The sequence below is a fragment of the Quercus lobata genome, chromosome 10 (assembly GCF_001633185.2).
Source record: "Quercus lobata isolate SW786 chromosome 10, ValleyOak3.0 Primary Assembly, whole genome shotgun sequence".
Taxonomy (NCBI): Eukaryota; Viridiplantae; Streptophyta; class Magnoliopsida; order Fagales; family Fagaceae; genus Quercus; species Quercus lobata.
This window is the reverse complement of record NC_044913.1, coordinates 39,677,817-39,746,437: the sequence shown is the minus strand read 5'-3', so window position 1 is coordinate 39,746,437 and position 68,621 is coordinate 39,677,817. Positions and strand designations below refer to the sequence as shown.

Here is a 68,621-nt window from a genome sequence, read left to right as displayed (position 1 = left end):
CAAATCTAAAACAGACTGAGTATCAACGGTCTTAGCAGGAGGGTTTGGGTGCTTAGAAGATTAAAACAGAACTTAGAAGCATGATTACACAGACGTACCAGTAAGGGAGCACGGTCAGAAGAGGAAGCAGAGGAGGAAGCAGAGGAGGAAGCAGAGGCTCTGTAATGAACTCGAGAGGTGGATGAGGAAGGGAGTGAGGCGTCCATCTGAAATAATATATGAGATTAAAAGAATCCCTAACATGAATTGATGTGAAATGATCTGTTGGGATGTGAAAGAAAGCTGAAACAATTAATTAACAAAATTAAAAACCTTACCTGACCGACCCCTTCAGACTGTGTGAGTTGCCTTTTCCGTAGCAACAGAGCGTCCTTAGCAACAGATTGTCCTTAGCAAAATAGGGGTTTCTTCCAAATGATGTGTGTGGGATTTTGACGCGTTGATGAAGCTATGTTAGGAGTAAAGGCGCCGAATCCGTGAGGGCTGAGGTGGAATTTTGATGGGTCAGAGCAATAATGGAGGTGGGTGAGAGGAGTAATGGAGTTCGGATTGTGAGTGTAGAGATGAGAGTAGAGAGGAGAGGAGAGATGAGATGAATATTTGGGGCGTGAAGACTGATGATGGCGTGAAGACTGAAGAGATGAGAGTAGAGAGGAGAGGAGAACGTGTTTTTAGAAAAAGCTGATCAGTGGGTCCGGCTGCAGTGAAAATTGAATTTCATTTTATTTACCGTTGTGCCATAGAAACGCAATTTCATTGTTTAAAATGTGGCCCAAGCATGTTTCAAAAAGTATGTTTCAAACAGCTATTTTTGAGCAACTATTTTCAAACAACCTTATTTTAAATACTATCACCAAACATATTGTTTTAAATTTTGAACACTAGTGTTCAGTGTTTAAACACTGAACACTATGTTTTCAGTTGGCAAACCAAACAGCCTCTAAGAGTCTTGTAACTCAATCAGTAGGCAGTAACTCCTTGTATTTCCAACAAAGATATCTAGGATCTAAATTCTCCTCCACATTGTAACTATCAATTTTTCATTTAAAAAAATGTCATATAAAAGTCAAAAGTTTATTATAATTCCAAGTAATTAAACGTAGTCATGGATAATTACACCAGAAAGAATTTCTTTCTAAGAGATTATTATTTTGAATGTATAAAATTTGGCCTTATTGCACTAGATGAATCAACTTATTGTTTGTGTGTGTTCTAATAAGTATTACTGTTGACTAAAAAAAAAAAAAAATTCAAGGATCCAGTAATAAGGGGAAAAGGAGTAATGCTACAGTTACAAACTATTTTATAATATTTTTACAAAATGTTGATGTGCCTGACCTCTTATTAGTTTTCATCTAGGCTCACCATTAATATCATATTTTCATTTATCAATAATCACTCACCACATTAGTAGTTTGTAAAATTTTTTGTAAAATTATTTGTATCTCTAGCATTATTCTTATTCATAGGGGAAGTCAAGTGACACTTCATGATATTATTTAATTTCCTTTGTGAGAAAAATTATTACTGTAAGGACACGGTTTGAATCCTAGGCCCAAAAATGTCCAGGATCTAGGCCCAAAGAGTCCAATACAATGAATTTATAAAAAGTGGGTTAGAAAATTAGGTTCTAATGAGTTCGGTAGTAATTACAGTGGATCAAATGACCATAAAGTAAAAATAGACTAGTTGTTTCTAATGAAAATCGTCCTCAGCAAAATCTGACGAGATCAGTTCTTGTATCTTGAAGTTGGTTACAAGTATTGTTCTTATTGCTACACTAATTTTCTCTTAATTCTTTGATCCCTTTTCTCTCAAGGCCTCCCTTCTATTTTATACTATCTTCCTCTTTCAACTCTATCCTTCACATGCAGATCAGATTGTTGGTGTTGATCCTTGTCCCATCAGCACCTTCTTGAAGTCTTTGGGTAATAACTGTAAGGTTGAAAACTACTATTTAGGTATCACTTCCTCATTAATGCGGCTAAAGAGTTAGCTGTAAAGTATTCAATGCGGTGGTAACAGCTTTCTCTTAGATATTTCGTAGCTTTCCTCTATCTTGTTCCTTCCTAATACTTATCCTCATCCATGGAATGGTCTGGAATGTTACTCTTAATGGCAGACCGCACCCTCTGATCTCGGCTTTGCCCAGCCGAGGAAGCATTCCTCCTCGGACCGCCATCTTGGATGACCATGATTAGACCTCACCTCTTCACTTACCAACACGGATTCTTAGGAAAGTGTTTACCCATCCTCGAACTACTTAATGTCCTCGGATTGGGCCCCTGGCCCAATATATACATAGATATGTACTCCTGGTCCTATCACCCCTACAATTACTATTTGGTACAATTTTCCCTCAACATCCTCTGTTCCCATTTTGAAATATGGTAAAATTTTCTCTTAAAAGCGTTCTCATTAAGGATGCTAGAATGCTAAAAAGCTATATTTAACACCCAAAACACAATAACACCCACTACATTAAAGCACTCAAGTGTCGAAAATTTTGACACTCAGCTACAATGAGTTGCCATCTCTAACAGCTTACTGTAGCTAAATGTTATAAGGAAATATTGTTTTTTAATCACTCTCACACATGTGCTCTCTTCTTTCTCTCTTTTCTTATACGTCTGCCTATTCTCTCTCTCTCTTTCTTCTCCACACAAGGCTTTTCTCTCTTTCTTTTCATCTCTTCTCCCCAGTTATCACCCACACTACCAAGCCTTCTCTTCCCACACCTGACCCAGCCAAGCCTTCTTCCCTCGCCTGACCTAGCCAAACCACGCCTGACCGATGTTGACCCATGCCGCCAAGCCTTCTTCCCACACCAAATACACACCGCCAAGCCTTCTCCCATGCTGCCTAGCCTTCTCTCACGCATTGGGTTTTGATTTGCAAGTTGTGGGTTTGTGCTGGGGTTCTGGTTTGGGCATATTTTGGTGGGTTTGTGATTTGGTTTTGGGTGGGTATGGTTTGTGGTGGATCGGTGGTGGTGGGTATTTGTTTGATGGGTTTTTGCAGTGGACTAATGGTGGGTGGATATGAGTTTTATGATTTGGTTTTGGGTTTGGGTTTGTGATTTGATTTTGGGTTTGTTTTTGTTTGTGATTTTGGTGGTTAGGGGTTGAGGTTGTGGGTGGTGGTGGTTGGTAGCAGTGGATATGGGCAGTAACAGTGGGTTGGGTTTTGCAATGGGTTTGAGAGAAGACAAATACACAGAGAAAGAGAGAGGAAGAGATAGATTGAGAATAAAAAAGAATAAAGAAATAATATTTTAATGAAGTGGTAAAAAATATAAAACTTTTGATGTTGGCTGTATTATAAAGTGGGGTGTTAAAATAGATAAAGTAGTGTTTTGAGTTGTTAAATGCTATATTCTTTAGCATTCTTGACGTGAATGCTCTTATTGAAAAATATATTTTTTCCCAACTTATTCTTTATTTTATTTGAAAGATAAATACCATTTTTTCATTAGTTTTATTTGTGTTAGAACTAAATCGGATGATTTTGAAAACTTACACCATTTTTATTTGAAACTAGTCGCTAACCCGTGCGATGTACGGGAAATGTATTGAGTACAATATATAATTTAATCTTTTTTTATTTTACTACAACTCCAAAATTGAATTTGTAAAATAAAATCATATAGTTAAAACATTTGTTAACAACTATACGTTTCAGACATTTATTAAACTATATTATTATTATTATTATTATTATTATTATTATTATCAACTTAACAGTATTTTAATATATGATACCAACATGCTTCAAGAAAATGTCCAACACTGAAAACAATTTCGAAAACAAACTCAACTAAACAGTTTGATGAATAAATATATTACAATCTATAATATAAGCCAAGAAATAAACTTTGAAACCAATATGAACAAAATCCACGTCAAATAAAACCATTTCGATCATTAAGAATATGACTCACTAAAGTCATGAAAAACACAGGATTCATTACAAAAGAAAAAAAAAAAATGAAGCATCTTTAGTCTTTATAGATTTTGCCTAAGTACCCAGATACGATGACACATACTCACAAAAATCATTAAAGAAAGAATCAAAGAACATACACAACATGTACATACGCTATGAAAGTAAAAATAAGAAAAACAAAAGAGACGTAAACACGGACAATTAAAGAAAAAATATAGGAAAAAAAAGTTAGGAATAGAAATATAAGATAAAGATGGGTTACCCTCAAAAAGAATAATCCATGGATATTCATTGAAATCTTCTAGATAATTTCTGATAATAGAAAAAATAAAACCCAAAAGTTATGATGTTAAAACTTCCAAAAGGCCAAAAAAAAAAAAATTTTTTAAAAATCAGAAGATTCAAAGCTTCAAAAGTATTGAAATAAAACAATATATATATATATATATATATATAATTACGCAATAGAGAAATACAATAGAAAGAAGGGAATCCATGATTATAGCTTTTCCACTTATGTATTGGACTCCTCTCCTTCTTCAGTCAATGCATCAAGGTTAGGGTTATTTGATTTGTTCAATAAAAATTTGAAGATTTAATTAAAAGATTCAGGCCCAGCAATTAAATAAACAAAACAACAATTGACAAACTTATAAGAAAAAGCAACAAATCTATAATTTTTATTGAACAAATCAAATAACCCTAACCTTGATGCATTGACCGAAGAAGGAGAGGAGTCCAATACATAAGTGGAATATGTGAATTATGAAGCATGAGCCGCCCTCAAAAAAAATCTTGAAGAAAAATAAGTTTTAAGGAGAAAATTGTGTTGCGGCAAAAATAAGTTTTTGGGGCTTAGGTTTTCTACGCAAGCAATTCTTAAATAGGAGAGAGTAGAGGCGGTGGGAGAGTGTCCTTATTTGGCTAGAAGTCTAATTTGCATTGGAAAAGGAAAACAGTGATGAGGTGGAAAATTTAATTTAATTTAAATTTAATTTAAAAATTGTGGAAGTTTCAAAAGTTTCGGTTTTATATACTTCTCCCTTAAAATTATTATTATTTGCTAGTCAGGTTGTTGGTTGCAAGATCTTGAACCAAAGTATATATTTTAAGCCCATATGCATTTCCTTTTAGAATAACTAAAACTAATTAATATTTACGTTATAGAGACATTGCATACCTAGATTGTTTGCCACAAATCTAATGGCAAGCCATCCTTCCTTAGGAACTCCGAAAGTATTCACTTCAACCAGATCAACCAGATTAAAACTTTTTGGGTCGGTTACATTGTCATGGATCCCAGGACCTGATCCAACCACGTAGAAGCTATGCCCATGCATATGCATTGGATGAAGCCCTGCGCCTTCCACCAAATTGGTACTTTGAAAAACCATCTCAACTGCTTCATTATAACTCAACACCTTCACTTTGGTCCCAAGTTCTGTTAAGGTATATGGAAAATCGTCTCTGTGAAGTTAAAATAAGATGTTAAATAAAAATTTGAAGATTTAATTAAAAGATTCAGGCCCAGCAATTAAATAAACAAAACAACAATTGACAAACTTATAAGAAAAAGCAACAAATCTATAATTTTTATTGAACAAATCAAATAACCCTAACCTTGATGCATTGACCGAAGAAGGAGAGGAGTCCAATACATAAGTGAAATATGTGAATTGTGAAACATGAGCCGCCCTAAAAAAAAATCTTGAAGAAAAATAAGTTTTAAGGAGAAAATTGTGTTGCGGCAAAAATAAGTTTTTGGGGCTTAGGTTTTCTACGCAAGCAATTCTTAAATAGGAGAGAGTAGAGGCGGTGGGAGAGTGTCCTTATTTGGCTAGAAGTCTAATTTGCATTAGAAAAGGAAAACAGTGATGAGGTGGAAAATTTAATTTAATTTAATTTAATTTAAATATTGTGCTGACGTGGAAAATTGTGGGAGTTTCAAAAGATTCGGTTTTATATATATATATATATATATATATATAGATTAGATATTTGCGCACACAAATTTGGATCCAAATGCCAAGAAATGAGATTTGTCACTCTCTTCTTGGGCTGGACCTTGATAAAGTTTTGATCTTCCTTTTTTATTGAGACCAAGGTGAAAGCTAAGCCTTAGAATATTATCCAGTTAAGAGACAAATCCTTGCTAGTTGCTAATAAGAGCATTTTAGTGATTAAACTCATTTAAGTGACCTTTTGGGCTATAGAGTAGTCCACTGAACAGGACACCACTTATCTTGGATTATTAGGCCTAATTAGCACTAACCCAATTAAATTTGATTTTATAAAATTTAGACTAATGAAATGTCACATAAGCCTCATTTTTAATTTTGTGGAATTTGGACCTAAAATAAGAATTATAAATCTTTTAATAAAAGTTCATGAAAATATTATATTTTAAACTCTATAGTTTAGGGATGTAATAAATTAAACCTTATAGTTTCAAAAGTAACAAATTAAATCTTGAAGTTTGAAAAGGCAACAAATTAAATCGTCAATCCACATTAAACCCCAAATACAATGTTGTTCCACTTAAATTAGTTAATTTTTAATTTGATACCTTTTGAAACCTTAGGTTCTAATTTGTTACTTTTGAAACTACATGGTTTCATTTGTTACACCCCTAAACAATACGGTTTGTCCATAAATATTCTTTAAAAACTTGATTTTTTAAATAAGACTACAAAAAATGGAGCAATAATTTTTGCTTAAAAAAAGTATAAATAGGACTAACAAAATAGAAAGGAGTGAGTAATAATAATAACAATAACAATACACCTAAGCTTAAGGGTCCGTTTGGTTGGGAAGATGGAAAAGTGGGAGGATAGAAGATATTTTAATTTCCCTCATTTGTGTTTGTAGGGGGTGAAAAAGTGGATAAATTTACTCATATGTCCTTATTAAAAAATGATGTCCAATTAAAAAAAAAAAAAGTAACAAACAACCAACCAAAAAAAAAAAAAAAAGACAATTGCCCAAATTTTAAAAGAGAAAAGTCATGACTAGAAAAAAGAAAAAAAAAAATCACCCCCCCCCAAAAAAATGATTAGAAGCTCGTACCCACAAAGTTCAAAATTGAATTTAACATTCTCTTCATTGTATCACGTCCAAGAAGATATCGCGGAAAAAAGAAAAAGAAAAAGAAAAGCAACTAGCATGTAAGAGGAGAGGGTAATTTAGTCATTTGATTGCAACTATTCCTCTCTCTATATTTTCTCCCCAATTTGGGGAGATTGAGTTTTGGTGGACCTAGGGAGAAAACACTCGGTTCCCACCAATTTTCTCTCCCCCCTCCCAAACATTTTCTCTCATACTTTCTCCTTTTATTTATTTATTTATTTTTATTTTTATTATTATTTATTTTATTTTATTTTTTTTCCAAAATCATCTCAACCAAACATACTATAAGACTATGTTGGGGAAGTTTTGTGACAAGGGCCAAAAATGCAAGATTAGCCCAAATCTCTCCTTGGGTTCTTTAAAAATGTTTATTTGTGGAGAATCAAACCCAAAATTCCAAATATATAACGAACAAAAAGCTAATAGTGCTTTAACAAGAGAGAAATCAAAAAACCACAACTGAAATACAAGAAAATGTACACAAGTCTGAAACTTCGACCTACAGTCAACAAGAAGAGGAAATTGAGAGAGGTTGTGAGGAAGAGAGGGAAGGTTCCCTTGTATCCATATTTCCACCCCTAAACTTTGGAATTGTGAGAATGCTAGCTAGCTGAATGAGTTTTTTCTCTAAAGTTTTAGCCATGTGGGTAAAACGTAGTTGGTTCATTTTTGAGTTGAAGACAGAGTTTTATATAGAGTTTAGAGTGTTGCTAATGATTGGTTTTTTGGTAGTTGAAGATGCTTTTATCCTCCTAAGTGTTATTTCCATGATGTGGTGTAGTTTGCCTTTTGCCTATAATATGAGTTGGTTGCTTTTTACATAATTTTGGAAATAAAAGGGGTTTGCTCTAATTGGTTGCCTTTGGTCAGACATTTCAGACCATTGGGAGGCTCACCTAAGTGAGGGCTAGCAGATGGAGTTGGCCAATGGGAGCCAACTATGTTTAAAGGCAAAAATGGGTTTGAGCAAAAATTTTAGGCCACAGTCAGCTAGAACATGAAAGCTCTTTTAAGGTGGAAATTTTAGGTACAAAACCTTCTCGATGAGCTTGAGGTGCTACCAGTGTCCCTTGCCCACTTGGTAGCATGCATGGGCTAGGCTCATGTAAAAGGTTCGAAAGAAACCGATCCATACCCTCCAAATCACACTTCCTTAATTTTCCCAATAAGTCGCATGGGCTTGGGCCATACTTGAAAGAATAAAATAAAACATAATACATGAATTGGGCTTGTAAAAAAACTGTCGCGAAAATGAGTATCAACAGACTATAAGAAATAGGAGTGACCAAGGGTAGAGTCAAGGGAGGGTGACTAGAGGCAAAGCCAAGGGAGGGTGAAGGGGGCAATTGCACCCCCTTAATCCCACCCAATATCTTCCTTTTATATTTGCATATTAATAATATATATATATATATATATATGTCAACATAAATATTGGTTCTTTTTTTAAGAAAAAAAGGATTCATTTTTTTTTTAATTAATATTGCAAACTCAAATTTTCAAAACATTTTAAACTCAAAATTTCTATATCAAAAATAACTTTTAAATCTTTTTACATAGTCAAGAAATAATTCTTAACATGATATACTATAGTAATATCTCCTAAATAATGTGCAGATACATGTTTTTTTTTTTTTTTAAATCTTTCACAATGCTATATGCTTTTTAAGGCCTTTTACAATCAATTAACCATTTGATAGGTGGAAATGAAATATAATAAAGAAAAAAAATGATACTTATAAATTAATTCAAAATAAAAACACTATACAACATTGTAAAGACCCGACTTGAGTTCCTAGCCCAGCACGTGGACGGACTTAGGCCCAAGAAGCCCAAAACAATGAATTTGTAGAGGAATGGGTTGGAAAACTAGGCTTTAGTTGATCAAACAACGATATAGATAGGCTTGATGACAAAAAGATAAAAATGGACTATTATGAAATGAAAAAAGAATGTCCTTGGCGAAGTCCGAAGACAATAATTCTAAATAATGTTCTTAGATAGCGTTACAAATTTGATTGTGGATTGCTACAGTATTTCTTCTCTCAAATTTCCGATCCCTCTTTCTTGTTCTTTCTCCTCTTCTTTTATACTTACTTTCCCTTTCACCTCCACCATCTACCTGTATGCTAGATGGTTAGGGCTGATACTTGTCCCATTAGCCCTTCTCATAAGTCTTCAAGTAGTAGCTGTAAGGCTGAAATACATTGTTCAGGTATCACTTCTACATTAATGCGGCTAGAGGATTAGCTGCAGTACATTTAATGCGGAGGCAGCAGCTTTCTTTCCAGATATTTTGGAGCTCATCCTTATCTTATATCTTTGCAGTGCTTGTCCACCCAAAATGAATTTCAGGGATTGTCATCTTTGCTGTCAATCCATTTTCCAGGACCTCGACCAAGTTCGGCCGAGGAAGTTTTCATCCTCGGCACACTTTCTGGAGCCTTTAGGACCAAACCTCACCTTTTATTCATCAGCGCAATCTCCTCTGACGAAGACATCTCATCCTCGGGCGGATCTTTGTTCTCGACTTGGGCCACAGACCCAACATATGAATAAATAATGCACTTCTAGGCCCAAGGGCCCTACAAACATCTTTAAAAAAAAATTAATGCATACATAAATCATTTAAATTTTTGATATTGTCAATTCTTCTAAATTAATTTATTTTTCCATTGTAAATTTTAGAATTCAAATGATTTTTTTGAATATCTTATATTTAAAAATTGATTATTTTTATTTAGTTTTATATTTGTTTGAAATATATATTTATAATTAGCTTAAATTATGAAGTAGCTTTATATAACAATGATGATACTTGCTTTAATACTAGGCTAAAAAAAAATTCAAATTAACTAAGCACCCCCCCCCCCCCCAAAAAAAATTTAACTTACATTTAGATCATAGTTTTATGTTAATTATGTACCTTGTTTAATAAAAAAAAAAAAAAAAATTCCTTATATAAACATTTTTGGAATTAATTTTGTTTTCAAATCTTACCTTCCTAAACCAAAATCCTAGTTTCAGCATTGGAAGTGATTGGCACTCTCACTCCTCTATGTGATTGTTTTTGTGTGTGTGTGAGAGAGAGAGTGTTGAATTAACAACGAAGAGGGTTAGCAACTAGTGCTTGCACAATGTGAAAGGAGAAGAAATAAATGGTTTGGCTTACCTCTAGTACTTTTTTAACTGGAGGTCTTCTTTTATTTTAAATACAAAATGGCAAGTGATAGTGAGTTTTAATTTTCACATTTTATTTAGTTAGTAGGTGATGTGGCAATTTCTCATTAAAACAAAAGGAGATTCATATTAAAAAAATACTAGAGATAAGCCAAAACCAAAATAAATAAATAGAGGCTGGGATTTAAAAACTATTTACTAAAGTTTCCTCACTTAAATTACTTTTTAGAAAGAAGGGGAAAAAAAACCGTTTTACCCAAGCACAACCTAAGGTTAAAGGCGAATATAATCTTAAATTTTCTTTTAATATCTAATAATAAATTAATATTATTAAAACATATGGGATGTTACATTGCCACACGGGTTCTCTTTCTTTTTCTTTGCCCAAAATCTTTATGCAATGGGTCTCTCATGGCGCCTAATATTAATATCTAATAATAAATTATTATTATTATTATTTTAAAACGATGGCCTTTACTACTCATGGATACTTTACCATGTGGGTTTTGTGACTTGAAATATCTCTATACTTCATAGATCAGGGTCACGACTCACGACATTTGTCATCTCTTACATTTTGAAATGGACTTATGACCCATCATTCCTTTCACGTTACAAACTAGGCCTTGTGATCTACAAATCTTTCCACATGACTTGGGCTCCTAGCCCATCTCTCTCTCTCTCTCTCTCTCTCTCTCTCTCTCTCTCTCTCTCTATATATATATATATATATATAGGCGGAAGTAAAGATTAACCATAAAAATTTACTTAAATTAAATAATAATAGATGCTTTAACAAAAGATTACAATAAAAGCTTAAAGTAAATAGATTTTGCTAATGTGTGCCCTTATATCATTTTTGGAAAAAAAATCTCTTAGAAATTAAAAAAGTATTGACAATTTTTTCACTTTTCAAGAAAATGTTTCAAAAAATGGATGATTAATCAGACTCAAAGTAAATAAGCTTAGAGTAAAACATTTTTTGTAGGAAATAGTTTTCCAAGTAGAATAATAGCAAGGTTACAAAGGCTATGTAATTGGGGAAGAAAATGAGAAATATGAAAGCTAAGTAGGACTAAAACTGAATTCTAAGTTCGAATTCTGTCCTACAAATGGAGAGTAGCAAGCCTTTTATAGGCAAAATAAGCACTATTTGCATAGTGGGGAGCAGTGAGAATCAGCTCTCGTGGAGAGCAGTAATAACCATTAATGTTTGCTTAGTAGCAAGAATCAGCTTTTACTTTTCATTTGTCCTTTAAAAGTAGTGTCGAAAGTAGAAAAACAACTTGACATTATTTGCATAGTGAAAAAATAAGGAAAGTTCATTTCAAATCAACCAAACTTTTACTATTCATTTCACATCTATCAAAAGTAGTAAAAAATAGCCAAAAGTAGTTCTTCTAACAGGTCTTTCATTAGTAATGGTTTTAGCAATTTTGTTAGCTTATGCCGATAGGATTAGTCATCAGCTAAATCAGGGATAGAAATAGGATCATGACCAAAAAGAGACTGATCATGAGGGTAATAAGTAGATTATTGGAACTCCATAGTTGAAACACCTTAAATCAGTAGATTTCTTATTGAAATCACGCCACCCATGACAGATCAAGTTGGGATGTCACTTGAAGCTCATATTCATGATCCAAACCTATGAGTTTTCATGGGGTAAGATTGAGTCGTGTGGCTAGGAGGATGAAAAGTATTGAGTCAATAGTTCTTCAGCACTTCATGAAAGTGCTACATCCTACATGCATGAGCTTGACATTTCATAAGTGACCATGTAAACTTCTAAGAGAGCATGTACAATACAGAAGTTTCAATGGGTCAAAATCCTCAAATCAATGGTTGTACTTGAAAATAATAAGCATCTCTCCTTACACTTCTTCCCTCCAGTTTTCCCCCAATTAAAGTAAGAGGATTTGATCAACTCATTCTTGTACGACACTAGTCATACTCTCTCCCTTTCATCACACTCGCATTTACCACTAAAAATAAATCGGTATTCCTTTATTGTCTGTATTTTCTTGCAGTTTGGGCTTCACTTCTTGTTCTAAGTTTAAAAATGTAATGGTTTGCTCAAGTTAGTTTGAATTCCAAGCTTGCCTCCCAAAAAAGAAAACGAGTCCGATTATGCCATCCTTCAATGATTGACAAGTGGCAAGCCAGAAGAGGAAAAACATTAAATTCTATAAGAACAATAATTCAGATTTGGTTTATCTCCAATATTTTTTTTAACTGAATATCTCCCGATGTTTTAAATATACATTGATAAGTGGTTGTGGTTTTTAATCTTTACATTTTATTTAGTTAGTAGGTATGTGACAATTTTTTATTAAAATAAAAGGAAATTCCTGTTAAAAAAGTACTGAAAATAAGCCAAATACCAATAATTCTTACTTAAGAAATCAATTGAAGCACATGATGAAACATATAGAATGGGAAGAAGGGCTATAGGCAAATTCCAATGCCTATGCCTACGCCACAATCTCCCAAAATTTCCCTTTTTAAATTTTTTTTTTAATTTTTAAATTAATACTCTAATGTGTAAAATTTAATACAAGATACTATTACAAAAGAAGGAACTACCTTTTCGGTCAGGAAGCTAGAAACAATATATAAATGTGGATAAACTTTGCAAGACGAGGTAAAATAATTTGCATCAGAAACTTCCAAGTCGTAGCATCTTTCAAGATAACCAAGAAAATTCCAAATTGAGTCAATTACTTGAAATCTTGGCATCTTTCAAGTCATAGCTGTGAATCCTTAATTGTCAAAGTATCATATACACATATTTTCTCTTAAATAATTGTACATAGCAAATTCTCGTACAAAAATTACATTGTCAAATGATTGCATAAAGTACTCACAGTAGTGAATAATTATTTTTTGGATACATTACATTCTGTTATTCTGACATCAATGACACTACATGCTTTGTATTGGTTGAGACCTTTGTCGTACGTACTTGTATATACTGGATTTGTGAAAATTATTCTGGTATCTTGTATATTACATAGCCCTCAATCAAGAATGATGCACCATTCTAGATTCCTTAGGATGGGTATAAACATGTATAGTTACTAATTTGGTGATGAATGACAAAGATGATGTGACACAATGAATGAATGAATGTGATTGGCAATAGCAAAAGTCTGAACCGTTTCTGGGCAATGAATAGCTGAAATTAAGGAAGCCAAAGCTTAGGTGCATTCAAGAATAGCACCTGTGTGATTAAACCCGCACGAAATTTGTAATGCTTTCACATTCCCTTCAAACATAACCATTGTAGGTTTAATGTAGTCGACATCACTTCCATGACCCTACACAAAGAAACATATCATTGTAATATCTCAACTACAATGAGATTTAAGACTATGAAGAACAAGAAAAGAATAGAGCTAAGGAATAACTGCATTGGTGTGACAGCCATCACATATAAATGATAACAGCTCAAGATCACTGCAACACAATATATTAAAGCACCAGAAATGATAGAGAGTAAGCACCATAGTTAATAGGATAATGCCTGAAGATAATGCAAAATTTAAATAACAATGTGCTACAATGTATTATCATTGCCCTATAGGAATAAAGTATGGCCATTAATAGAGCCTATACACAATACAATTGAAACGTTAATATTCACAGACTATTTGAATATTCAAATTATCCAACAGCCATGATAATGATCATGATTATTGATATAACTACGGTTTCTTATGTTGCATGTCAATTACTGAGACAATGCAGATGAAAATTATTCAAGAGAGTTGGAAGCAAACCAATTGTCCACCAGAAGAATGTCCATCTTCAGAAAACGTTCCATGTGAACCACCCCAACCCCATGTGAAAATATTTCCTTCTGGATGAAAATAATAAATTTTGTCAGAAAATATACATCCTGCATTGATTCAAAGTATTTTCAAACACTAAAATAAATTAAAAAAATGGAACGTTTAGCCATAATGAGATCTCATGCATTTGAGGAAATGGACAATATGTCAACTAAAATACATTGCAGTGTCCCATCAAATCTTGTAGACAAAGTATTTTTGTCCCTATAAGCATGTTCAGAGAGGACAAGTGAAAATGTCATATGGAAAGGCTGTAAATAAAAAGGGGTGGTTCTTTCTCAAGCATGTTCAAAAAGCACCATAAAATGGGTGAGCACAATGAATAATATTTACATTATAATATTCAGAAAATAGTTGAAGCACCATATCATTGCCTTTATGATTTTCAGTATGTGTGCTTCGTAGCACGAGGGATAAAAATTCTTCTAGGATATTATAGCTGTGTTTCAAAACCTGGGCCAGACCGGCCAGTGGACTGTCTGAACTATCAATTGGCCCTAGTTCTGCCTACCCCTTATTAGACCAGTTTTGGTAACAATCTGAATTGGACCTGCTCGAGTCACAGACTCACAGTTGTTATAAAGCCACTAGATCAACTGTTTGCTAGACTGATCAGGCCTTAATCATATTGAGAAAATGTCACTTTCCATATTCACAGGAACTTGAACTGATGAACTGAAGTGTGTAAGCTATGATATCAACCTTTGAGCTGCATTGCATGTTACTGTCAGGATGTTCTATATTTGAAGTAGAATTGTTTACCAAACAAAGCATCTTGATATGACTAAAACCAATCTTCCAAGTTTGTGCTGCTTTCATGTTCAATGTCAATAATGAAATGAGTAACAATAATTATTGATGTATATCTCTTGTGAATTTTAGAAATACTCTTCTTGCTCCGCTCTGTGTCATGGTCATAGGAATGATAAACCATCATAAATGGGGGGAGTTATTGTGATAGGAAGCTCACTTGCGATGCCTCTGCTTGTTACCACACTAATTACAGCTTTATCATACTTATCTTTAATCACCTTAATATACTTTAGAGGGATTTTTTTTCTTCTCTTTACCCACCACATAACCCTTCTAGGTACCCTATCATATGCTTTCTCTAGGTTAATAAAAATCAAAAGAAATTCAAAGGAAAAAACAAAGGAAATAACAATGCCTATATGGACATGAGACAAAAACCATTTCTATAAATGAAAATGTAACTGGTGAGTGGCTTGGTGTGTACGGTGTCAGGTGGGGGCTCCTGCACAAGTAGGCTGCCTTGGTGAGAGGTGAGAGGGGCCGAATACTGCCTTGCCTTACTGCTCCTTGGGTTGAGTGGACTAAGAGAGAGAGAGAGAGAGAGAGAGAGAGGGAGGAGGGCTTTGACTGCTGCTAGGGCAAATAAATTCCATTATGTTCTAAAATACCCAGGTCAATTGTGAGTTGGAGGAGCCAATACTCACCCTGCCCTAAACCTGCTATGAGTGAAAAATAGAAATCTGCCCCCACCCTAAACCTTCAACAGGGCAGGGAGGGGCAGGCCCTATAACTGGGCCAAAATGGCCATTGCTATGCCTGATCAGAAGCATTCTATGCTCGAAAGCTAGGATGTAAATTCCTGGCATAGTGTGCACTAAGATGTAAGCATGGTCATTCTTTCTTATGTTCTGAGGCCAAGCAAACTAGAAATGAATGATGAGGAACTTGCAAACCTTCAACTCAACCAGATCTAGGAAAAGAAAGCATCAGTATCATGAAGAATTTACTGCTGCATTATCTTAAAGGGGGGAACCTATATTGTTGATTAGCATGCATGTACACAAGGAATTTAATTCAAGACCAGATAAACGCAAGAGGAGTTTGTGATCTAATACCAAAAAAAATAAGCAAGTCCAGTCTTGTACAATTTGGTTGGCAAATTATTCCAAAAAATATATAATTTCAAAGATGATGTGTATAAAATACAATTCATATGATGACCCTAACACATATCCTGATTTTAATGACTACTGATAACAAAGAAATTTATTCACTTTGAAATTGGTTTACTTGCTCAGGGATATTAAGATAGTTTAGAAAAAGGTAAAAAGAGACATCTATCATGACACTAGGTAAAGAGGCTAACAAGGTGGTAAATACTTGGAAAATACAATAAGAAAGAATCTCTTGATTCTAATAGCATGATATGTATAGAATTATTCCTAGCTAAAGAACCTCCAAGAGATATTTCCCCCTTTACTCTTCCCAATTTTTCGCTAAATGTATAACAAACTTTTAAAACAAAAAACTAGGCCTTTATTTGTATCTATTTGGAATTTTAAATCCCTCAACTATTTGGCGTGCTCATAATTTTTATGAACAGGTATAGAGATTAGTGACAAACTCTGATTGGACTCTGTTTTGCTTCAATATAGAAGAAAACTAGCTGACTGACTTATTTGCAAACTTAAGTTGTTACCACTCAGACGTTTATTAGGGAGTTTTCAATGATATTCAAGAATATAGTCAGATAGGAGAAAGCTAGTTGCTTGGTTTCCAACTGAAATATTTCATATTTAGAATTTCCAAATGATTGTATTAATTCTCCTGTGTCATCAATTATGACAGAAAAGGATGACATCCACAGATGAAGAGCAGCAAGCCTTTCAGCAAAACATTGCTTATCAGCTGTTTCAATAAATTGAGGGAATGTAAACATTTTTTTGAAAAAATTCCAAAACTAAAATAAAGCTAGAACTTATTTGAAAATTCAATTTTATAAGAATGTAAAAATTAACATCCATATGTTGATAATTTTAGAAAAATGCTATAGATGAAACTACAAACGCCAACTTGGCTTTAGTTTTGAAAAGGTTCTTACCAGAAATAGCTGCTGTATGCTTCCAACCACAGGAAACCTGTATACACATATTTGGCAAAGATATGAGATATCAAATATGAAACTGATGTAAGAATTTGAGCAATAAATTTTTCTACCATCAGTCGGGGTTGGGTGCTTATGTTCACTGCCTTTAAAGTTCTCTTTCTATTACTCTCTTATGCTCTTTATAACTTGAAAATTCAAAGAGTGATCAGCAAAAACGCCTTTTTTAGGTAATTTTATCCACATATATTTACTGATCAGTAATAATAATTACACTTATTTTAATTTGATATGAACAATAATTCTTAATTTCATTAAGAAGTATTAATTTTGTCAAACAAACTTACTTTAGTAATCAATAATCAATCCAATTTAAAAATTGTATTCGGATAGGATATACTATACACAAAGTACGGTCTGGAAAGGAATTGATAAAATACGCTTAGACTTTATTTTATGGAGGTTTGTATAATATCAAAACAAAAGTGTGACTCAATTTCTACCAATACTATGATATTACTAGTCCATATAAAATTTTCCTCCAAGTTGTGGCTGTCCCTCATTGTTTGATGCAGTGCATTTGATGGGAGAGAAATAACCAGATCTTGAGGATTCTGAAAGGACAATTCCAAACCTAGAACTTTTCTTCTTCAAAACTTTATTGGATTGGTTGTCAGTAGTAGGCAGTCATTCAATATTTTAGGTTCATGCTTTGATGGATGCTTGTAATTTGTGTGTTTGACTATACTTGTCCCTAGTTTATACTTTCTATATACCTGGGTGACACTTTTTTTGTTAGTTTAATAAAAAATTTCATTACTTATCAAAAAAAAAAAAATTCCTCTAAGTTGTTTCCTTACAAAAATATGTAATTTAATGTACACATAAGAAGATACTATTAGAAAAAACAGTAAACCAAACCTTGGTAACAGGAGATTTCAAGAAAGGACCTTGAACTCTTTCGGGTAGATCAAATACATCAGTAGAACTACAATTAATCAATGGATATATCAGTATTCTTCAAGCAAAATTATATAACCATATGGTAACTAAATGTCCAAAGTTTGAGATTAAAAATGAAGTCTTTAAGTGGAGAAAAACCCGATTCCAAGACAACCGTTCTCATTTGAGCCCCAAGTGTACAATTCTCCACTCCCTATATAAAATGGTGAAACGAACAAAGAAAAAAAATGATTAAATTTTATATAAGTAATTGTATAATATATATATATATATAGAGAGAGAGAGAGAGAGAGAGAGAGAGAGAGAGAGAAGTTAAGAATCTAGAACTAATGATGAATCAAAAAGAAAAGGGTAAATTTCGCCACCCTCCCTTGAGGTTTATCAAAATAACACTTTCCCCCAACGTTTGTATAAATTACACTCCTCCCTTGAGGTTTATATAAATGCAATAGTTAAGTCCATGCCCTCTCAAACTGTGATTTCACTAATGGAATATTCCATTTAAAAAAAAATTCTTGCCCAACATATGTACAGAATGACACTCTCCTCAGGTTTGTGGATGAATAACTTCCCTCTTGAGGTATGTCTAAATTCATATAATATATTTCAAAATGGACTATTCTATTATTGAAAATCTGGCTGTTGCATTTATACAAACCTCAGGGGGGGCAGTGTCATTTCATGAAGTGTTTGGGAGGAGTGTCATTTAGGAAAATCTCAAGGGAGGTTAGTGTATTTTATTTACTCAAAAAAAAAAAAAAATGACAGAAAATAGAGCACGGATCCATTCAAAGGAAACAGTAAAGAAAATTCTCTGTTGAAACATGACACATGACTACATATATATGCACACACACACACACATAGAAAGCTTTTTTTTTTTTTTTTTTTTTCCCTCAATGAAATCTTGTTTTGAAGTGAGGAAGCATGGACACTTCATTTGGGGTGCTATACCCGTACCCACGCTTCCTAGGTAAGGGCTAATAGGGGATAATTTTTCAAAAATTAGCTGTCACCAAGTTGTACTTGTACCCGTACACATGCTTCCTAGTTAAGAACTGTTCACATACAAAGCTCATGACTTTTGTATTTGATTATCATCAAATGATAGGGAATGGAGTCGTAATTCAAATCTACAAAAATTATTATCTATAATCTGTAGGGAGAAGACCTTACATGGATGGTTATAGCTAATGTCCATTGACAATGAAGAGGCAGGATGGTTAGAAGGGCCATATGAAGAGGAAGAGTTGTTTGCAGAACAAAGGAGTATAAATGGAGATTTAAGTACCTGGCAAAATGGATTCCCCTTTGCAGTTTCTCAGTCATGCTAGTTTGTGCTGAAGGAGGATTTTATATGGATTCTAACTGCTTTGAGAAAAGCCTGAATGCTTATTTCATCATACTATTTCCAAAGAAAGTGGGTGAGCTAGATATCCAATCAGGTCTATAGTTTGATGAGCAATATGTAAAAATTGCTTGCAAAAGAGCTGGCTAACAGATTAAGGAAAGTACAAGAAGGTCTTCTTTAGCAAACATAATACTTTCATAGAAGGTAAAAAGATTCTGGATTGGGCAGTGTTAAAAAAAGGACCATTTAAAGAACTGGAAAATAGAGAAGTTCAAGGTTTTGAGGCTGAATCATGGAACATCCCTTCAAATCTCATTTCGATCAGTGACAAATGAAGCAAATAAGATCAATGCTCTCATGCTGAATGAGATTGCCAACAGTCCACATCAAATGAGACTGACTACATGGGGCTATAGAGGAAATTGGACAGGAGAAGCTTTAGCGAGATCCACAGGTTGGGCTGTGGTGAACAAGTGATGGAGGGTGAAATGACATTTTTTTGAAATGGAAGGTGATTCTTGAAATTGTGGACTGGATGGTTCCTAAGCTTATTTTTACTTGTTTTTTAAGGGTAAAGAACCAGCTTAGCTGCTGATTTGCAGTTAAACCAGTCGGGTGGAATGAATTTTCACACACAAACACACACTGATATATATATATATATATATATATATATGATGTGGCATTTTCGTTTTAGGGATCACTGAAGACACTATAGTAATTTCACAGTCAGATTTTCTATTTGATTGAATCAGATACCAGTCCTAGTGACTTCTTTAGTAGTTCTAGAGATTTGAGGCAAGGCAATGCATTTTCTCCATTTTTTTTTTTTGTTATGACAATCAATGGCCATAATAAAATGTTAGCAAAATCTATGAAAGGGCCTCGTCTACTCTTCTCTGCCACTCTATTCTATACAAAATCATACTCCCTATCACCTATTTAAACATGTCCTTTTTTACTATTAGTTTGTTAATTTTTCTTGAATTGATCTGTGGATTTGAGTAATTCTCAGTCAAGCCAGATCTCTTTTAAGGCTGATACAGTTCCCTCAAGAACATTCAGTGGGAGAAATCTTTCTTAGGCATTTGGATAGGATGGTTGTGATTATGCAAATAAAGTCCCATCAAAAGAGAGGCAACCTGGCTTATGAATGGTTGCTAGATAAGACACTGTTCAAAGGGAAAAAATTGATCATTGTCAGGTAGACAAGAAATCAAAATCACCAAGTTTTCCTTACTTCATAAGTTCTGTTCTTCCTAGCTCATGATCAGGAAATAAAATAAGTAATTATATATATATATGTGTGTGTGTGTGTGTGTGTGTGTGTGTGTGTGTGTGAAAGAGAAGATAATGAATTACTTGTTAGAACACATGTGTGATAGCCACCACATGCAACTTCTTCTGAATATGGAAGTTCGCTAATCATGAACTGTGCTGTTGCATTATTCACCTTCCCAAAGCCCTGAATTAATTTTTGTTAAGACATGGTAAGAATAGGATTATAAAGTGACCAAAAAGGTCAAGAAACTATGAGTATAAAGATCAATTTAAAATATGATTCCAAGATTTACCACTTTATCTACTGCGCTTTCACCAAATACAAAGACAGAGCCATTTTCTGCAAGATTCAGAAAAATATATAACAAGAGATTTAAAAGGAACTTAGAGAGAGAGGAGAGAGATTTTAAAGGAAGCCAAAGCTTTGCCACAGAGAGCAATGAATGATAATGAAGTTTAAAAAGATACCATCAATGCAAGCCGAATGCAGCAACCCAGCAGCTGCATTTTTAACCTGTGTATGCATCAATAATGAAGCTCAAAAACCACAATTATTAATGGAAAACTAGGATATGAAAGATCAATCACCAATTGAACAAGTAATACCTTGATCCCTTCAAGATTCTTAATAAGCCGCGGTGTGTATTCACTGCACAAAAACAGATATGTTAATAACTAAAAAGGAAAGGAAAAGTATAGCCAGATAACCATAGAAACTTCCTCAAAGGAGCTGTATCCATGTGAGACTAACATGTTCATCAGATAGCGGCTTAAGGAGACAGGCTTTCTGTGCAGGAGTGGTGGACTAGCTACTTGTTGCGAGGCTTCACAACCAGTTTGGTGATAGCTAGGAAATTTAAACCCTTGAAAGATGGTTTAAAAAAAGTGACAATGACAATGAGGTCTCAGAGGACTTGCTGGTTATAAGGGTAGGGTATTTATAAGATTTGGGAGCTGGTTCTGTAGGATGGTGCTTAAGGTACATCCCAAGGAGAGCATTTATGTTAGAATAATAATCGTTAAGTGATTAAATTCACAAATTCCTTTTAGTCTAAGAATTAGTAGCAGTAGGTTACACACAAACCCATGACTGAACCCTCCACCTAGCATTTAAAAGGAGAAGAGGTGCCAATTAAGCTTTTGGGACAACAGAGTATTTTATCATGATATCCAATCAGTGATCTTGAGTTTGACCTTATCTTTTCCCCACCTCCCATTTAAAGTTAAAAATTCCATGTGTTAGGACTCACTTATTGAGGGGGAGTTCAAGCCCAGATGTGGAAGGGGAGTGTTAGAATAATAATGGTTAAATGATTAAATTCACCCAGCTTAAACTTTTAGTACATGAGGTAATTTATCAATTTAAAAACTTTAAGTATGAATTGTAGCATTTATCTTTAAAAGAGGAGAATTGAAGATAGATACAGGGACCATTTAGCTGAAGCAAGCAGAGAAGGACAAAGCTCTTTCATATGCTCATGTCCCATAAAAGAGATGATTCCATCAGGAATTTAGAAGTTAATAGCACTCTCTATCTAAGGAGAGGTGAAGGAAGTGATATTTTATATCTTTCATACTTTTAGGACCTTTTGAACACTCACAATTACTTGAGTATTAGTTATTATATTAAGGCTAAATTACATATTTGGTCCCTAATCTTTTGGTATTGTGTCAAAATGGCCCCTACTATTAAGTGATGGATGAAAAATGCTAACGTGACTAACAACTAAATTAAAATATTATTTTTTATGCCACATGGACTTCCACATAAGCTGCCACATGGCATTAATTAAAAAATCAACATTTTCTAATTCACTCTAATTATATCTGTGTTGTCTCTCTCTCTCTCTCTCTCTCTCTCAATATCCATGACTAAAACATCCAAACCCATAATATAAACCCATTTTGAAAAACAACCCAAAATACAAATCAAGTCATACCAACCTATACAGATTGCACAAATTCAATTGAAACAGACCCTCTTCACCCTCTTTAGCTTCCCCTTAGGCACCAGATAGAAGACAAATAGAGTCTTAGAGCATCAATCTTGGTAGATTGATGAGAGAGACCGAGTTAGAGTGGGAGAGCAGGAAGCTGCAAAAGAGGGTTTGGGTTTCAAGTCCCCTGTATTTCTTGACCCATCCAAGCCCGATAAAGATCTCAAGGCGTCGTTTCAAGTTCTTCAAGCTCAACAAACGCCCTCTTTGACCTCATTTTGATTCTTTCATTCAGCCATGAGTTCCCTTCTTCTTCTTCTTCTTCTTCTTTTTTTTTTTTTTTTTTTTTTTTTCTGGGTTTTTGTTAGGGTTGCCAAGAACACTAGTTCATTCATTTAGGTTTGAATCGTCTTTCTTTTTTTTCCTGAAGCAAATTTGGTTTATTATAACCAAGAACACTTTGGGTTTCTTGACAAAGGCAATTTTGATAATCATACAACTCCAGCTGTCTCTATTGCTTGTACAAATAGGCTCCAATGGCAGCAAGGTCTAGGGGAAAGAAAAAATGTGAAACGGCGAGAGAGAAGGGAGAGTAAGGAGTTTTAATTTTTTTTAAAGATAAATGATGAATTAATTAAAAGATATGATGCGTAAATCTATTTTTTAAGTTTATGTGAAATTAAAAGATAAATGATGAATTAATTATTATTTTTTAATTAATGCCATATGGCAGCTTATGTGGAAGTCCATGTGGCATAAAAAATAATATTTTAATTTGGTTGTTAGCCACGTCAGCATTTTCCATGCATCACTTAACAACACTGACCATTTTGACACAACACCAAAAGGTTAGGGACCAAATTGACACACAGCTTAAAGGTTAGGACCAAATATGTAATCAATCCTTATATTAATTAAAACAAAGCATCATCGAAGAACTCAGACTGAACAACGAAAGTACATATGCCATATACTATAGCACCTCCCTGTTACTTGAGTTCTTCTTGTACCTTTCTTTCTTACTTTTTTCAATAACATTCTTCTTACTTTTTTCAATAACATAGTACTTATGAAACAGTATTGCTCAAGAAGAAAGAAAGAAAGAAAGAAAGAAAGAATGAATGAATGAAAATTCAACCTGGTGCTTTTGAAGAACCCTAAAATGCCTGAGTCATGGTCATGGCCAAGTCGTCCAGAATCTCCAATCCCCCAACTTAAAGCCTCACCTCTATCTGGTGGAGAAAATAAACGAGGACCAAGATGAAACAAAGATTTACACAAGCATAACTTATCCATAAATAGCAAAAAATCACACTATAAGCTTGAATTTGTTCAATGGGTGTGGGAATAGGGAAGTGGGATCTCACTTTCCCACAAGATCTACTCCCCATGTTGGATATGCACAAAATCCATTCCCATTCCCTAATAAACTCCCAAAATAATTTGGTTCCCATACCCATAAAACAAAAAATTTTAGTGGAAAAAAAATCAGGAAGAAAAGAAAAAAGAAAAATCCTTTCACCCTTCTCTCACGCCACTTCCACTCTATTCATTAACATCACCCATCATTGACCAACACCCATCATTGAACCCATTACTACACTGATAGTTAGGGCAAAGATTTCACTCCTTCCCAGCCCCATCATCTTTATGGGGCAGGGCGGGTTGGAGTAAAATTGTCATCCCTATTTCCACAAACTCTCACACATCATCACTGCCATGACCCAACAAAAACCAACCAGAAATAATAATGACACTACTCTTCCACAAGTACCACCTCTTGGTCATCAAAGCCTACAGCCAGTAAATTTCAGATCCACCTGTGTAACCATTTTTATTTTCTTTCAAATAAGAAGAAGGATTGATTTTGCTGAGCTAAAAACATGTTTTTTGGGGTTTTCTGGAATATTAAATCATACTTTCCAAGATTTGTTAAAAAACTCCAAATAGAATCTAATCCTCCTGCAACTTCATTAAAAGCCATTTGGCAGCGCAACAATGGCAAAAATGCTGCTTGATAAAATACCTATCTACACTTTGCTGTGGGATCGTTTAATTTTTTTAACCTTCTGCAAAGATGGCATGTGAATGCTTGGGTACATTTCTGTGGCGGCAGAGGAGACTGGTGATGCCAGTATTTGTGATGAGTTGGTAAGAGTAACAGTGATGACAACAATGCAGTGGTATGGGTTTTAATTCTCATCTTAATTTCTGAGATCACCTACATATGAGAATGGAAAAAGGAAAGAAATGTACTTTCACATTTTTTGAGGTTGTCATAGGGGTATCCATATCTCTCACTTCTTTTTGCTAATGATACTATTTTGTTTTGTGATGCTTCTAGGGAACAGTTATTATATGTGTGGATGGTGCCGATCTTCTTTGAAACTATTATAGGCTTGAAAGTTAATGTAGGCAAGAGTGAGATTGTTCCTATTGGCGATGTTGGGAATTTGAATGGTTTGGCTCGTATCCTTTGCTTCAAGGTGGGCACTTTACCTATGAGATATTTGGGCATGCCTCTCAGAGCAAATTATAAGGATTCATTAATTTGGAATCCTATTATAGAAAAGATGGAAAAACGGCTGGCTGGATGGAAAAAACTTTATTTGTCAAAAGGAGGTAGGCTTACTTTGTTAAAAAGTACCCTATCGAGTCTTCCCACCTACTTTTTATTGTTGTTTACTATCCCTTAGGATGTGGCAACAAGAATTGAAAGGATTTAGAGGAATTTCCTTTGGGGGGCCTCAGAGGATGTTTTTAAGTATCCTTTAGTTGCTTGGGACAAGGTATGCTTGCCAGTTGAATGTGGTGGTTTGGGAATCCGGAGGGTTGGGCTATTTAACAAGGCTTTACTTGGGAAGTGGTTGTGGTGTTTTGGGAAAGAAAATCATAGATTATGACGTCAGGTTATAGCAGACAAATATGGGGAGGCAAGAGGAGGTTAGTACACTAGGGGGTAAGTTCTTTAAAAGGAACGGAAAAGTTCTTTTGCCAGATTCTGTATAATGTGGGGGAGGGTAGTCGTGTTAGTTTTTGGCATGACCCATGGTGTGGGCCTACTCCTTTGAAGGAACTCTTTCCTTCTATGTATGCTTGCTCTGTTGCTAAAGAAGCATGGGTCTCTGACTTGGTTGTTTCAAATTTAGAAGGAGGTAGGAGCTAGAATATATTGTTCTGTCATGGTCCTCAGGATTGCCAGGCAACCATTGTCTACTCATTCTTTGAGTTTATTTATTCCTCTATGCCGAGGGGTGAGGGGGATGATCAGCTGGTCTGGAGATTGACTACATCTGGTGTTTTTGATGTGCGCTCTTTTTATAAGCTATTATCTAGTCCTACCACTGATGCCTTTCCTTGGGAGTGTATATGGCATACTAAGGTGCCTAAACGGGTGTCTTTCTTCTTGTGGACAACAGCTAATGATGAGATACTCACCATTGACAACCTTATTAAGAAAGGTCAGTGTTTGGTTAATAGGTGTTGCTTATGTTGCTGCGATGGGGAATCAGTGGACCATCTTCTTTTTCATTGTAAGTTCTCTCATGTCTTATGGCGTGAAGTTTTTGCAATGTTTGGGATTCAATGGGTAATGCCAAGGTCAGTGAACTCTTTTTTCTTTATTTGGAAAAACAGGTTTGGAAAGCATCTTTCAACCATTTGGAATATGGTTCCGACATGTTTAATGTGGTTAGTCTGGCAGGAACATAATGCTCGCATTTTTGAAGACAAGGTGAGAACTTTGGAACATCTAAAATGTTTAATTTTTTGTACTCTGTTTCTTTGGGCTCATGTTTGGGGGTGTACGAACTGTACTGCTGTATCTGATTTTATAGTTTCTATTTCCTTTAGCTCTTGATCTTCTTGTATTTGTTTCATTGTTCAAAGTGTTCACCATCGTGAACATGATGTTCAATTTTTTTCAATAAAAGTCTTATTACCTATCAAAAAAAAAAAAAAAAACAAATACATTTTATTGGGAATAACAACTTTGGGAATGGCAATCCCAACCCCGGTTTTCATTAAAGACAGAAATAGGGCTTAAAACAGAATCTAGGTTTCTAAAATTGTTTATTTTTTCCCCATACCAGTAACAGCCATGGAGTGCTCTGACCCTAGAGCTACCATTTTAATTGTGATTCCATCCAAGCAGTCTACCCTGGTTGGTAGAGGGACTACTTCTGCTGACCCTGCATATCAGTACAATATATGTGTTAATTCAAACATGTACCTCTCAATTTCTGTGTGCCTAAACAATTAATGCAGCAAAGAGTGCGGAATAATGACATATAAAATGACAAGTTCCATGATTAAATAATGTCACTTATACCAGAAAAGAAGAGGTTTAGTTGTTACTTTTTCCAAGGCCAAGTTGCCCATTGGAGTTTTTCCCCCACATGTAGAGTTCTCCATCCACTACAAGAAACGCAACAGATCACAATGGAAAAGAAGAATGCAGTCACTTACAAGATATACTGACAGAAAAGAGTCAAAAAGAAAAAGGATCACGAGCTCTATATTTTTACTGATTCAGAGAGCCATGGCCATTAAATGTGAAATTCACAAAAGTTGCTTACATGCATTCTGTGATGAAAATTAAGAGTTATGGATCAAATAAAAATTTATCAGTTTCAGATATGTGTCAAACTAAAGAATTATTTGCACCTTGAACTTACCTGAGCTTAATAATTAAACCCAACCCCCTACAAAATATATCAATTTAAAAAAAAAAAAAAAATATATATATATATATATATGGGACAAAACTTAGATATAGTACCTTAGGTACCCCTTTTAAAATTTAGCCACCTGTCTCACTAAATAACTCAATTAACAGTGTTAACACAGTTTGTTTATCTGTCTCTTTCTTTTCACTTTTGTTAGAAAACCCACAAGAAAACCCAACCTCTTTAGCTTTTCAATCTCTCAAACTACTAAAATTTTAAAGAAATCAAGATTTTAGAAGAACAAAAAGGCTGGCTTAATTATGTGCATTGCGTTGTCACCTAAAGGTTTGTTGCTTCTAGTCTGCGGCTAGGGACAGTTAGAGAAGCAGAGAACTTGGACGGACAATGAACAATTTCATGTACTCATGGATCTAAGAATGACCATACCCAAAAACCCCATGTTTGGAATCCAACCAAAACCATCATGTCCTAACAACCAAAACAAACCCAATCCCCAAACCCACATAAAATCAAACGAGGAGGGGAGAAAAGATAAATTAAAGGAAAACTAAAGAACAAACAAAGAAAGAGAAGACGAGGAGGACGACGATCAGCAGCCACCACATCACTGGTGTGCTTCTGATGGTGGCAAAGCTCATGGGTTTCAAGCTTTCAGCCTTAGGGGCCTAGGCTAGACTTCAGCAAGAAGAGTGAACCCAAAAGAGACCATGAGAGTGGCTAACAGTGGCCTGCTGTGGCCACTCATGACAGCAGCCATGGAGATCCAGTGGTGGAGAGATCTTCAAGTTTGAGATGAGAGTGAGAAGGTGTTAATACCGTTAGCTAAGTTATTTTAATAAGACAGATGGCTGAATTTTAAAATGGGTACCTAAGGTACTGTATCTAAGTTTTGCCCATATATATGTGTGTGTGTGTACGTGTTTAGTTACAAAATGCAAAATCCTGTATAAAGACTGTTTACCTACAGTAGGGGATGCAGTAGAAATGAAATGAGGAAATCCGGTGAGGAGTTCGAATAGGTACATTGCTAACCCAACACCCAAAAATTTATGTAGACAAAAAATCTTGCATTTATTTTACTGTGAATTACAAGGAACAAGCGGTGGGGACAGGGACAGGTAGGTCTAGGTGGGGGTTGCTACAGTTGTCTCTATGAAACTGTGTATTATCATCTGGAATGTGCAAGGATTGAATTTGAATAACCCCAACAAGAGACCAGAGATGAAGAACGTGCTTAAGGAGTGGAAGGGGGACCTAGTATTCTTACAGGAGACAAAAAATGATAAAATGAAGCATTATATTATCAGATGTCTTTTGGGCAGCCCTTTTGTATAGTGGGTGGCGTATTTTGATGATGTGAGATAGGGGAGTGTTGGGAGAAAATCAAGGCTTCAGTGGAAAGGTTTTCTGTACCTTATTTACAGAAGAATATGGAGGATGGCTTCCAGTGGGTATTTAATGAGCCAGAGACCAGGAGACCAACGGTGGATAGTTTGGAATTTCCTACAATTGAGGGGTTGGAAAAGAAGTAGTTGGAGAGGGAATTTGATAGGGAGGAGGTAGTGCATGCCTTGTAGTAGCTGAATGGTGATAAAGCCCTAGGACCAAACGGTTTTACAATGGCATTTTTCCAAAACTACTGAGGGGCACTTCAAGGTGATGTTATGGCCTTTTTAAAAAGAATTTCATGGTTCTAGTAGGTTTGAAAAAAACACAATGTTTCTTTCATTGCATCATTCTCTAAAAAGATTAATCTTTTGAATATTCTGGATTTTAGACCTATTAGCCTCATAGGAAATATTTGTAAATTGGTAGCTAAAGTGTTGACAAACATGCTGAAATTAGTGTTGGAGAAGCTAGTGTCTGAAACATTGAACACTTCTGTGGGAGGAAGGCAGACTCTGGACTCTGTAAGTATTGCTAATGATTGTCTTGACAATAGGATCATGAGCATGGTATCGGGATTGATATGTAATTTAGACATCAAAATGGCTAATGAACATGTGGATGGGGAAGCATTACCATACTTGTTTGGAAGAATGGGGTTTGGTGTAAAATGGAGGAGCTGGATAGAATCATGTATTACTATAGTCCGGTTTTCTGTCCTAGTAAATAGCTCTCCCACAAGTTTTTTTTTAATAGCACAAAAGGGCCTTACGGCAAGGTGATCCTTTCTCAGCCTTGTCATTCATTCTTGTGATGGAGGTCTTAAGTAAGATGTTGAATAAGACAGAAGCCCTGGGTTACATCTCTGGGTTTAGTGTTGGCAATGGTTAAGTAGATGGGTTGAAGATCTCTCATATGTTGTTAGCTGATGATACGATTCTAATATGTGACACAAAGAGTGAGCCACTTCTTTATGTAAGAATGTTTCTGACTTGCTTTAAGGCAGTAACTGGATTGAAAGTTAATCTAAGTACGAGTGAAGTAGTCCTCATAGGTGAAGTTGGGAGTATAGAAGTGTTGGTTGATATCCTTTGTTGTAAAGTTGGGAGTTTGCCAGTCAATAATTTGGATACGCCTTGGGGTTCGTCTTTCAAGGTGAAAGCAATGTGGAATCCTATTGTCAAGATGGAGCAATGATTGTTGGGATGGAAAAATAATATCTTTCCAAAGGAGGAAGGACAACACTAATTAAGAGTATGTTGTCGAGTCTCCTTATTTACTGTCTTTGTTTGCCATTCCGTCTCACGAGTCCAATAGATCAGTGGAGCTGCAAAGGAACTTTCTATGGAATGGGTTGAGGGATGTGGTTAAGTTTCATCTTATGGATTGGAACACAGTATGTTCCTCAATTGCATGCCTGGGTTTGGGAGTGCACCAATTGGGAACTTTCAATAAAGCTCTATTAGGGGAATGGTTGTGGCATTTTGGGCAATGTGGAGATGGGTTATTGCATTGAAGATAGGGTGGAAGGGGGCCACTAGATAACAAAGCCAACGCGCAACACATGGTTGTAGCTTATGTAAAGGGGTTTGAGCAAGGTGGGACCATTTCGTTAGTAATGTATGATTTGGTGTGGGGATTGGAGATAAAGTGCATTTCTTCTCGTTAGCAGCTGATCTGGATGCATTTGTGTCCTCTTATTTTGAATGTGAGTCCAGTGGGGGTTAGAAGCATTGGAATATTCAGTTCAATAGACTGTTTAATGATTGGGATTTGGATTCTTGGATTACTGTATTCCAAGATGCCATGGAACACAGGTTCTAATAGGATGAGATGGAGCTTGCGTGGCACTGGGGTGCTTGATGTTAGATCTTACTGTGGGGTGTTGCATGCCCTATGGGAGATCTGTTTTCCATGGAGAGGGATTTGGTGTGCCAAAGCTTCAAAGAGGGCTGCTTTTTTCATGTGGACAGCAGAATAGGCAAAATTACTGACTAATGATAATCTTAGAATAAGAGGAATCATATTACTAGATTGTGTTGCTTATGTAGGCAGAGTGGGAAAATGGTGGATCATCTTCTATTTCATTTTAATTTTGCAAATGCAATGTGGACCTATGTTTTTTATGTTGGGCAGTTTTGGAGTTTATTCGGTGATACCAAAGAAAGTGGCTGACTTACTGGCTGGTTGGAGAAATTGGTTTGGTACAGTTCGCTGTGTGGAATTTAGCTCCCTTGTGTTGTGTCTGTTGTGGAGAGAGCAAAACTATCACACTGTTGAAGATGTGAAAGTATTGAAGTTTCAACTGAAGCTGTCTTTATACTGCTTTGTGAATGAGCAATTATCATAGGTCTTAGTGATAGTGATACTATTACAATTTTCACTGAATTGCTTTCGTTTGCTTGTAATCTTTGATATATATTTTTAGGCTACCTTGTGAAGGATATTCAAGAAATTCCGCATGAATACATTCCTAACCCCATACCTGTAATAGCACAAGAGTGATAATAACCAGCAGAAATTAGTGCAATTTCCTTCTGAAGCCCAGAAACCTCAACTGGCCCCTGGAACAAGAAAGAAAGGTAAATTATTATCAAGAAGACTTTATAGGCTGCATAACTAAGCACCCAATGCCGGAAACACTAAAACATTTTATTATTATTATTTATTACAACAAGATCAGAAATTTATCACTTGTAGATACGCATGCAAATTCAAATAGACAGACTAGATGCACTACAGGGTTAGAGCGAGATTCTACTTGAGCCAAATGAATGAAAATATGTTAAAATAACCTTAGCTTACTGGTGCAACAAGCAACTTTTGAGCAAATTAAAATTGCAGCAATAACATCCACCTTCTAATTTTAGGTTAGCTAGATGGCAGGTCATACTGGTACTCACAAAGGGATGTGAAATTAGTATGCTACTTACCCTTGAACATGGTAAAACAGTGATAGGCTAATTCACAGCTTATTTTTAGTTGCCTAATTAGTAGTTAGAATGCTATAAGGTCATCTATGGTTAGAATTACAATAATTGTACCCTGTTTGCCCAAAAACTTCATATCCATAATGGCTTTTCATATTACTCCCGGGGAAAATTACATCTCCCTACAGTTTAGGGTTTTGAAAATAAACCCTAGATTTTTAATAACAATTCACCCCTTCTTAGGCCCCAAGTCAAAGTGTTTATACATTTAATAACAACAAATCCTTAATGATATTCATCAATATCAACTGCAAGATACCTAATGCTTACATGTAATAAATAAGTACAGAACAGAACCAAACAAGAAGACCTTATTAAAAAAAACTTTTTTTTTGACAGGAGAGAAACAACCGGTGTTTTGAAGATTCTGAAGGGCCTATAGCTAATTTAAAACTTTTCTTCTTTAAAACTCTATCAAACTGGATGTCTATCATAGGAAGTCATTCTATTTTTCGGTCTATGATTTGATGAAAGCTTGTAATTTATGTATTTGATTATTTTGGCCCCCTGCTGTTTACTTCCTGTATACTTGGGTGACTCATTATTAAGTATTTGAATAAAATTTTCTTTACTTATTAAAAAAAAAAAAAAACTGATAAGAAGAATACAAACAATTAGAAACAAGTGTAGAACAGTTTATAATAATTATTGTTACGCCTATTTAATAAATGCTGGAAAGAAAAAACATCAAACAACTAGGAAAAAAGGTCAAGACATCATACAAGTGAGTAGCTTTTATTCTCTGATATGCCAAGCTGTCCAAAATCATTAAGACCGGTGGCAAAAACGCGCCCAGATTCTGCCAAAGAAGGATAATAATTCGTAAGCCTCTTCCCACACACAGCTGACATTCTTCACAATCCATCACCAATGTATTGGATTACAATCATCAAAATTTAATGCCAGATAAAGTACAAGGCTTAAGGCTACAAGCACCAACAACAGAGAGAAATTCTACTAACCAGAAATACTCAGCATTGTAATGCACATTAATAATACTCAGTATGAAACCCAAGATGATCATAGCTAGGTAAGACCACCTTATCATCAGTCACTATTGTTGAATGTTATCGTGCCCACCGGTTACAACTTAGTTATCCATAATAATAGAGTTTTCATCAACTTCAAAAAATTTCTTGACCATATCCTATTGGAAAATTGAAAATTAAAGCAAACCTCTTCTATATCAGCTATACATAATTTTTATTTTTATTTTAATCTTTATTACTTAGGAGAATTTCACTCGCATTAGTTGCACGTCGCAGAGCATGTTATATAACAATCCTCACTATTAATCATTCTAATGCACATAATTGCAAAACGCAATCACCATAAACAAACACATTCAAACACACATATATATAAGCTAGAAAATGGGTAAATTAAAAAAGCAATTGAGAGAGAGAAATGGGTTAGAAACCTGTTAAGAAGAGAGTGTGAGCACCGCCACAAGAGATGGCTCTAAGGCTTTGGTCTCGAAACGCAGAGCAAATGGCAGGTCTCCACTGAGACTCCAACCCACCATGCCCAAGTCTCCCGTAGTCTCCGTTTCCCCAAAGCGCTGCAAATTTATTACTTCTACTTGAATTCTCATTTGACATCCATCTTTGAAATATTCTTGTCCCACAAGTTTTCAAATCCAATCTCCTAATAATGATTTGCCAATTGCAACTTCTGTTCCACATTCTAAATAATTTGCCAAACAGAATGAGTTAGAGATTCCAAAGAGTATGTGTGTAATATGGGGGTTAGAAGGAACAATTAGGGAAGGTTAGAAGGAATGGCTGGAAATGGTGCAACGTCTCTTTGGAGAACGATGACCATGTGTACCCTACATTGAATGGATCCCCCAGAAGTTGCTAGACTCGGTTAAATTGGAGCCTTTTTTTTTTTTTTTTTTTTTTTTGTGGGAATAATCAACTTTTATTACATAAACCAAAAAAAAAAAAAAAATACAAGTTACAACCCAAGCCGGGAGATGAGATGGAGGAATTGGCCCAATGGCCTGGCAAGAAAAGGTCCAACTAGTATCATTATGGGCTAAAGAATAGGCCGATATTTAAAAAATTAGACAACAAACATGGACAGAATTTAATGTAACCAAAGTTATAGCAACATGCAAAAACCTTGTAGTTTGATTAGCTGGGACATTTTCTCAACCCAAAGTAATAATTACTTGTGGACACATTTTCCTATATTCATTTCACAACATATCTTTTTTTTTTTTTTTTTTTTTTTTGCTTGGTAAATGCGGGGGCTTGAACCCCTGAGTGATAGGTTCCTTTACAAACCGGGTACCATCTCGCCTATCAGTGGCGGTGGTATTTCACAACATATCTATAAGGGAAAAATTATACTCTATAACAATCAAAACCTCATTCCTAGCTTATCACTATGGCTCCTCTCCCTTCCCTTTATAAATAGAGGAGGCCCTCCACACTTGCAAAAGAGGGGACAAACAAAATCATTTGAGAGAGCTGTTGAGAAATAGCTATTAGTGATTGTTGATCCTTTCTGTTAATCATGACACTCTACCCCGCAAAAGTATCAAGTTTAGGACTTCCCTAACATAAACTTGACTAAAAGCAAGTCTTTGATCCATCTTCACTTCCAAATCATTGAAGAATTTTTGTCACTCTACCCACATTTTTGAAGAACACTTTGAAGGCTGTGCTACCAAAGTTCCACCCATCCAAACTTTATGCTCTGTTTGGATGTTGAGAGAAGGAGGGGGAGTAGAGTAAAGGAAGGGAGAGTACGTTAATTTACCTTGTTTGGATGTTTTTTAAGAAAAGAGGAGGAGGAATTTGAAGGGGTTTGGAGGGGTTTGAACTACTTCTAACCCCTCATTTTTAATTCTTCCAAATTGGAGAGATTTGGAGGGAGAGTAGAGGACATAAATTATTGACCAAATAAATTACCCAATTTACCCTTACCATATTAACAAAATTACAAACTATGTTCAAATGAAAAAACAAATTCTGTAAAACATTATTTCTCTCAAATTCCTCTTAACTCTGAAAACTCCGCTGGCTCTCTCTATCTCACACAATTTCTTCCTCCTCGATAGTCTCTCCATTCTTCATGCTGGCTCTCTCTCTCTCTCTCACATAACTTCTTCACTCTCAAATGTCTCTCACGCCTAGGCCATGTTTGGTTCAATAATTTTCATCACTCAATTTCTATCACTCATTACTCATCACTCAAAATACCCTACTCGTTTGGCACCATCACTCACTTGTCATCACTCAATATTTTTCACACTGTTTGTGAGTCCCATACTTGTCACTCGGTGCAGGTTTTTTTCAGTATCACCGAACCTAGTGAAAAAAAAAAGAAAAAAGAAACCCAGATTAGATCATCGAACCCAGTGAAAGAAGAAGAAGAAGAAGAAAAAAAAAAAAAAAAAAAAAAAAAAAAAAAAAAAAAAAAAAAAAAAAAAACCCAGATCAGATCACCAAACCTAGTGAAAAGAAGAAAAAAAAAGAAAAAAGAAAAAAGAAACCCAGATCAAAAGGAAGAAGATGAAGAAACGCAACCACACCCCCCTAGTTTTCTCTTTTAGAGGTAAACTCTGTTTTCTTTTTGTTTCATGGGTTTCTTTTGAGTTAGATCAAATAACTATGTTCTTAAAATTGTGATTTTATTAGGTAATTTCTTATTAATTGTGATTTTATGGGGTAATAACATGTTATTTGTGGGTGGGTTTCAGATCTAAGGGCTTTTTTAACTTAAATTTTAAAGTTTTAAAGTATTGCTCATAACGTGTTTGATAAAGTGCTTGAGTGAGTCTAAATTGTGTGAACTTGCATAAATTTGTATATTGTAACTATATATAGATCTGTGTTTCTTGTTTATTTTATCTAAACACTTGCAATTCTATTAATTTGTGATATATGGATGAACTATGGTTAAACCTAGGCTCTGTGATTGTGTATATTATGTAAGTTTGATTTTATTGTCGGGTTTTTGATTATTGGTTTGTGTTTGTGATTTTTATTGGGTAATTTCTTGTTTTTTGTGAATGGGTTTCTGATTTGGGTTTTTTTTTTACTAGAATTTTAAAGTTTCAAAGAATTGCTCACAATGTGTTTAATAAATTGCTTGTTTGATTGTGTATAATCAAACTCACATGAGTTTGTGCAGCTATTGGTTTCTGAAAGTGTGTCTATGCATATTTGGGACGTTTTCTCTTGTTTTTTAAAATGCAAAATATCTTGTCCTCTTGGCCAGGTAAATGCTGGACTAGAATATGGAATTGGGATGGAAGATTATAATGATTGGGAGGTGGGAGATGTTCTCGAGGCCTTCAGTTCAATTGAGAAGAAGCGGACACTAGAAGAGGCATCAGCTTCCATGACAGCTGCATTTGAAGGTGTAGGAATGGAAGAATAGAAAAGCCTGTGGCTATAAAATTGGTTTCTAAATATTTTTTCTTTTTCTACCTGAAATGGTCCGATCAGTGATTTGACAGTGCTTAGCTGATATGAATTTGGATAAATCCCACTACTTGCAATTGACCGGAATATTGGTGCCAATGACTCAACCTTGTAGTGATTTGGTCTTTGTTTGAATGCTATCATGTTGTACATAACACTAGATTTCAGCTTCTTTTTGTAAAGAGGGAGCATTATTAATTCAAGTTGTAAAATTTCGATGTGGACGAAACATGTCACAGCTATGTAAGAACTGGAAAAAAAAAGTTATTAAGATTCATTTTGATGCTCTTAAGCTGATGCATCATTTCTCACTCAGGTCCAAGCAATTATTCAAAGTGTTTTAAGTGAAAGAAAATATTGTACAGTTTCAATGTAATCTAATACATTAGCTATATTTTGATGATTTTCAATATAAAAACTATAAGGTATACTCCATTTGTTTTATTTTGTTTACTGTTTTATGTTTAGTTAACCCAATTTCCTCTTGATTTTTTCCGTAAAAAAACATTCAAAAAACATTTTTTCTTATTTTAATTATTATCAATTAAGGATGGTTTTTTTTAGTATAAAAAAAGAAAAAATATATTTAATCATAGACCAATGTTGATTATTTAATTCGAATCAGAAAAAAAAAAATTATTGCACGTTATAGTCATAATTATTTAATTTAACAAATTAATCATAGACCAATGTTGCAAGTCCATTTTCCAATAGAGGTAAATTTGTCTATTTGAAAATATTTAATTATTTCATCCCCTTCCCATCTTAATTTTTAAATTATTCAAAAAAGAGGAAGGGCTAATTATTCCCTTTCCCCTTATTTAATTTTAAAAACATCCAAATAAGGTGGAGGATAACCATTCCCCTCTACTCTCCTCCCCACGACTCTTCTCCTCTCTACTTCCCTCTACTCTTCTCTCTCTCCAAACTTTCAAACATAGCATTAATTAGTGAAGGTATTGCCCAAGCTCCCCCAAATCAAACCAAGGAGGTGATGCTTGAACCACCTTGATTCAAACAAAGGAGGCATTGCCTAAGTTACCCTAATTCAAACTAGAGAGGTGCTGCCCAAATAATTAGGAGCTCGACCCTTGAACTCTATTTATCAAATCTGTTATGCATGCTAGTATAAAGCTTGAACCTTACTAGTTTAGATCCAACTTTTGGTTGTTTATGATTGAAAACTTAATTTTGATTGTTGATGTAGGGTGTTTTAAGATCAAGCAAGTTGTTATTAGATTAAGGTTTCACATTATCAAAATCCTAAATTTTAAAAACCCTAGTTTTCACAAAAACTTTTTGAAAACCCTAATTTCTTGATTCATTTTTCATATAATAACACGTTGCTTCTTGTTTTTATGAAATTTTTGGATGCTTTGATTGTGTGACATGAATCCATGGCTAACATATTCTAGAAAACTAGTTCACCAAGCGAGGTGAGTGCCTAACATCTTCTCACTTTGTAACTTAACATCCAATCTTAGATTATTAATTCGTAGACTAAGCTTTATATATGTAATTTTCATTTTTTAGAAACTAGGACCAAAGTCATGGACTCCTTCTGTCTTAAATTTTTGAACATATATTATATTTTGGAATGTCCCAAAATGTTGTCCTGCTTTGAAAATTAAAACCACTAATTTACTAACTTTTCTATTATGCTCCTATTTTATTTCCGGGAGCATTTAAAAATAAAAAAGAAGACCAACAAATGCTTAAAAGTTAAAACAATCAATAAAAAATGGGACCCCTTTTTAGTTGCAATATTGAGAACAAATAATAAAAAAGAAGAGCAATCTCATTCCTTCTCATTCAATATTCTTCTCATCCACTATTTAGAATGGGATGCCAACGGAGTTTGCATTGTAGTAGGAGTATTTTTTTAGATGTCATTTAAAGTATAAGCTTGAATTTGAAGGCAAGCCAATAAAGTTTGTATTGTAATAGTGGGAGTATGTTTTTAGATTTAATTTAAAGAATAAGTTTGAATTTGAATTTACCTTTTGAAAGTGCTTTGAAAACTTCTTGGCGGCAAGAGAAAGAGTAAGGTTATGTTTGGTAACGGTTTTTGTTTTCTATTTTCAAAAACTTGTTTTTGGGAATATAAAAAAAAAAAAACAATTTTCTTGTATTTTTGAAATAAAAAACATGTTTGGTTAGTTAAAATTAAAAAGATAGTTTTTTGAAGAAAAAAGTAGAAAATATTAAAATATGTTGTTACTAGGATTTAAACTCTAATGTAAACTCATGAAATGAGATAGATTCATTAAATTAAATGCATGTTTTCATTGACTTTTGAAAATTAGAAACTGAAAATAATCTTTTGCATGTTTTTGGTTTCTTTCACAAATTGAGTTTTGAGAACAGTTTTTGTTTTCTGTCTATTTTGGGTTGTCAAACAAGTTTTTTAGTCTCAAAAATAGAAAATTGTTTTTGAAAACAGAAAATAAAAGGAAAAAAACAATTACCAAACATACTCTAAATTTTCTTTTTAATGCATCATATTTTCCAAGTTTTGATAATTTTTTATTTATTTAAACGATAAAAATTTTTGATAACTTTTTTTTCTTTTTTGAGAAGAAAGATATGTCATTTTATAAGGTAGGCAATCAATGTCAGCCTGAAGAGTAGAATAAACATTTGCTGGAAACTTATATATTTCTTTTTAAAAGACATGACAATAAATAATGTTTCTTTAAAAAGTTGAGTTTTCTAAAAGGGACCAAAAAATTTTGGGACGGGAGTATTAATTCTTAGTTACATCTAGGACCAAGGATTTGTAAAGTTATTTTCTATCATGTAAATTCTTAATTCAATCAATGAAATGGAATATTTATTTATTATTGAGTTTTTTTTATAATTTTTTTAAAGGACAAAATTTAGGTACAGTACCTTAAGTGCTATTTCTTAAATTCTCCTCTTAAGATTCAGCCATGTGGTTACTTAACTAAAAAATACACTTCCATCCCATGACAAAAAATCCACATGGCAGAATCTTAAGAGGAAAATCTAAGGACTAATACCTAAGTACTGTACCTAAGTCTTCCTCTTAATTAAAATAAGTGGTGAATTCATGTAAAGTGTTCAATTTAGGGCGAATGGTATCATTAGGTGAATCCCCATGTTAAGAGACAATTAAATACGGTCTCATCTACTCACATGAGTTTGGTTCAAAAACGAAACAAATGAGTTGATACTAAGGTCTCTCACATTCCCCCTGAGAAGCATAAAAAGGAAAGTAATGCTTCTTGAAAAAGGTATGAACAAATTGTCCTGCAATACTATTATTTCTCACTCTTTAAAAATCATTTTATGATAACGATTTTGTTGTCCAAACATCTCTTGAATTATAAGGGTGTATATACTGACAGTGAAAGAGTTACTTGTTATAAAAGGAAGGATTAACAACAAAAGCAACACACACACACACACACACACACATATATATATATATATATATCATAAAATTTAAAAAGAAGATAATGATTGTTAACATAAATGGAAACATACACTGGCTACTACAAATCATCTACACATCCAACATATAAAAGAAAGTAATGCATACACAATTGAATCCAAGGCCGGTTTGATAATGTTATTTGAAAACATTTTTCAAGGATTTAAATCCTAAAACACTAGGGCTCCACATTTTTTTTTTTTTTTTCAGAGGGAAAAGGGCGGGGGCTCCACTTTTAAATGATATGTTTGGTAAGAGAACTTTTAATAGAGTATTTACAATACAAATTTTAATTTAGAGGGTTCGAAATATGTATTTTGGAAATAGTTTTCAATGACATTATTGTTAATATCTTGAAAAAAAAAATGATCCCCACATTGTATCGCAAAAAAAAAAAAAAAAAAAAAAAAAAACTTTTTCTTAAAAACTAATACTTATATCAAACACCCAATTATGTGTATTCATTTTTGAAAAAATATTTTGAAAACATGGTGCCAAACACATATTTTTGCATTATGAGTACTTTAAATACATGTTTTCATCACACTTTTATAACAATTTTTTTCATATTATTTTGAAAACAAAAACCTCAACACTCTTACAAAATAGGCCCTTATTTTTCATAAAAATAAACAAAAATTGCTTCATGTGAATCACTAGTAACAATGATTGACAAGGAAGGTAATGTATACACTAAACTCTAAAAAGAAAAAAAAATTAATTATTTGACACTAAAAAAGAATCTTGATTCACGTGAATTGGATGTAACTCTAACTAACAATGAATATAATTATTGGTGGAGCTAGGGGGGCTAAGGGGGCCATCCTCCCCCCGGCGCTTTTGAAACTTTCCATTATTCTTCTTTTACATTTGTTAATAAATCTAAAAATTACACAAAAATGTATTCATCTACCCTACCTCCCAAGAAAATTTTCTGGCTCTGCCAAGAAATATAATAAATATACAATAGAATCTAAATTATAAGGAAAGTCATTATTTGCCTCTTAAGAAAAAAAAAATGGAAAAAGAATTAAGGTAGGAAACTGATTATTTGCTAATAATAAAAAAAAAAAAAAAAAAAAAACCTTGAACTATGTGAACTATCATTAACTTTGAAAATATTGTACTAGATTTATGTAAATTACCACAATTTCATATTTTTTCCCTTTTATTACTTTTACATCGTTTGTAACTTATTAAAGCAAAGTGTATAATACAAGGAAATATTCTTAAAAATAGATAAGTTTAATTATATAAATGACTAAAGTATTTTTTTTCCTTATTACTCTTCTCCCGTATTTAGCACATTAAACCTAATCATATTCAAGATATACTTTTAAAAAACATATATATAAGTAATCTCTTAAATAGAAGTATTATTTATTTTTCAAAATAAAAATCTCATTTTTGTTTTTGGGTATTTGGGGAGTTAGAGATTTGAACACTATGTTTTTATCTTTCATATTTAGAAGAAAGGAAAATTATGGATTTTGTGCTTAAGAATTAGAGATTCTTATTGCATTTTTGATATATGAAAAATAGATGTCTTCCTTTAGTTTAAATTGTAGAGAGTGAAAAATTCCAACCAATTAGAAATTGCCATGTCATACATACCGTCAAGTCCATGTAGTATGTTCAAAGTGACCAATTACAAGATGCCACATGTTACTTAGTGAATTGCACTGTCATTATTCAGAGACTAATGTAAATATTTCAAGTGTCATTGAATAGAAATTCCAAAGAATATCTAAGAGTTAATCACACGTCGACACATGCTTCTATTTAATTTAAAATGACATAAGTTGTCTAATTAAGTCTTTGTTTGTTTCGACATAAAATATTTTCAAATGTAAAATATTTTATTGAAAAACATGTGCAAGTGTTTGGCAAGTGTCGTGACCTAAACATTGCAAATATAAATTAGCCACCACTAGCCACCATCAACCATTGCAAAAACCTACCCACTGTAATCCCAACCCATCGGCCGCTGTCATCCACCTACCCAAACACCCAAGAACCACCAAAACCACCACCAACCATTCAAAAAAACACTCATCAAAACCACCACTAGCCACCACCAAAGATTCAAAAAAGGGTCACCAACTACCAAAAAAACAACCACCAACCATCAAATCATCACTAACCACCCAAAAAATAACTATCAATAACCCAAAAACCCATATCTGAAAGGCAAAAATACCCACAAAAGCAAATAAAAAACTTGAATAGAAAACCCATGAACAAAGAATCTAATTTGAAAATCCAACAACCTAGCAAATCTAGTGATGGCAAGATTGGAACAGCCACTGGCAAGATCAGAACAGCCACCAAAAAAGCAAGCTGCAACTTAGCAGTCAGATCCTAATGGACTTCATGAGAGAGAAGAGAGGATGGAGGAGAGTGTGGCATCAGTCGGTTGGTGATGCCGCTAGGTTCTGGGAGAGAAGCATTGGTGGGTGAGAGAAGGATTGGGTTGGTTTGTGAGAGAAAACTGAGAGGGAGAGAGAGCGCAAGAGGGAGAGAGGATGAGAGTTATCGGGACTGAGAGAGAGAAACAAATGTAAAATGTTTTACCAAAATTTCAAGTGTAAAAACATTTTATACAAATTTGCCTAAGTTACTTGGTTGATTGAAAATATTTTCATTTTGACAAGATATTTTACTGTAAAATATAAAGATATTTTCTTGAAAATATTTTACGTTGAAACAAACGGAGAGTAAAAGTTGCTAGCATGTTTTATTTTAAATGAAAACACTTTTGCTAATTAAATAGAGTCATGAGTCCCTTGGAGAATAAAATATAAAGTCCCTCCATTGAATTATGACACGTGCCACTCCTTAGAGCCAATCAAGTGTCATTAAATCTCCTCAAGATTCGTATAAATAAAGGTCCTGCTTAGTCTTATACGAGGTCATTCAAACACATTCAGAAGCCTCGAACTCTGGGGGAATCAAGCTTTAAAGTCTCACTACAACAAAATGTATTTTCAATGACAAATTTTAGTGAGGAAAATTTTTTCAAACACATTCCTGTTTGTTTGTTTTCTCTTTCAAATGGTAGGAAACTATTCTCAAAGTGCAAGAGGATCATTGTCAAGATCCTAATGCAATTCCCCTTACACAGAAGGAGATCTCAAACTTGGTTTTTAAGAAGAAATATGGTATTGTAAAAGGACTTAGTATGAGACTTTCCTTTTCTCTAGCAATCACTGCCTCATCTAGTTCCTCAGTGGAGTATATCCATCGGTTAGAAAATGAGATGCTTGAACTCAAAGAGGCAAGAGCTAGGGACAAAGAGGAGCAAGCTAGGGAGCAAGAGGCACGAGCTAAGCAAGAAGAGGTCCAAAAGAATATTCTTAATTTTTTGAGGAGTAAGGGTTATGATGACGCTCTTACCAATAGGGGTGGTTCATCTTCAAGTTAAAACACTTCATCTTTTATGTATTATTTGAAACTAATTGTATTATATTACACTTGAAAATTTATATTTGCTTTTTACAACTTATACTTTAGGAGTTGTGATTTTAATTCATTAGTGTGGCTACTCTTAATGCATTGTTAGAAATGTTTCTTATAACATAGTTAATGTTTTTACTTTACAATTTTAATGTAGTAGAGTTTTTATATTTGTGCAGATTTCTTATTGGTGGCTTTAGGGGATTTACTTTTGACATTACTTGAAGACATATGAGGACATCTTCTGTTGGTTCTAATTATATTATGCTACACTTTTTGTATTGTTATAAAATATCTTGAGTTATTGTATGTGTTGCAAATAATTATTGTATGGAAGGAGTTTGAATTGGATACTTGTTTTTTTTTTTTACTTGTGGAATGTATGGATCGATTTTTTATAAATGTGTTGTTGAAATAAATGTGTTAATTAAATGTGAGGTTTTAATAATGTAATGACAGGTTACAGGTTAATATCAAAGCCATGAAAATAATAAAAACAGAAAATAAGTTTTAGCGACGAATTTTTTCGTCACAAATATAGCAACAAAAAATTGTTTTAGTGATGAAATATTTCGTTGCTAACTATAGCAGAATTTTGTAAGAGATGGCTTTAGTGACGAAAATTTTCATTGCTATATGTGCTTGGATTTCCTTAAAAATAGTTTTAGTGACGAATTTTTTCATCACTATATGTACCTAAAAATAGTTTTAGTGACGAAATTGTTCGACACTAAATATGATTTAATAAATTGAGATGGTTTTAGTGATGAAATATTTTCGTCGCTGAATACTGTTTTTAGCAAGGAAATCACTTAGCGACGAAACGTTTTTGTCGCTAAAAGTTAAAAAAAAAAAAAATCAAATCGGACTTTTAGTGATGAAATTTTTCATCACTAGGATTTTTAGTGACAGGGCAACAATGACGAAATGAGTTTCGTTGCTAAAAGTCTGATTTCGTCGCTAAAGGTCCTTAGTGACGAAAAACTGGACTTTTAGTGACGAATTTTTTCATCATTGAAAATACATTTTGTTGTAGTGTCTCGAAAGAACTTCAACCTTCGAATAAAAAGAACATTTGAAGCAAAATCATTTAAGTCATTTTCATAGATCTTAAAGTTCACTGGAATCAAGCTCAAAAGCCTTCAAAAACTCAAAAGACTACAAATTAGTGAACCTTTATGGATTCAAGCCTCTAAAACCTCGAAGGATACAAATCTTCAAATACAAAAAATGTTCATTCAAATCATCATTCCAAGTCTCAGAGTTTAATTTATTGGAATCAAATTTCAAAGTCTCCAGAAACTTCAAAAGACTTTTATCGATCGAAACTTCATCGGATTCAAGTTCTAAAACCTCGAAAAACTTCCACCACAAATATTTGAAAATCAAGGACATTCAAGGACCACATGAGGAACACGTAGAACAAGAAATCTTTAACAAGCACATAGCCAGAGATTCATCACAATTCCATTCCCATGACATTTCAATTCACTTTCAAATCTAAGTAGAGGACATATTGTGTTCAAGTCAAGACTACATTGACGCATTACTTGAATTGAAGACTTTTCCAAGAAAATTAAATAAGATGATTATTCTATTGTATTAGAATCTAAACACACATAATTGTACTCACAAATTCATCAACACAAAAATACATTACTTAAGAATTTTCAATTGTTTAACTTCCAAACTTGAGATTTAGTGTTTACATATATTATTTTTATATTTTTCTCATACTGACTTGTATATGATTAGACATGTAAAGTGACATTTATAATTTAAAATAAATTTAATTTTTATATATTTCAAAATGGTAACTATTACTGTACACTACCTATGTAATATTTATTTTTTTTAAAATAATATAAAATGTTTAAAGAATATTATTAAATGGGATCAATATGATTTAAAGATAGTTCATAGTTTATAAACTAACTGTATGGAAAAAAAAAATGTATGGAAAAAAAAAATGTTTTGACAATGTAAAGATTAGCTTGAATAAATAATTATGTTAATTATTTTAGAAAATAACATATATTAAAAAAACCATAAACATACACATACATATATACATACATATATATATATATATATATATACATATTATTCTTTGCATTTTAAAATTTCTGATATATTTAACTTGCCCTCCTCCTCCTCCTCGTCCCCTCCCCCCAAATTCTCTAATTCTGCCATCAAAAAATTGGTTTACGGCTTTGTTAGTTTTAGCATAAAATGTTCTCGATCAATTTTTTTTTTAGTTGGAAAAAATTTCAAGGAAAACTGATTGTTCTTTTGGAGTTTGGTTCTATTTTTAAAAATGCTATGGAAAACATTTTGGATCATATGTAAAATCACAATTTTTTTAATTTTTATATATAAATATTAAATAAAATTAAACCTAAAAAATAAAAAAATAAAAATCATATGATTGAAACCAATAAGCAATCAAAAATAGAGTACATCGATCAAAAACAAAACAAAAAATTATCAATTAAACTTAAAAAAAAAAAAAAACTATTTTTGTTATTTTCATGGATTTAGGTAATCTTTTGTCATTTTGGTGATTTTAAGGGTATTTTAGTCATTTTAAAGGATTAACTATTTAGAGACATTTTGGTTATTTTTAAGGTTCTAAGGTTACATTAGTCATCTTATATATTAAGAGAAATGCTATAAGTTATGACTACAACATTTTCACAACAAATCATATGTAGTAAGTTCTTATGAGTTGTTTTCGGCTAGCAACAAAGTAATTTTAGTGGTAAATTTAAATTTGAATCAATAACAATTTACCACATATGATTTGTTGTAAAAGTGTTATGAAAATGTTGTAGATGTAGCACTTCTCATATGTTAATTGATATTTTGGTCACTTTGTAGGCTTTGATGTCATTTTGGTCAATTTAGAGATTTTAGGTTTATTTCTATTATTTTAAAGGTTCAAATCATTATGCCTTTGGTGCGATAGTCACTCCACAAGTATAAGTGCTTGGAGGGTGTGGGAGACAAGGGTTAGGGTTCAAGTCTCTCAGAGGAAGTTTCACACATATATACACTTATATTAAGTTAGAGTATAATTTTTATCTTGTATATAAAAAAGAAAGGTTCAAGGTTATTTTGCTCATTTTGGAGATTATGGGGCATTTATTTTTTTTTTTTTTTTTTTTTGGAGGTGGGGGCAGGGGGGGTGAATATTTTGTTTTTGAAGACTTTGAGGGGTACTTTTCTATTTTGAAAGTTTTATTGTTTTGTAGGCTTCTAGGGTTTTGTTATCTTAAGCAGATTTGGATTATTCACAAAAGGGATTATGATGCGTTCTCTTGAGTTTAAAATGTTTATGCCCCATGCTAGGGTAGGCATAACCGCATAAAACAATTTTTCACCTCTCAAAAAATAATTTTTCCTGCTTAAAAGTGGTTTAATCAAGATTTTTAGCTCCCTAAACAAAGAAAATGAGGAAATTTTTTTTAGAAAAATGTTTTATTTTAAAATAAAAGGGCTAAATTTCATATAAATAATAACAAACTTCCTTTTGTTCTTGACAAAAAAAGAAAAAAAAAAAAAAAAAGAAAGAAAAGAAGAAGGGGCTTACAATTATGTAATTTTTAATATATCTTTTTATTGGATAAATATTTCGAAAAACTCATTATTATGCTCATCAAATATCAAAATGATTGGAGATTTATAGCCATCTTATCTAAATATTATTCAAAATTATAGTTTTCTTATATAAACAAAATAATATGAAGATAAAAATTTAGGGATTTGATGGTAAATGACATCCAATTGATATAAAATTTATTATGTATGATAAGTATGTAAAGAACATAAGATTTAGGTATCTTAACTGTTATCTTATGATTATTATTTATATATTATTGAAAATTATAATTTTTAATTTTTTTAAAATATCATAAATGTAAAAATTAATGGATTAAATAATAAATAACATCAAATTTAATAGTTTATTTATTTATGATAAGTATGTAAAGTACATGTGATCTAAGTGCCAATCTAACAAAAATAAGTATTAATCGAGTATTAAGAAAAATGCAGCATTTATAACTTAATCTAACTGATAAAAAAATCTAATTCAATTATTGAGAAAGAAAGATTAACCCAGAAAGGGATTTTAAAAAAAAAAAATTAATAGTAAAAAGGTTACCAAATGTATTGAGAATTCGAAATATATAAAAAAATAATATAGAAATAGTACTGGATGATGGCAAAAGTAGGGATTTATACGTTGAATAGTTAATCTTATAATGGCCACAGAGAAGGCCACCACACACGTTCATCTTTTTCACTTCGTGGGTGTGCTGGCTGACACTCGTATTTGACATTTTCTATCATTACAGTAGCGTCTTCTTTTCTGTGCCAGATAATAGAAGCAACACAACCATCAAATAGTGATGAATTTAGGCCTTATGCTCTGCGCCTAATGTCCATCTCTACAAATAAAATTGGAAATTTTAGTCAATATCCCTAACTGAAATATAGAGTTGTAGACAAAAATTTGAATTTCACTACAAGTTCACAACAACCCATATGAACAAAATTCACGTATGAGCATACACGATAATTATATGAGGGAAATTATATACTTACATAAACTTTACTTCATTCATCATCAAAATAGAGATGACATGTTTGACAACATCTACTTCTTCAATTTCCCTTTTGTCATTACATGCAAATTAAAACATTTTCCCCGGATATATATTAAGTCAGAAAAGAAAAACCCAAAAGTACAGAGAAAATTAAGGGCCATTAATAAACAAAAAAAGCCTCTCTAAACTTCTTTATTTTGGTTTCCCCAGGCTACTAAGTGAAAGTCTTTCTCTAATAAAGGAAAGCTTTGGTTTTGGTGTGTCACATAATATATCTACTTAGATGATCAACAAGAGTGGAAGGACAAAGCACCAGGAAGGTGGGGATGATGGTGGTTGTGATGATGGTGATGATTGTTGGACTCTTTCTCAATCCTCCACCTGAGGTGAAGAAAATCATCCACTGAACATGGTAGCCTAAGAGGGCCTGTGGTATGGTACCCATAAACCTCATGAGCTTTTTCCAGAAGCCTCTTGAACAAAGGGTGGTAGAGGAAAGATATGGGAATCACAAAACGTTGAAACTCACCATCTTCATCCTCTAAACCCACTTGAACTGCAAGCCATCCTTTCTTCACCTTCATCTTCTTGTCCTCTTGCATGATGATCCCTTAATTTCTTGTTTAAGCAAAGAGGAGATTAGTGTTTAAGGTTTAAGAATTTGGAAGAGTTTAGGACAATAATATTGTTGTGGAAGTCTATTTAGTAGCTGGTACTTGTGGGGGATATGTAGGAATGCAGTGTTATATATATAGGACCAGAATTCTAAAGGAGAGGTGGGTAATATGGATTTATTTTATTTAATTTAATTTTAAAATAGTAATTGTTTATGTGTGTCAATTTGTACTTAATACGGAATCTTATTGTAGGGCCTTTTTGGGAGGTCTCTTCTCTTTTTTTATATTTCATGGTCATGATTCCTTGTTGTGCTGTGCCACCTCCTTTTCTGTGGAGTAACTTTGAGTGTGAGATGGGGACACAAGCCTCCATGTTTGCCACTTCAAAGTTATGCCCTTTTGTGGTTAGGAATCCGAACGTTTCCAACATTCTATACTAGAATATGATGGACAAATTTTTTGAACTTATCAATATTAATGATGGATGAGACTTAATGATAAGTTTAGGTGATTAAAACGTTTAATTAGTAAGTTTTTTAGAAGAACAGGTGAAATAGGCTTGTGCTTTTAACATTATTCTCCTCATTGCCAGAATTTGGATTAATCCAATTCTCACTTCTTTACTTGTTGCCAAAAATAATTTAATTTTAGAAATTGTTCAAACATGATTACTATATAGAGGTGACAAGGGGGAAAAAGAAATCATTTTGTTAACCACATTTTTGAAGATAACTCTTCTAACTATGATAGAAATAGATGCCACTGAAAATTTTGAAATTAATTAAATAGAAAATACCACTGTCACTATATTACTAAAACGAAAGTATATTTAATTTGTTGATTGTAATTGGAGAGTTCATTATTGTTTTTTTATATACATAATTGAGATCATTGATCTTAAGTATGTTGTGGATTAGCTAGCGTCCACAATCCACATACATTTTATTATGGTGCATTAACTCCTCTCAAGCTCAATGCAACAATGAACTGTCTACTTCCATCTATAAACATCATGTGCCCATATAGCACATAGGCTTGTCATATGTTGTGTATCAACTTGTTGAGAATGGTCCTTACCAGTAAACTTTATTTCTTTCTTAAAATCCTCAATCCTTTTCCAAGGTCAAATGTTTTTGCAAATTTATTTGGCCTTAGGTAGTTCATTTGATCTTAATTATGTTTTGAATTAGCTAGCTAGCATTAACAATCCAAGTTAAAAATAAATAATAATAAAAAAAAAAAAAAAATAAAAATAAAAACCTTCTCAAACTCAATGCGACAATGAAACTGTCTTCTAGCTTCCATCATCATGCATAAGCTTCTCATATGTTGTTTATCTACTTGTTGTACTAATTAACTATATTATTTCTTATCTAAAATTCTTACTCTTCTTTCAAAGGTCAATTTTTAATGCCAATCTATTTGGCCTTGGAACTAGCCAAGTCTAAAAAAAATCCCAACTATAGCTAATTGCAGCCTATCTACACCTACTCAAAAGTTAAAATCTCTGAAATCTAGAGTCACTTATTAGAAGGTTTTATGTGATTAGTTCAACTCTAAGCAAAAAAAAAAAAAAAAAAAAAAAAAAAAAAATTGTGGGTTAAATGTGGCCTTCTAAGGTAGGGTTGAGACCAATATTGCTTAATTAACTCTAAATCTTATAGGCCTCGTCTAATTATCTCTCTTATTCACTTAGAAAATGCTAAATGAGTAAAACTAATTCAGACCATTGAAATGCAGATACTTGTTTTGAATCTTTGGTTGAAAACACTTTCCATTTCCGTGTTGCCTTAGGCTACCATATCATGACTCCTTTCCGACTTTTCATGGAGAACATGTCCAAAGGTATTTGGAATTTGGACCCTACTGCACAAGTGGGGATCATAACGACCCAATAATCTTTCTCCTTTGAACATATTATATTTCATTTTGTGGTGAGCTGGTCATAAATATGATTGTGCTTTTTTATCTTCAACATCCACAGCAACTTTATTCAGGAAAAAAAAAAAAAAAAAATCCTTTTCTTAACCTGGCCATTTTTGCTGATGTACCTTGGTTATGTTTTCACTTAAACTAATGCTAATCATGATTAAGGGCAGCTCCTATAAGAGTACTATAATAGTATATATGGCTTGTCCTAGTAGGTCACACGGGTGCACCGGCACCCTTTAAAAATTTGCATAAGTCAAGTATTGTCCACAACTTCTTAACCATTGAATAGGAGGGCATTAGTACAAAAAGTGGTACTACCACATTGTAACGAGGTGTTTTCTTAGTCATCATCAGTACGGATTCCCGGCATTGCTGGTTTATAACATTCTCTTTATTTTTTATAAAATCAGAGCAAGTTGTATATTTGGTAATATAGATATATATATTTATCTAGAAAAAGAATACAATTGAATCAGTTTTAGTGTCATATTGTCACTTGTCAGTTATAAGAAGGATTAAAAGTGGTCAATGTTATATAAAGGTTTGGATTTTAGCTTTAAACAAGGGTTACGAGGTATTGTAATCAAGTTTTTACTTAATATAAAATTTTCAGTACTGTACAGTACTAGAATCAATGTGGAAGAACTTGTTTGACTACCTTTCATGGTAGACAAGGGTCGCTTTCAACTTTTAAGGGTACCTAATGGGGCGGGTAAAACTGGAGGTAGATATATTTGGTCCAGAACTTCCTACCAAGAGAGATTCCTTTTGCATACCTATTCAAGTAAAATTGGAGGGAAGTATATTTGGAACCATTGTACAATATTAATGGTTCCTTTTTGGCACTAAATCTTCTTCAATCTTCCTAAGCAAGAATCATCTCATGTGTCTACTTTTTAGAGCGGGCCTCGTACAACCTTGTGAATGTGGAGTCCATAAGAATATAGGATTGTGCCCGACGCATGAGATACATCACCAATTTACTCCCGTCTATTTCTCGATCTTCATTTCTCTCTAAAACTACCAACAACTTGGGCTTTTTAAGTTTACAACATGGCCTATGTGGGGAGTTTTGGAGATAGATGGAATTGATTTGTGTAGTAATGCGAGTAGCAACTTTGGTAGATATCAATGGCGCGTGGGGTTTGGACATAGGTTTTGCTTGGTGATGATGCTTGGTTTTTTGTGCTTTTATTGCCATTTTATGACCATCGACGAGGGGATTATGTGCATGTGTGTGCGGCAATTAAGCGACATTTTTGGTAGATCTTTGTTGCGATTTAGTCATGGATTTTGGCCTGTGATGGTGCTTAATATTTTTTGTGCTTCCAGCAACATTTTATGACCATTGATGAGGGAGATTGTAATTTTGCGCTTCCTTATTTATTTATTTTTATTATTTTTAGGTTTTAAATTAACAAATTCTATGACGATGTAATAAATATTGAGTTTGTAATGTGTTGCCCAATATTCAGGATCAAAGTATGAAGATGTGTAGCTCAAAGAAGACATTCTATTAGGATTTCTACTATCATTCTGTTGGGTTACACATGTGAGTGAAGTTTCATATTAAATAAAGATGAGAAGAACGAGTGGTTAATATAATATAATTGAGCACATACCCATAAGGTTTAGGTCTTTTGGGTTAAAGTGTGTCTTTATGTGTTATATTAATTACTCAAGAAAGCTCTCCAAGGTGTTTATCCCCCAAACAGGTGGTATCAGAGTTAAGGTTAGAGTAGAAGCGATGGCCGGAGAAAAAGGTAAGGCTTTAGGAATTGAAAAGTTTGATGGAACAGACTTTGGATATTAGAGGATGTAGATTGAAGATTATCTCTATGGGAAGAAGTTGCATTTGCTTCTTTTAGGGAAGAAACCTAATACTATGAAGGATGAAGAATGAAATCTTCTTGATAAACAGGTATTAGGAGTTATTCGATTAACTCTATTAAGATCAGTTACGCATAATGCTGTGAAAGAAAAGACCAACAGTGGTATTAGAGCTTGGTTGATTTAGTGGATGACTCTTTGTGTGAATTAAGATGGAAGAGAATGGATTGCTTTGATTAAGGTGGAGCTATTCCAAGAGGAAAAGAGGACTACTTGATTAAGGTAGAGCTATCCCAAGAGGAAAGAAGATAGTTGAGGACAATTGAAAGAATTTGAGTCAAGGTGGAGATTGTTGGGAAATTGCCTCAAATTCCAACTATGACTTGGAAAGTCAATTAGGTTTTCTAGTTGAAGAAAGAAAAATCAATTTAGGTTTCCTTGTTATGAAAGGAAAGACTATTCCTTAGTGTGGATGGAAGTCTATTCCTTGTTAAAGAGGTAATGCATTACTAATCCAAGAAAGAATAGCAAAAGAGTCTTATAAATAGACAATGCTACAAAGAATTTGATGGCTTTAGCTTTGGTTTTGGCCCAAGGGTCCTCCCTATGGGGAGAGGGAAAATAGAGCATGAAACCAAGAGAGAGAAAATAGATTTTCGCTTGGGAGGAATGCAAGAGGAAGGAGAGAGCAATGTATTGTTGCATTCAAGAAGATAGCCAAGGAGGAGAAAGTAAAGTGTTGTTGCCTTTGAAAGAGATAATTAGTGTGTGTGAGTAAAGAAAAATAAGAAAGATTTTTCTTTAACCGTGAGACATACATAAGATTTATTGTAATTGATTTGATAATAGTAAAATTATTCGGAGTTTGTCCCATAATTTTTTCCCTTCAAAGAGAAAGAGTTTTCTATGTAAATATTTGTATTCTTGTGTGTGATTATTATTTTGGATTGCTAATATTGTTGATAATATTATTTAGGACCCAACAAGTGGTATTAGAGCCGTCGGCTAACAACAAGGTGTATCTGATGAAGAAGTTATTTAATTTGAAGAAGGCAGAAAGCACTCCTCTAGCGCGGCATCTAAATGAGTTCAATACAATCACAAATCAATTATCCACGGTGGGAATTGAATTTGATGATGAGGTTTGTGCATTGATACTTTTGGCTTTTTTACCAAATAGTTGGGAAGCCATGAGAATGACAGTGAGTAATTTTGTAGGGAAAAGAAAACTCAAATATGATGATATTTGAGATTTGATTATAAGTGAAGAGGTTCGCAGGAGAGATGCAAATATAGACAATGCAGAAGATCAAGCTTTTGTCATGGAGAACAAGAGTAGAGGTAGAAGTAGAGGACCTAATGATTGGAAATTCAATGGTAGGTCACATTCAAAAGATAGATCTCAGTTCAAGGAAACCAGAGAATACTTTTATTGTGGGAAAAATGGTCACTTAAGAAGGGATTGTTGGCATTGGAATAAGAAACAAAATAAAGGAAAATATAAAAAGAATGATAATGAGAAAAATACTACAACTGCTATGATTGATGAGGATGTTGTGGTGCTCTCTACTGAAGAGCAAAAGTGTGAGCATGTTTTTAATAATGACGTTGAATGAGTTGTTGATTCTGCAGCCCCCCACCATATTATCCTTACGAAGGGGTTGTTTACAACGTACAAAGCAGGAGACTTTGGTACAGTGAAGATGGGTAATTCTAGTTACTCAAAAATTGTAGGAATTGGTGACGTGTGCATTGAAACCAATGTTGGTAGCACTATGATGTTGAAGGATGTGCGACATGTTCCAAATTTAAGGATGAATATGTTTTCTACGTTGGCTATGGATCGAGCAGGTTATTGTAACTACCTTGGTAATGGAGGATGGAAACTTACTAAGGGGCCATTGGTTGTTGCAAGAGGACATGCATGTTGCGGTTTGTACAGGACTCATGTGAAGACCTGTAAGAAGAAGTTCAATAAGATTAAAAATTTTGAGAAGACTCCAAAGATAAGTGTTAGGATTAATGCTGTTAAAACCAAGAAGGTGAAATTCTCATTGCCTAATAGTGCTTCAGAAGAGGAAGTGATAGGTGATGAAGAATATGAAGATGCTAAGGCTATATGGGATGATGATGAAGTGCAAGATCCTAAAGGTCTTGAGTAGGGGGAGCAATATCCACCACTAGAGATTTTTGAACCTCACGAGAAGAAGACCATTGAAGAACATCAAATTGTTAGCTTCAAGAATAATTGGGCTTCTGATGAAGGGGAGCCAAGGGATTGGATTAAAGAAATCCAAGATCAGATTAATTATTTGAGAATGAAAGGGATTGATGTTGATGAGGTGTTCTTAGTATTGGTGAAGATAATGAAGAAGGTCAAGCCTTGTGTTGGCTTGACTGACATAAAATTGAATTGAGGAGATGGAATGAAGATCTTCTCCCATTGGTGGGTTGGAGGGGGAGATTGTTGTGGGTCCAGCCCAATTTTGTGGCAAGAAATCCATGTAGTGAAAGAATTCTAGTAGAAATAGGGGACCTCTTGATCCAATTTGTGTTTGAGTAAGACTTGTTCATGGCCCATAGAGAGGTATTGAAGCCCAGAAAAAGGTAGAGAGTCACACATAAGGGGAGATTGTTGGGTTACACATGTAAGTGAAGTCCCACATTAAATAAAGATAAGAAGAACGAGTGATTAATATAATATAATTGAGCACATACTCATAAGACTTAGGCCTTTTGGGTTAAAGTGTGTCTCTATATATTATATTAATTATTCAAGAAAACTCCCCAAGGTGTTTATCCCCTCAACATATTCAATCATCAAGTTTCGATAGGTGATTATCGCTTCTTGATCTATTAAAAGAGGATTTTGGGTATCTATTCTATTGTGGCTTGATCATTAAAAACTCATGAACACAAACTTTGATATGTTTTTAATTAAAGATGGCTGCCTTGGTTTTTGTGCCCTACTTACATAACATATTAATTTTTTTTTTTTTTTTTTTGAGAAACCAGATCCATATAAACGAAAAGAACAAGCAGAAACAACAATTACAAAGCATCTATTCGGATTACATCAGACACACAAGGAGGAATTTCTTCAATCCAGACTATCTCTGTGTCAGCATGAATAGCATTGCGGGCCAAAGTGTGAGCAACTTGGTTTGCCTCCCTCTTTGTGTGATGAAATTCTTGACTGTCACGCACCACCACACCATTAATATTATAAACTCAACTTCAGAAGGTTAAGAAACGTTGCAGCTGTACATATAGTACAAAGAGATATTCTAAACCTAATCTATTCAACTTGTGAGTTTAAAATGATATTTACAGCAGAGTTGCTACCTTATTGGTGATCAAGATTGGAACCACACAGTCCACCAACCTAGTGTGTCATTGAGGTGATCAAACCTTTAAAATGGGTCCTTGGATTTGGCCAAAGGTTTCGATCATTAACATGGATTGATCTTTAGGGGTCCATTGACAAGAATTTAGACTTTTTGAAGCTGTTGTGGGTTGCAACAATGAGTTTATCTACTAGACTAGATTAGTGTATAGCTTAGACTAGATTAGTCCATTAGGCTTAGCCTAGTATACTGTACTTGTAATTTACTTAAATTACTTGTACTACACACGTACTTAGCCTATATAAGGTTCTCTATTGTACATTATTATTTACACAGAATTTACAAACTATTCAATCTTTCTTTCTCACTTTATATTCTTAACACTAAGTAACAAAGTTTCTTGATTGTGAAGTCTTTATTTTATAGTAGATTGCCTTATTTGGTGTACATGTGAGTCATCCTCGTAGTTTTTTTTTTTTATTTTTTTTTTTAATTTTTATTTATTTATTTTTTTATAAATTTTTTCCTTTGGAGACGTTCTCCATCAACATTCCACTTCATCACCCAATTGTTGTCTCTTATTTTTATTGTTTTGATTATCTTGCTTTACAGCTTTAGTGACTTGCTGATTTTGTGGTTCAAATCACCATAATTTTGATCACAAAATTTGATTAATTGGTAATTAATTGATAAATATTTATAAATTAATTACCAATTAATCCATGCATAATTAATTTGGGGTCTAATGTCTAAACTGATACTTTAATTATCAATATATATCATATTAGATTTTTTCTTCAAATCCGAGGTGTGTATATTGTTATATATCATCATTTTTTTTTTTCTCTTGAATTATATATGCCAAACGTTTGGGTAAAGATTAGATAATCAACAACTTACCAACTTTTTTTAATAAATTGACTATACTTGGGTTTACTCTTCCAATTTTTACTACAATTATGAAAAGAGTATTTTTTACAGATAAATATTTTCAAAATTAGGCTTTGCAGGAAGAAGAAAGATGCCCCCTCCCCCCCCTAGAGGTTTTCCTTTGTTTATGTTTTGTTAACACTAAATGGATATTAATTTTAGGTAAAGATATTGATTTGGTAGTTAAAAAAGCATTTGAGTGTATTGATAAAATATTTTGTTTTTAGTTTGTGTCTTTAAGTTTAGTGTGTGTTTGACATTAGCTTATTTAAATTTTTGTTGAAAATGTATTAAAATATACTTTCATTTTGACAAAGTGGCATTTTACAAATCTGTATATAAAAGATAAAAGCTAATCAAATAAGCTAGGAACAAACGGACACTTAGTCTATTTTTTATTCTTGAATTCTAATATTTTTGCTTTGACTCCCAAAAAGTAAAATTCTATTTCCAAATGTAGCAACAATGTTTTACACTTGCGCATGAAATACATTGAAAACCCTATGGACAAATAATATGTGTGATGGAGCTTGAGATCTTTGGATTTGCAACGTGTCTTTTCAAATTTATTAAGCCCACTGCCCGGGTGTTTCCGAAGGGACCAACTCATATAAATAAGAAGTGAGAAGTTTACAATAATGATGATTGTTTTTCATGAAGATGTCTCAAATGATCACAAAACACGTTTCTCTTTAAAAGACAAACTTTTTACAAGATTAAGACAATTGGAGGAATATATGGGTGTAGTATACCTTCTAATAGAAATAATAGAAAAAATATCTTATGAAATGGTCTTATAAAACTTCTTTTAAATTATGTATGGATCCTATATGCTATGAGAGGGCGGTCTCATGACATACCCTTACTAACAAAGAAGCTCATTGGAAATGCTTAGGGATTAGGATTTTGGTGAGATTATAAACATAATAACAGTTGCTATATTAGGTAATGAAAGTTATTGGTCACGTGAAATTCTTATTCATGATGACTTTGCAGTTAGCAGGTGAAGATAGTGATTTTCAAGTCATGGACAAACTTGAAGCCATGTATAATTATGACCTTCAACCGACCTTACAATGATACCTATGTACTTTTTCCATATTCTAGCAAACAAAATGACATTGATCAAAGTCAAAAGGTGCCACGTTTAATGGCCCAAAATCAAAAGATTATGAAGATTTTTGGCATGGCAGGTATATGAAGGCATTGACAAGTACCAAGTTAACAGGAAGGTAGAATAAAAAGGGTGGAAAAGCTCAAAAGCAAGTAATATAATTAGGATTCTCATATCTTAGTAAAAGGGAGAGCTGGGCTGGGCATAAGGTGGACTTGTCCCTATCATGCCAAAGATTTGAGAGATTTCAAAAGGGTACAAGGAATGGAGTTTAGCAATTAAAGGTGGTGTGGAATTGGGACCATACCCTAGTGTTATTGCTTTGCTTTTTGTTTGGTGTCCTAGTTGTATATTTTGAAGGCATTATATTGCTCATCTGCCATTGGCCGGTGGTGCGCACTCTGGTTCATCTCCAACATAATATGCTCTATTCACTACATATCCCCTTCCCTATGCTTAATATTATCCACCAATATCACTCAAATTAAACTAATGGTCTTCTTCATATCAAAAAAAAAAAAAAAAAAACTAATGGTCACTATGGGCTATTTGGTAACGTACCAAACAGACCTTATTTTTTTTATAATCTCTCTCTCTCTGGGTTGGTACTGGTTCATGGTTGACTCCTTCTATCACGCGCTAAATTCAGATAGAGTACAGCATCTTATGATTACTTCATGACCTTTAAGTACAGGCGGTGCCAACCATAGTAATCTCTCTGCACTGAGCCAGGCCAGGTTGGCCCGCTTCATTCCTGTCACTGCCAGTGCCAGATCTTGATTCTCTCTGATTTCTCATCCTATTTATGTGGAATTGAAAGATTGATATAAATTATTAAGTTCACACACACACACACATATAGGGTTTGGTTAACATGTGCCTTTAATCTATTAACCCATTTATTTTTGAAAACATTTTTTTGAGAATTTAAAAAATATTGATAACTTTTTTAATTTTTAAAATTTTTTTTCAAAAATAATTAATGTGACTAATAGTCAAAATAAAGTATAATTTTTTATAGTACATAGACTAGTACTGCCACATCAGCATAAATTATTAAAAAAAAAAAAAAAAAAAAAGGTAGATCAAAGTTCAAACAAAATCCCTAAATCTCAAACACATTGCTTTGATTCCGCCTCATTAAAACTTGATGACAAATTCAAAGAACATTAATAGAAAAACAAAATCTAATGCAAAAATTCCAACTTGAGCATAAATTCGTATTAACAATCGTCCATAAATGTTTTTAAATCAAATGGGTAATTGTTAAAAAAATTCCAATCTTTCCATCAGAGTTTTCAGGAAAAAAAAAGAAGTAAAACCCAAATCAATGAAGACATGGATGAAGAACAAAATTGGAGTTTTTTTTCTTAACAAAAAAAGGGGTTTCTTTTCCAGTATTTTCTTTGGAACAAAATGCAGCAGAATCGGTACCTAAAAAACTTCAAAAGGCGGATATGGAAGGTGAAAATGCAAGGGTGATAGAGGTAGAGAGAATATTCACTAAGAAAGGAGAAAGGGGAGACCATCAAATAGCCTAAGCCTCTAGTTCAGTCCTCATTGTGACAAACCGAGCAAGTAATCTCACCCCTATGTACTCACGCCACAACTTTACAACAAAACCCAACAGAAAAATTGGGCTATTCAACTCACAACCATAAACAAAATGACTTCATTGCACGCCTCTTATATTAGGTAGTTCCCACCATATGATGGACAATAAATTTTGGGATAGTGATTGTGGGTTTTAGGTGCCATTGCAAAAATAGGCCAACAAAAAGAAAGGGTAATTTCTGGGCTGTTATTTGATAGATTTTCAGATATCTTTATTTTTGTTTGAAGTATTTTGCTAATGGTGACGGTAGATTGAGAGGTTCCGTTCTTTGGCAAGGTGGGGAGATGGGGATTGATTAAGGATGGGAACAAAGAGAGATTTTTATTTTGTATTAGTTTAATCTTTAATGATTTGGGAATCTAAGACAGAGTTTGGATTCAACTTATTCTGCGTTTGCGTTTTTGTGTCTTCTTCTTTTTTTTTTTTTTTTTTTCCTTGCTGTTGTTTTTGACTTTTTAACTTGTTCACTGTACACTTTTCATCAACTCATGTACTGTTCACAACAAAATAAGCCATGGAATGCACACCAGTGGGTCCCATTTACTGTTTATGGACTCACAAATTTCACTTTTCAACAACTTTTTTCATTAAAAATGGATCCCACGATACTATTCACACATTTAAAAATGATTTTGCTACAGTATTTTCAGTTTTCAGTTTTCAGTTTCAGCAAAATAAGTTCTATCCAAACAGACCCTAAGTGTCAATTTAATGATATGGTTTTTTTTTAAAAGGTTCTATTGATGTGGTGGTCCAGGCGGCAGTTATGTGGCAAAAAAATTATACTTTATTTTTTTATTTTTACTGTTAACCACGTCAGCATTTTTCATTTATCGTTTAATGGCAAAGACCATTTTAACCTAATATCAAAAAGTTAGGGACCAAATTGACACATTTAAAAGGTTTAGGACCAAATTGAAATATGACATAAAGATTAGGAACCAAATATGTAGTTTACCCCTCTCTCTCTCTCTCTCTCTCTCTCTCTCTCTCTCTCTCTCTCTCTCTCTCTCTCTCTCTCTATATATATATATATATATATATATATTCTTGAAAACACCTTGAACCCTATTACCCACATCATCTCTAAGTACACCACAACTTCCAATTATGCCCGAATTTCCAAGAGAAGACCCATCTAAAATCAATTTGAACCACCCATGCATTAACAGGTCTCTCCCACCATTCAAATCAAATGAGGAGTTATAATAATATAGTCATTTTTATTTTTTTAAGCGTGGAAGCAATTTTTAGGGTTTTTTAGCCCATTATGCTGTTTTTACAAACTTTTCGTTATTCAACCCAAAGCAAAATATATTAGTTACGTGGCTTCATTTGGAACTTGAGTTTTTGAAACTTGAGTTTCAATATGAAGAACTAGAGTCTCTAAAACTTGAGTTTCATTACGAACTTAAAAAATAAAATCATCTCAAGTTTTTCTCCATAGAACTCAAGTCTCAAAGACTCGGGTTATTCTTTTAGAACTTAAGTTTCTGAAACACGAGTTCCAAATAAGGCCACATAACTAATATGTTTCATTTTTGGCCACATAACGAATATGTTTGCAAAAACAGCATACTGGGAAAAAAAAAAAAAAAAAAACCCTCAAATTTCAAGAGTTTATTAAAGTTTTGCGGCATACATTACTCTTTATAAAAACTATTTAGGAAAGTAAACATAAAAATTTCAAGCAGAAAATTAAGAGAAACTTCTGATTTTTTATCTTTTTTTTGAAAACAGCATAATTAAAGAACCTAACTAGTTCAAATGGTATACATCGAGAATGAGCTGCTCTAGAAGGAAACTAGAATGTTCCTTGCAGTGTTCTTTCCTAAGAATTATATTGGTCCAAATGGCAACTTGAATTCATAATAGAAAGGTCTGATTTTTTTGGGAAATAATATGTTAATATGGACAATGTAAGATATTTTTTGGTAAGATTGCAAGCTCACAACAAGATCTATTACCTGCCACCATTATGCTTCAAGAGAAAAAGACCAAAGTACGATACATTTTTAAGGTATCCCGCAAGGACAATTAGTGTGTACCAGAAATGTTGTGTCATTGGTAAAACTAAAAGTATGACCTCTCGAGGTGGGACTGGGAATGAAAATTCTGGTTAGAATTCTACTTGTTGACTGGAGCACGTACTGATGAATTAGGATCTAGGCAGGAATTGAAGTTATAAATACCAATCCAACTTGGTCAAAGAATATGGGAGTGCAAATCATCTTTTTCTTTTTGCTAAATATATATTATGCAATGTAAATCATTAGTATACGGTGTATAACAGCACCCACAACCGATGTGAATAACAGGTAATATAATATGGAGTCAAATCATACAAGTTGACTAGGTAAATAAGAATCTTAAAATGGGGCCTAGCCATGGAAGTTGATAGCCCTTATATAAGAGTATATCCGGAAAAGTAACAAAGTAAATGCTTTTTCATTAAAGAATAAATATAAGGTTTGTACTCATAAAACGTGGCACGTTATTTATGGTTCACATAAAGTGAATAATTAATAATAATAATAATAATAAAAACTCTTCCTATCAACAAAAATAAAAAATAAAAAAAAAATCAACAAAACTCTAAACGGTTTGAATAGGTGATTCTATAAATATTTTTATTTTTATTTTTTTTTGGCTGAATAAATACTAGGTGATTCTATAATTTATGTAAAATTATAGGTTTCTTTGTACAAGTAACTCAGATTCTCAATTAGAAGTGAGAATGGAAAAAAAAGTCGAATTAGAGTGATGTGAAAAATATTACAAATTGAAATATATAAAATTTATAAACTAATGTGCCTTCGATTACAAAATAACAATTCAAAATTTTATTTATAAATTATTGAAGTTCACTAATCACATTTATCGTCATATTAATTTATAAGTTATACGTAATGAAATTTGTAATAATTTTAGCATTTTCTTTCAAGTTAATAACCCTTGTTTCAAAGGACATGCTATCAACCGATAATACAATAATCCATCAGGTAATTTGATAAGAGTTTTCTAGTTTAGCGGTATTATATAATGAATATTGCTTAAGAAGAAGAAGAAGCTGGGTACAATGATAGAAAATAAAGGACACACCTGCCACAAAATGAGGTATATATAATATCCAAAATAATGTCCTCAGCTCATGTACTCAAAGTTGTATGAGTTTCCTATGTCCTTCTCTAAATCACGCGTTAAGGGTACGTTTGATAAAAGATAAGAAAATTAGTGGTTTAGTCACATCTTTCAGCATCAGTGTCCACTTTTATGCACTAAGATCACATTTGATAAGCTTAAACTAACGTCAATGGTCTCTCCAAGTCTTCCAAGTAACTACAAACCCACAAAACACTCAAAACCTTTATAGAAAACAAATTCCACTTTCCCTCCAATCATAAATACTAAATATAATATATGGTATGCAATGGAGAATCTTATACGTGACTCTGTATTTTCATGTCTGCCAAGAATAATGTTGACTTACAAAGACACTGAATTTTATTTCCTTTCTGGATGACTGGTTTACATTTCAATTTCATCATAATTATGTGATCAAAAAAATAAACCAAAAATGGATATCCCAAAGTGATCAAAATATATATACCTCATGAAATGTGATCGCTATCTTTCATTCTTTATAGAAATAGTGATGATTTGGACGTCCAGAAGTTTTGGAACCATTAGGCGTGCGTGACCGACCACAGCAACAGACAACAGGATTCGAGAGATGGCTATTTCAGAATATCCAACTGCTTAATCAACCATACATATCCATTGTATGTAAATCTGATTCACTGCTTACTTTGATTATCAAGTCAAGAGGGATGCTTTTTAAAATTAAAAAAAAAAAAAATCAATATTTCTTCCTAATATATAATAAGGATGCAGTAGTCTTAAAAAATATGGGAAACATTCTATACATATTGGCTAAAATATATATTATGTAGTTGCGTAGTCAGGATTTGATGTCAAGGTGAAAAAAAAAAATGTAAGCACCAGACACATGCAAACAAATGTTTGAGACTAATCATGGGTTTTAGTTTGTTCATTAGTAAGGTTTTTTGTCGTCAAATAAAAGATATGAAGTTTGAACTCTATTTATATAAAAAAAAAAAAAAAAAACTAGTCGTTGTTTAAGTCTTATGATAAAGAACAATTATTATAAAACATACTTTATAAGTTGAAAGTCTATTGTATCTATTAAAAAAAAAAAAAAAAAAAAGCTTGCACACAAGCATAAATCATTTTGCGACTTTTTTCTGAAGTCAAATTCCACTTACTATAGGCCTGTTTGGATACAATTTATTTTGCTGAAAACTAGAAACTAAAAACTGAAAACACTGTAGCAAAATAATTTTTAAATGTGTGAATAATACCGTGGGACCCATTTAAAATTTTTTTTTTCTGAATAAAGTGGTTGTGGGTTCCATGAACAGTGCACCGTTGTTCAAAGTGAAATTTGTCTCCTTGAAACACGTGAAAAAAAAAACAGAGGAAAACACAAAACTAAAGACACAGACACAGTAAACATGTTATCCAAACGGTCACTAAATATATGAAAAAGGTTGTTAATATTTAGACACACACATATATATCATATTCATTTCATTAAAAAAAATTGAGTTGAGAAGAATGCTCATGAGGGAATAGAATGGAATGAGCATTCCCTCACTATCATTTCATTCATTTCCACTAAATTTCCAAACAAATGAGTAGATAAAGTATTCCTTAAAAAATCCATTTTAACCCCCCTCCATTCCATTTATTTCCCTTCTCCCTAATAGATTGCAAGTCACAACACAAGAATTTGTTTAGGTTAAGTTAGGGTTGTGTTATTTATTTATTTATTTTTAGCTTCTCGTATCTTTTTTTTATATTGAAATTATCTTAGATTGTATTTGGAAACTTGAATTTGGATTTTAAATCAATAAATTTGAATTGTCTAAAATTTCAAATCCAATGATTTTAAAGGTCCTTGGTGGATTTCGTCAAAATCCAAATTCTATATCTTTTAAAATTATCCAAATAAAATATTTAGATTTTACATATCCAAAATCTTATTATCTAGATTATTGTAAGAACCAAGTATAAGACCTATGGGCCTTGGATTACTTTGAGCTCACAATCTATTTGTAGTGGGTTTGAAGATTTCCTACTATGAGTCGTTCTCGGCAGAGAGACTCAAAGCAACGCCCAGTTGATATTCACTCCTTCACTCTTTTCCCTCAAATTCTCTGAACCCCATCTTCTCCCAACTTTCTTCTATTTATAGCCAAAGTTAGTGGGGATGTTATGATTACAGCCACCGTTAGTGCTACTGAAGGTCCAATGTTTTCTGATTAAAGTGGATGTTCAGGTGGGAGGGCGGTGCGGCATTTATGATCTTGGAACTTGGTTCCATCTTGCCCGATTATGTTCGGCAATTCAGTTTCCTGTGCAAATTGTACCTTCTCGGGAAAGGTTTATATACATAACCGGGAACTTTTAACCGACCACTACTTGGACCCCAATATCTTACACTTGTTTGTTCATCAAGGAAGCTTTAAGAAGGGAGCAGGAGATCTGGACCTTTTTGATGGGCCTGTGCCTAAGGCCGGCATAGGACTGGGCCCAGGGCCTGTATGGGCCTGTGCTCAAGGACGGCATGAGGCCGGGCCCGGGGTCTGTGTAGGCCTGGGATCTAGGTACCGTACAATTATGGTTTTAAAAATCGAACCGGGGGCAAAATCGTTTTTGCCTCCTGTTCTTGGTTTAACTCAGTTTTTGATTGGTTTTGGGCATTTTTACCAGACCAAATAGGTGTCTAGTTTTCGGTTGAACTAGTGGAACTGGCCAATTCGGTTCGATTTTTAAAACCATGATCCAAATGCACCGTTGGGGTAATAAAAAATTCCAAACACAAGAAAAAAAATTTGTTTCACAAATAATGGAGTTGGGCCCTAAGTCTAACTAAATTTTTGGAAGCCCACTTCAAGAATATCTGCTTTGGGCTAATTTTACAAGTAGCTTGAACTTTTACCGACCAAAAAAGAAGAAGAAGGTCGAATGTCAAAACTCAAAAGTAAATTCGGAAACTTTTTAGCTTAGTGTTGTAACGTGCAACATCACTTTCGGTTTATGCAGTGGTCACGACTCACATGGCGGCCATGCAAGACAAAGTAAGAAGAACCCACTTCAAACGCTTTCGTTAACATAACATGCATGATAAATGTGTAAGAAGAAAGATGCGATCCGATCCACACACATGAAATGAAAAAAAAGAAAAAGAAAAGAAGGATTTTTCGTCTTTATTAAGGCTTTTCGTTATTAGCTTTTTTAAAGGTGAATCGTGTATTTAAAACATCTTATCGGTTACAACTTACAACCCAATGTTGGCATGAAAGTCGTGAAAAAAGGAAGGAGAATAATGTAAGCATTCTTACATGCTTTTCTTATTCGAAAAATGGATAGAATTTTAATGCAAATCAGAATTGTATCGGTGCAATACATGACTTAATCAAGAAGCATATGTAAACTCAATAAATGATTTAAGAATAAAATAGTAAATGAATAAAATAATTTTATTACATATGAAAAATGTACATCATGTAAGTTCAGGTTTTTAAGCCGTTTGGAATAAGGAGAATATAGCCACTTACCAGTTACCATATAGATACATAGAGATTTGGTTCAATCATGTCTTTAGGACCTAAATTTTATTATATGCCGATGGTATTCTTGTGCGATGCATAGATTAATTAATTATAAACTTCATGTAAGAAAAATGAAATATTTTACAAACATTATTAAAATTATCTTAATAATTAATTAGAGAGTCACTTGAAACTTTATTATTAAATTTATAGTATGTAGTGCGTTATTTTTACCATATTAAAACACATGATAGATGACCAAAATAATTAAAATAAATATCTTATCTTATTTTCTATTCTTGAAAATTTTAATAGAATTTTAGTTGAATTAGAATTTAAAATTTTTAGAAATTTAGGTAATAGAGTTTTATCTAGAGTAAACTATCCTAACAACTAATAAGTCACTTGATATTTTTGTAATAGAGTTTCATTTAAAGTAGACTTTTTTTTTTTTTTTTTAATACAAGATAGAATTTCTACTCTAACCTAATCCAATTGTATATGTGTGTGAAACTCTCTCCTAGAGACTTGAACCCCGGTCCTTTCCCCTCACACCTCATAAGCATTTATACTTGTGAAGTGACCACCGCATCAAGGATGCGCGGTGGTAAAGTAAACTATTTTAATGATTGATGAGAGTATAGCCATTTATTATAGAGAGAATATAGACATTTAATACATTCACAAATTTTAAGACAAAAAAATTAATTGGTGTCTTGGTCTGACGATAAAAGAAAATTATCAAGAATGAACGTCATAGGTTGAAATTTGGGGTGTTCACCAAACCGAAAAAATTGAATCAAAACTACCTACAAAATGGCATAATTGTACTGCACCGTAAATAACAGTGCACGACATCGCACCGTATAGTGTAGTGCAATTTGCGATTTTATAATAAGAAAACCGCACAAACCGTAGTGCACTGCACAAACCGTACTGCACCGCACTCTCTTTATATATTGATATATTTATTATTAATAGTTTAATGACCCTAGTTACTGCACCGCACTCTTTCTATATATTGATATATTTATTATTAATAGTTTAATGACCCTAGTTAAAAAAAAAAAAATTAGTTTGATAACCTTAGCAAGTGTTGACTAGAAAAGTCAGACTAAAATAAAGAAAAACTAGCTTAATAGTTTAATATTTTGCCCAAAACAAAGAGAAAAATTAGTTTTGGGTCGGGTAGGAAAAGTCCAAAATTTGAAAAATATATCGACTTTAAACCGTTTAAACCGTATTTTATACTCTACATTGCACCACACATGTGATCGCAAAAATGAGGTGCAGTGCAGTTATGATTTTGGCTAAACTTTAAACCACATCGCACCACACATGTGACCACAAAAATAAGGTGCGGTGCAATTATGGTTTTAGCTAAATCGCACCGCAAAATGTGATATTAAAAATAGCCCAAAACCGCATCACGAACACCCCTAGTTGAACCTTCACTTTTCTAAAAATTTAAATCCCAATTTTTATTATATAATAGTAGGCCTAAGTCTTACTAAGGGAAAACATAACTAGTAACCCCAATAAGCTAGGCAAAAGTATATTTGTATCTAAAAATTAAAGTTTTGAAATATTGTACACTAGAATAAGCTAAAAAGGCTAGAAAAAAAAAAAAAAAAAAAATCAAGGCAAACGAAACTGCCCCACTACCAAAAAAACCAAACTGGGTTTCAGCGGCGATTTTGTGGCAGTGTAGGAGTTAGGTTTAGTAACAGTTTAAAACCACCACTATAGGTTATTTATTTACCGGGTTATTATATATTGCAGCAGTATTAAAATTGCTGTAATATGTCATTTTTTCTATTTTTTTTGGCATTTTGTAAACCGTGTTATTCTCCATTTATGTTATTCGGTTACATAGTTGTTAATACATGAATCGTATCGTGAATCGATTTTTAATTTTTCCGTATCGTGAATCGTATCGTATCGTATATTGTAAGATATATAAGCACTTAATAAAATCTATAAAAAAAATCATAAATATACATATATAAAGGGTATATTCATTATAAATTTTGAATATATACAACTAATAATTAATTTTTTCATCACTTATGTAATAATATTTAATAAGCTAACTAAAAAAAAAAAAAGCTAGCATGTGTTTATAACATACACATTCAAATTACTTAAATTCAAAAATGATAATATATTGCAAATGACCCAAAAATAATAATTTATTTTCATCATATTGCCTAATCAACCTCATCTAAGTCAATTCTATTATCATGTTTATAATTTTGCAAACTTATTTCTTCATTAAAATTTTCTTTATCATCATTCGTCATTAACATTTAGTATTTCTTCTTGTTCTTTTTATTTTAAAAAAATTTTGTAAAATTTTTTTTTGGCATTCTAGTTTCTTGGACTTATATCAATAATGATAAAAATAAAAATTTATGTTGTCAATTAATATTTTATTCATAGTATATAGAATAAATTTGTAAAAATTAAAGTGAAGAGTAAGTACGTACTGTGTAGTTCAATTATAGGAGAGAGAGGAAAAAAAAAACTTATGAATATGTTATTTTAGTTGGCTAAATTAAGTAAACTAATAATTTTATGTTAAAAACAAGTCCAACAACTTGTTAGATTCAAATAAAAGTACAAATTTTAACAAAAAAATCTCATTTTAAAACATTTGTCTATGTATCGTACGATACGTACAATTTTATGATACGATACGATTTATACGATACACACACTGTATTGTACGATTCATGAATACTTACGATATTCCGATACGATACAGAACTTTTTACATACGATACATATCACGTATTGTACGATACTAACAACTATGTTCAGTTATTGAACACAAAAACTCTATGTCTTCACTTGTTTAAGTGTTTAACACAAACCTTTTTCTGCATCTAGAAAGTTTTCTTAAAAAGAGGATAAATTGCACCACTTCTCCTAATGTAGCAATGTCTTAACTTATCTTTCCTAATGATCACTTTAAACCTCCCCCCTCCTCTCTATCAATTATATTATCCTCATGGTGGACCACGTCACTTGTCCATCATTCTACTAAAAAACTCTCACATGTTTATAATTGCTATC

General features: G+C 33.2%; 1 protein-coding gene and 1 long non-coding RNA gene across 2 annotated transcripts; both read right to left on the bottom strand.

Moving 5' to 3' along the window:
• Positions 1-12,962: 12,962 nt before the first annotated feature.
• Positions 12,963-33,446, bottom strand: LOC115963352 (ultraviolet-B receptor UVR8). The gene is made up of 15 exons (XM_031082317.1): positions 32,979-33,446; positions 32,281-32,357; positions 31,054-31,132; positions 26,851-26,910; positions 26,583-26,684; positions 23,633-23,726; positions 21,164-21,206; positions 21,026-21,071; positions 20,851-20,897; positions 20,639-20,741; positions 18,064-18,118; positions 17,884-17,950; positions 16,960-16,996; positions 14,034-14,113; positions 12,963-13,571 (listed from the first exon to the last, which is right to left on the bottom strand). Exons 1-15 carry the CDS (start codon positions 33,241-33,243, stop codon positions 13,452-13,454), a joined length of 1,275 nt encoding a protein of 424 aa, XP_030938177.1. The 5' UTR covers positions 33,244-33,446; the 3' UTR covers positions 12,963-13,451.
• Positions 33,447-47,126: 13,680 nt separating this feature from the next.
• LOC115965464 lies at positions 47,127-48,258 on the bottom strand. The gene is made up of 2 exons (XR_004086063.1): positions 47,519-48,258; positions 47,127-47,361 (listed from the first exon to the last, which is right to left on the bottom strand). It is a non-coding gene; the product is annotated as an uncharacterized LOC115965464 (long non-coding RNA).
• Positions 48,259-68,621: the final 20,363 nt, after the last annotated feature.

Coding starts and splice junctions, on each gene's coding strand:
- LOC115963352 (XM_031082317.1), bottom strand. CDS start 33,243: ATGTGGAACAGAAGTTGCAATTGGCAAATCATTATTAGGAGATTGGAT. Junction 23,727..26,582: donor GCACTCCATGGCTGTTACTG/GTATGGGGAAAA, acceptor TTTCTCCACCAG/ATAGAGGTGAGGCTTTAAGT. Junction 18,119..20,638: donor TCACACATGTGTTCTAACAA/GTAATTCATTAT, acceptor CATTTTATATAG/GGAGTGGAGAATTGTACACT.